This window comes from Carassius auratus, chromosome 32, assembly GCF_003368295.1.
Source record: "Carassius auratus strain Wakin chromosome 32, ASM336829v1, whole genome shotgun sequence".
NCBI classification, from domain to species: Eukaryota; Metazoa; Chordata; class Actinopteri; order Cypriniformes; family Cyprinidae; genus Carassius; species Carassius auratus.
This window is the reverse complement of record NC_039274.1, coordinates 10,901,149-10,973,237: the sequence shown is the minus strand read 5'-3', so window position 1 is coordinate 10,973,237 and position 72,089 is coordinate 10,901,149. Positions and strand designations below refer to the sequence as shown.

Genomic DNA, 72,089 nt, shown 5'->3' with positions numbered 1-72,089 from the left:
CAATATAATGCTCTGCTGAGCTGTTTATTTCCTGTCTAGTTTTGTGAAACATTGTACTGTAGATAGCACAAATGGTCAGTCTAAGATGGAACATCTGAAACAGAAAATGTAATAGAAGAAAACATTGTAAAAGAATGAACGTTTAATTTTGAGCTTTCAGTGAATGCAAATTCTTTGAAAAAAAAAGTCAAAGGATGTGGATGAAACAAACTGTCTTTTCAGAGAGCAATCGTCTCCAAACAAAACTACTATTTTTTTTTTTTTTTTTTTTGCGTGTTATGCTGAGTTGTTTCGTTTTGTTTTGCGTGTTCTGCTGTGTTGTTTTGTTTTGCATGCTCTGCTGTGTTGTTTTGTTTTGTTTTGCGTGTTCTGCTGTGTTGTTTTGTTTTGCGTGTTCTGCTGTGTTGTTTTGTTTTGTTTTGCGTGTTCTGCTCTGTTGTTTTGTTTCGCTTGTTCTGCTGTGTTGTTTTTGGTTCTGCTGTGTTGTTTTGTTTTGTTTTGCGTGTTCTGCTGTGTTGTTTTGTTTTTGGTTCTGCTGTGTTGTTTTGTTTTGCTTGTTCTGCTGTGTTGTTTTGTTTTGCATGTTCTGCTGTATTGTTTTGTTTTGCGTGTTCTGCTCTGTTGTTTTGTTTCGCTTGTTCTGCTGTGTTGTTTTGTTTTTGGTTCTGCTGTATTGTTTTGTTTTGTTTTACGTGTTCTGCTGTGTTATTTTGTTTTTGGTTCTGCTGTGTTGTTTTGTTTTGTTTTGCTTGTTCTGCTGTGTTGTTTTGTTTTGCATGTTCTGCTGTGTTGTTTTGTGTGTTCTGCTGTTTTTTTTTTTGTTTTGTTTCGCGTGTTCTGCTGTGTTGTTTTGTTTTGCGTGTTCTGCTGTGTTGTTTTGTTTTGTTTTGCGTGTTCTGATGTTTTTTTTTTGCATGTTCTGCTGTGTTCTTTTGTTTTGCGTTTTCTGCTGTTTTTGTTTTTTTTTTTGCGTGTTCTGCTGTGTTGTTTTGTTTTGCATGCTCTGCTGTGTTGTTTTGTTTTGTTTTGCGTGTTCTGCTGTGTTGTTTTGTTTTGCGTGTTCTGCTGTGTTGTTTTGTTTTGTTTTGCGTGTTCTGATGTTTTTTTTTTGCATGTTCTGCTGTGTTCTTTTGTTTTGCATTTTCTGCTGTTTTTGTTTTGTTTTGCGTGTTCTGCTGTGTTGTTTTGTTTTGCATGCTCTGCTGTGTTGTTTTGTTTTGTTTTGCGTGTTCTGCTGTGTTGTTTTGTTTTGCGTGTTCTGCTGTGTTGTTTTGTTTTGTTTTGCGTGTTCTGCTCTGTTGTTTTGTTTCGCTTGTTCTGCTGTGTTGTTTTTGGTTCTGCTGTGTTGTTTTGTTTTGTTTTGCGTGTTCTGCTGTGTTGTTTTGTTTTTGGTTCTGCTGCGTTGTTTTGTTTTGCTTGTTCTGCTGTGTTGTTTTGTTTTGCATGTTCTGCTGTATTGTTTTGTTTTGCGTGTTCTGCTCTGTTGTTTTGTTTCGCTTGTTCTGCTGTGTTGTTTTGTTTTTGGTTCTGCTGTGTTGTTTTGTTTTGTTTTACGTGTTCTGCTGTGTTATTTTGTTTTTGGTTCTGCTGTGTTGTTTTGTTTTGTTTTGCTTGTTCTGCTGTGTTGTTTTGTTTTGCATGTTCTGCTGTGTTGTTTTGTGTGTTCTGCTGTTTTTTTTTTGTTTTGTTTCGCGTGTTCTGCTGTGTTGTTTTGTTTTGCGTGTTCTGCTGTGTTGTTTTGTTTTGTTTTGCGTGTTCTGATGTTTTTTTTTTGCATGTTCTGCTGTGTTCTTTTGTTTTGCGTTTTCTGCTGTTTTTGTTTTTTTTTGCGTGTTCTGCTGTGTTCTTTTGTTTTGCGTTTTCTGCTGTGTTGTTTTGTTTGGCGTGTTCTGCTGTGTTGTTTTGTTTGGCGTGTTCTGCTGTTTTTTTTTTTTTTTTGTTTTCTGCCGTGTTCTTTTGTTTTGCGTTTTCTGCCGTGTTGTTTTGTTTGGCGTGTTCTGCTGTGTTGTTTTGTTTTGCGTGTTCTGCTGTGTTGTTTTGTTTTTGGTTCTGCTGTTTTGTTTTGTTTTGCGTGTTCTGCTGTGTTGTTTTGTTTTGTTTTGTTTTGAGTGTTCTGCTGTGTTGTTTTGCTTTGTGTTTTGTTGAGACTACTTGTTTATTACATTATTTTACTTTTTAAGTTAAAGAAACTGGATATACATTGTTCATTAATTTCATGCTCAATCATGACATTTTGATTTGTTTGTAAATATTACTTGTTTTTTTATATTTTCAGAGAGAAATGATCTTGGGCCAAAAGAGAGACAGAGAGAGATAAATCTTTGTCTTTTAATAAAAAAAAAATTTCTTTGTTTTATTTTACTCTGTTGATTTTACACTTTTTTTATGCCATTTGCACTATTACCATTTTGCCTGTTTTGCCACTGCTTTTACAATCCAAATGTACAGGTTTGGTCATGCCAGGAAGGTAAATTGAAATTGAAAGAGAGGGATAGGGATAGGGAGAGAGAGGACATGAACTGAGGTGGGGTTGGAGGGGAACGTTTTCTCAGACAATGTGACATGGCACACGTTATTAATTCTGGCTGAGTGGACAGCCTGCCCTGCCATCTGCTTAGGTCACCCCCATTCGCTGGGGTCGGCGTCTCAACCCTTGTCCCCCCCCCACCACCACACAACAGACAACGGAACAGCTCTGCGTGCCTCTCAGTACACAATACACCCAACCTGTTCAAAAGGAAGAAGAGATGGAGGGAGGAAGGAGGCTGTCGGGTCGTGGGGAACAATGGCCTGTCAGGTGAAAGACAGACACAAGTTAATATACATTACAAAAGGCAATCCAGCCGCCTTTGCATTTGAGCTTGGCGTTGCCAGCCATGCTGTTATATTCTGAGGCATCTCCACCCTTTCTTTCAAGCTCGCACACACACGCACATGCTCCTCTTCGCGTGGCAAGGCGAGTGTGTGGGCGGGGAGGGATGTCAAGGGGAAGGGTGTGTATATGGATGCGTGCATGTGTGTATGTGCATGTGTAACTCTCCACATTTATGACATCATCTGTTGTTCTCTCTATTTCTTAATCACAGTGATTTATGATACTGTTTGGGTGTCTATCTCAATCACATTTAAGGTTAATTAGAAATTTTTATGACCCACCCATGTAGATCAGACTGTCTTTACAAGCTTTTGGCTTGTCACCCTGGGCTAAGAAATTTCAAGGACACACAGGATGAGCTTTATTTATTGAAAACCTGATCCGCATCTAAGGGCACACATGCATAAGAACGTTGAAGATTGAATGTGTTATTTTCTATAGCGCAAGACAGTCACTATCCACCCTCGAGGTTTGAAAGGTTTTGGCAAAAGCTTGTTTACAAACCACTTATTTGATGGGGCATGTTGATAGGCCAGGGAATAATCTCGCTCTAAATCTCTTAATCTTCTCAGTGGCCACGTCTGGGAAGGCAAAACAAACAAAATGGCCAAATCATCCCCAGTTGGGTTCTTCCAGCAAATTTTGTCATCTACTTTAATTTTTTTTTTTTTTTTCATGAAAACATTGTGAACTTTTAACTTGATTTGATGTCTTGATCCATTATTTAGATGAATTGTTCACTGATCAATGCGTTGATAATAAATTCTGGGATTTGTTTCAGACAGAAAATATATGAGGACAATAACTCAAAATGACAACAAAGAAAAAAATAATCATGTTTGGAATGATTAACATTATGTTCATTCTCTTGGCAGATGTTTCTGCGCTAAAGTGACTTTTCAGCTGAACTCTCCAAATGTACTATAGGCCAAGATACGGTTATGAAGCATTGAGCTTGTCATGTGCACTTTCCGTGCGTTAACATGCTCACATTTTGACATGTGTTTCATAGAAATGTCTCTTTTTGATTTTAAGGTATCAGAACTGCTGGGGTGTGTGTGTCTGTATTTTTGAGAAGAGATAGCAGGTTGAAAGGTCAAAGGGCAAAAGGTCAAAGACAAACAACAGATGGTAAATCAGCTGAGCAACTAACAAAAAAAAGAAAGAAGGAAGGAAGGAAAGAAAGAAAGGGAGAAAAACAGAGGGATAATCTTCATAACCTTGACATTTTTATCTGAACTTTATTGAATTATCAAAGCAATAAAAAGAAAGGTAAGAATAAGTACAGTCAAAATGTACTTATTTTTAAATTACTAAAACAAATAACTTATTTAACTTATATAAATGTGATGGCAAAGCTGAATGCTCTGAAGCTACCATCACTCTAGAAGCAAGTATCAAACTATTGCATGCACAGTTCATTTTCTAGCATCTATGACTTCCTTCTCCTGTCATTTCCTATTTTTTCATCTCAGATGATGGATTTCTTCCATCTAGAGCTTCTCTCCCTTTTGTTTTGTGAGCTCACATGTGAGGTACAGTAGCCTGTCACATCCCCGCTCTGTTATAATTGTCTTCTTCTTCTCTGAAATAATGATCTCATGAGCCAGCGACCACAGAGCATTAAGTATTTCAGAGCTATCATGTATACTAAGATTAAAAAAGGCAAATGGAAGGAAAATCTATCTCTCAACATTTCAGTCTTACCCCTGAAAGGCTGAGAGAGAGGGGGTCTTTGAGCCCATTAACTATAACATGGAAAGACTGAGGCTAACATGTTGAATAGTGCCAAATCCTGATTCAGTCTGCTTGTTTTCCAGCGTTTTGATTCCTTTTAAACCTTTTCAGTCTCCCTGGATCTACTTATTGCAGTTTATTGCTCAGTTCCTGCACTGGCTCCCACTGAGTCTAGCTGGAGAGGAGCTGAAATAGAACCGTTTAGAGACTAATCAGGTTGAGAAATTGAAAACATCCTAGGTTGCATCATTCAGTGGATGTGTAACATTCAGTGGACCCACTAATCCACCTCACTCCTCATTTCTTGCTCTTGTCTACATGGGCACAGACACACACACACATTTAATGGTGAATGAGTGTCAATCTGGTGCCAGTGTTGCAGGAAGAGAACCAGGAGACCTCTGGAAATTGAGCCAACACTCACCTCACACCTAATATGCAAACACACACATAAACTATTTTTCATAAGTAGTATGAGAAACAGTCCATATCATGCAGTGTTTCTATTATGATACACTGATCAAGCTAGCATGGATGAACACAATGGATTATTCAAAAAGACCAACCTGAGGAATCATTCATTGTTAATACAAAGAAACCTCAAAAACGGAAAATTACAGCTTACATCAACATCTGCGGCTTTTAAGTGACTTCTTTTAAGTGACTTTTAGGGTTTAAATTGATGACCTTTTTATTGCTTGACATGTAAGATATGTGTCAAATGTCGAATTTTAGTGTTGGCTAACTTTTATGATGTCATTTAATAAAACAATTGGTTTCTATGAGTCAAACAACAGTGGAAGACCTTATTGCCTGCACAAAAAATAAATAAATAATAATTACTCCTCAACCACTAGAGGGATCCTTCAAACTCCTTCATATTGCACCGTTACGTTAAAATCTTCCTACAGCTACTCAATGGTCAGTCACACTAGATTTTTATTGTTTTTAGAAACAAGTACATTCCACTTCGTCAAGTACACTAGGAATGTTGGACAAACCCGCCATTCCTCGAATTTGACCGATTTTAACCTTTGACCTTTGAGACAGCCATAGTTTATTGTATCAATATTTTATTAGTTTGTGTCATTTTACATTTTCTCAAACAGCTTTAAAAAAAGTGCATTATGCAAGATTTCCCAAGAAATAACTTATAGACTCAGAAATAATCTCTCTCAGTCATTACTTATGATCCACTAGAAGCATGTGGTGGTGTTTGTGTCTAGACATTGTATTTTCTTATTTTATTCTTCTATCACTGAGCCCGGGACAGTTTTGGGATAATAAATAATAAATCATCCCACAGTGAATTCCTAGTGATAAGGTACTTAAGACGTTCCATTTTGATGCACAGGCTCTGCCAGTAGTGGAAGTTAGCGAGGGAAGGGCATAAAAAGTGTAACAAAACAAGTAATCATAAATCCAAAATGTAAAATGTAAACTTTATACAACAAAACCTGTAGTTTGTTATTTTAATTCTGGTCAATCCATGATGCATAGATCTTTTGTTGAACTTCGGAACACAAAATGTAAAATGTCCATGAACTTCTTTACATGAGCTTACACTCCCAGTCACCTGCATTTGCATGCTTATAGAAGTCAAAGGAATGAAAACTGTAGCGTGACCACCTTTTTAATCTAAATGGGTAAATGTTATAATGATTAAGTGGATGAATTCAAGAAAAGAAAAGAAAAAAGCTGTGGAATCTTTCAGATTTTTAGGCTTTGGAAACACCTGATTTATAATAAAGTAAAAAAGAGGACAAAAGGCATTTGTGTCATTGGATTGTTTTGGCACTTGTCACTTCATCCTCTTTTGATTTGGCGAATGGCTCATGTCTTCACCCAGCCGGATTCAATCGCCATTGCTTGGTAAATCATATTAAGTGAGTTACAGCAGATAAACAGTTAGGAAAAGCGGGCTGTGAACGAGAAATCTCTCTTTTTGATTTTAAGGCATCAGAACTGGTGGGGTGTGTCTGTATGTTTGAGAAGAGATAGCAGGTTGAAAGGTCAAAGGGCAAAAGGTCAAAGACAAACAACAGATGGTAAATCAGCTGAGCAACTAACGAAAGAAAGAAAGAAAGAAAGAAAGAAAGAAAGAAAGAAAGAAAGGGAGAAAAACATAGGGATAATCTTCATAACCTTGACATTTATTTTCAACTTTATTGAATTATCAAAGCAATAAAAAGAAAGGTAAGAATAAGTACAGTCAAAATGTCCATGCAGCAGATAAACAGTTAGGAAAAGCGGGCTGTGAACGCCCCCCGTGTTATTCCCAGACCAGATCTCATGTTACAGTACCGGACCTCTCAGCCAACCGTCCTCCACAAGTTTACTCTCCCCTCAACTACTAAAAAGATAACCCAAGTAGGCTACACTTTTTCTGTTATTTTAACTGCAGTCTCATTCAGGCCTGATTCTTCCAAATATTTCTGAAAGAAAGGATTACAAATACAGTGGTATTCTGGGTAAATTCTCTGTGTGCCCACATACTTTAACAATGTCTCATGAAACAATGCCTGCAAGTGGTTGTAATTTTGTTTTTTTTAATCTTCACTCAGTTCCTCTTTACTTTGTTATGGATTGGCCTTTTTGTATTGTGCATGAATCTGTACTGCGATCTGTGAGACTTTGTTTAACCCTGTGTTTATTGTCTTTGGGAAAAAATGATACATAAATGTGTTATGTTATGTTGTTATGTTACAACAGGGCGGCATATGTGATCATTCACACACACATATACACTCACAAACACGTAAACCACCCTGATTATAAACCCCATCAATTCCATTTAGATCTATTTAAAGTGCAAACACTCACGCCGTCCTTCTTTTCTCTCCGTCTTGTTCTCTCTCATCCTCCAGTAAGCCAACACCAGCGCTGTGATCCCAGCCTAAACCAAGAATGACATCACCCACCCCACCAGCCTCCCTCCACTTTCTCAAACAAAGCCAAGTCCAAACCCAGATCTATAATTATAGTCTTAATCTGTACGCTGCCAGAGGCAGTATAGACCTCGGGTTTGGGGCTCGGCCAGCCTCGCAAACATGCGCTCCTAGTTTGGGCAGTAAAGGCCAAGAAGGATGGAGGATGGTCAGTCTCTGAAACCCACACTGAGGGCCATGAAGGTGGTTTCAACAGCCTGCATCGGTGACCTGTTCCGCAAAAGTACAGATGTGATTGATTTATTTATCTGCATTTGTTTGTCTAGGAATTTTGATAATCACACTTTCATATTACCCGAGCATATTTGCCATTCAATGTCCAAGTAATCACCCAGTATGGACTGACATTTATAGCTGTATATATTGGGGGAGGCTGCCTCAAAGCAGGAATGGAAGGCTCTACCAAACATGACTGTAATTATACCCTTTCATTTGTGAGCGGCCTTTCAAATGAACATTCCCTAAAATGCACTGAGGAATCTGCAGTGCTAGTGTTAGTGCTTGTCAGTCTAGCAAAATTCCAATGAAAACACCAACATTGTCAAATTATGAAGTTGCTGTACAGTCCCTCCAGTAAGAATAAAACACCATTCCAGCTACTGATCTGAACTTTCATAGAGACTAAAACAACATTCCACCTATAACCTGGAAAGCAGCTTTTTGTCTCAGAAGCTCTATATGGACAACTACTATTGTAATAGTTGGAATCTAATTCGAGGTCCATCTCTAAAAAATGTTTTGCAACGTTCTCACCAATTAAAATTCACAACTTCTCTGATTAGACTGAATAGCCTTGTACAGAAAGATGAAGCGGAAATTAAATTATGCTTATCAGTAGTATTGCCAATAACTAATAAAAGTCTTCTGAAGTTTGAACTTTTTTATTTATCAAAGCATCCTGGAAAAAAAAAATGTCAAAAAAATACTGAGCAGCACAAACATTTTCAGCCGTGATAATAATAAGAAAGGTTTCTGATCTTGAAAGATTTGATTTTAGATTATATTAGAAGGATTTCTGAAGGATCATGTGACACTGAAGAATGCTGAAAATTCAGCTTTGCCATCACGGGAATAAATTACACTTTTAAATACATTAAAACAGACTATATTAAAACTGTTTTTAAATTGTAATCGTTTTTCACAATATTACTGTGTTTACTGTATTTTGATCAAATGAATACAGCCTTGGTGAGCATAACAGAACTCTTTGAAAATAACCGAACTTCCAAACTTTTTGCTATAGTGTAACTTCAGTATCATTTGATATTAAGAATTATTTTAAAAGCGTACATATCGGCATAAAACTTTTACAGATACACTGTGCATCAAAACATACATATTAACACTTAATACAATTCACACTGCATCAACAGAGGCAGACACACGACAACAGACACATTCCTCTGGTGTTGTTGTATCAATGTGTTACCCCTGTCGCTACTTTTAGCCATGTTGAATTGGCATTTGCTGGGTCTTTAAATGTCTGAAAAAGCAACACACTGTAATCTAGTAACCTTCGATGTTGCTCTGCATCCACTGGAGCAGTGTGAATTGGCCTTAATCTTAAATATTGCTGAACACCCTTTTTTTTTTTTTTTTTGTACGAGTTGCAGAATGATCTAAGAAATTGAGAAATGAAACATTTCTGAACAACCACAGATTCTCCAGTTACATGCAAACATGAGGCAGGAAAAGCTTTAGCTCTAACTATTCACTAATTTTAATTTTTCATAATTTCCTTATTATTCCAATGGCTATGCTCCTAAAAATTAACCTCCATCATTTATAAAAGTAGAAAGGGAAAACCCCAGCATACACAATTCGGTTTTTCTGACCACTACATAGCTTTTGCAGTTCTTGTAAAGGTTCATTTCTCCACAGCAAACCTCATGATCGTGTACCATATGAGGGGTTCTTCCAAGGTCTCTCGAGCCAGCAGTGGACAGCACTGTGTTCCACTGCTTCTTCCAAAGTTCCACGTCTTTCCCAGAATCCTCAGCCCCTGCCAGGCCGTATATTGTGCTGTCATCTGTTGCACGCTAATGAAACGTCATGGGAGACAGTGGTTGTGCATGTGTTTGTATTTCTACTTTTAACACTAGTACTGCCACGGGGTTAATTTTACCCACGTGTTATTCAAATGTAGGCCCACTAATGTAGCTATAAAACAATTTTTTTGATTAGGTTACTCAAAGTATAATGGTGTTGTTCTCTTATTCAAATTATAAATTATGTAACTAAACAAATATATAAAGGTGAAGCTTTTCACTTGAATTTGTCATCGTCATGTCATCATCCAGTGTGGTGAATTATTATTGCTCATTATTGTCTAAAGGCTATTTTAGTCATTTAAATACCACGGGTTATCTTAATATATTGACATTGTATTATAATATCATACCACCCAAATATTTAGGCTTCGATCTTCCAATTTCCATTGTAAGAGCAGGCTTTTATATATATATATATATATATATATATATATATATATATATATATATATATATATATATATATAGTTGATGACTAGACTTTTTAGAATCTTTTCATGACTCTAGACATTAATGAACATGTGAAGACATTGGCATAATATAGTGAAATAATATGTTCTTTATCCATATAAATACAGTTGACTTGCGTGGGTAAAATTTACCCCCTGGTGCTTTTGGGTATACAGCATATACAGCGACCTCTGGCGGTTCTTGTGTTAAACCCATAATTTATATGACGTGTGTAATTGGACATTACACACCACAAATAAAAGTCACTATACAGTCTGCTAATGCCTGCAAGTAGTATGTCTTACTCATATCTCCAGCATTATAATAAAAATACTGTGGGTTAGATTCCTTAGCTCTTAAACCGACAGGATTGTGTGGTTTGAATATTTACTTTTGACCGTGCATTGTGGGGGATCACATTTATGCAGTAAAAAAATCAGCTTATCCATGTTCAGTAACTCAGCAACCAACCAATGTAAACACACTGCTGTCCAAAGCAGAGATTTTTAAATTCAAAATCTTCTGATGTTGGGTACATATATATTTTTTAAAAGGGTCTCAGCATATTTATTTAAATGAACACAATTCATATTGAGGTTGATTCTTATTCTTCCATGTCAAACATCTACATTTTCACCTAGACATCGGATATATTGGCTGTTTGTTCTATGGTTTTTCAGGCCAGTTCTGAAAATCCAAGCCAGGAATTATGAATTAAGGTCTCTAATGACAAATTTATTGTGGAATAGCTCTTTGATATGGTTTGGAAGTGTTTTCAAGGCTAAAGCTGTCAGCTTTTAATGAAAGTTTGCTTACAAGGAGAAACTCGAGCCAGGCTGAAAGGAAATGTAGCCTGAGGTCAACAACCCTCACAGTTTATTACCCCACTGATACAAATCTGAAGGGCCATATTAAATTTATATTGTCTTTTATATCTGACACCCAGGTTGAGTGCTAGTCAAGCTTAACATAAGAGTACTGAGTGTTTACATGGACCTCCAATCTAAGATCAATCAGTATGAAACAATCAAGAGTTTTACTGAATCTGCACACCTGGCACTTGGGAATAAGCATGTTCCTGCAGGTAACCGCTGGCCTGCTGATATTCAGTTCACCAGAACATTTGAGAGTGTTAAGGACCATTCACTCCATGGACGATAACTATATCATGATAACTGAATTCATGTTGATTGCTTGGGGATTATTGTGATGTTTTTATTAACTCTCATTCTGACGGCACCCATTCACTTCAAAGGATCCACCTGGTGAGAAAGTCAAAGAAGAAGAAAAAAAGAAAGAAAAAAAAAAGTCACTTCCTGCTGAATGCAGCTTTGTTTTGTGGTTCAGCACAGGTGGTAAACAGCTCGAAACACACACATACACCCCTTTAGCTTTTCATAGAAGTCGCATTTGTGTATCTCATGCTGAAGATTCTCCTGTGCTAGCAAGGATTCCCAAAGCTCATTTTCCCAGACATTAACAAATACTTATGCAGTCTGTTTCTACAAGGCTCCTTCACTGTGGTAACTCAAGAATGAAACAATCGGTACAATTATGTTGTTTTGAGAGTCATATCATTGGGGACGAAGAATGTGAGAATGCTTTGGTAAGTGTGTGTGTGTGTGTGTGTGTGTGTGTGTGTGTGCGTATGTCTTTAACAGCATGTTTAGCACACATTTACTCAAGGAGAAGTACTGTAAGCACATGTGTGGAAAACAAAAAAATCGTCGCAAATAAGTAATTAAAAGATGTATGTATAAATAGATGAATGACATAATTAAAATCGAAGAGTGATTCAGTTTGATTTACTACAGCTGTTGACACCCCGACAGTAAAACCATGACATGCAACTTTGTAGGAAAATGTGCTTTTGATTTCCCCACAATACTCAAACTGTATTTTTTTCCCTCTAAACCTTTACAAACATCTATTCAAGTGCGCTATTAGCATTTTATAAAAAAAATATTGTATTTATTAAAAATAAGAGCCTACATTTTCAGTCTACTTTTTATGTGCTCATCACAGATATACCTAAATTTATTCTTAAGTATACTTGGCTTATACTATTCTAAGTATACTTGGTTAGAAGTTGTGTAGTAAAAATGAGCAGTTTAGCATAGTGTAGGCCTAGTGTATAGTATAGCTATAGTAAACTAACAGACTTCCTGTAAGTTCAGTTAAAACTGCTGACGTAACTAACTAGTTGTGTACTTTTACTTGAGCTATAATGAAAAGTATGCCTTTATTAAAAATAATAATGATAATTTGTCCAATTCAGTCCCAAAAAGTATTAAAATAGTACACTTTCTACATAGTGTATAAATGGGAAAATATACTTATGTTTACTTCTTCAGACAAAAGTTTAATTCTTTTTTTAAGGGAATATTTTCAACTACAAAAAAATCCAACTACACATATCTACTCTATCCATGTTTTAATTTTGTCTGAAGTCTGTGTACTTATTTTTCCCAATGGAAATCATTTCTGCCATTTCCCAATAGCTTTGGCTGGAGCATCGGTTCCTGTCCAATTGGTGTTAAAAAAAAAACTTCTGACAATTAGAAAAATGTGCCTCTTAAATGCATAAAAGCAGTACAATCTGTGGACAGCTGTACAATAGAGCCTTAATAGAGACAGTGACTTATGAATTTGACTCCCTGCTGTGATTGTATAACTCTTTCACAACTTAACCAGATGAAAGGCCGGACTTTTAGGAGGATGGAAGCCCACAAGCACACTCAGAGACGCTTTTCCACACACAGCTTGAGGTGAAAGATTCCATCCATCTAAATGCTTTGTGTTTAGAGGCCTGTCGGGTAACTGCTCTGGTTTTTTGACATTTCCCCATTGTGGCAGCCTCCACTCGCATCCAAGGCCTTGTCGCCGTTACAGGAATCTTGAAAACGCTGTAGGAGGAATGAGAGGAATTTAGCGCTTTTCTCAGTCCCTGTTTTCCTCTCTTCACTTCGGGTCGTCCTCATGGCCGGGGCCCTTAAGTTTTTCTTTAGTTTTTTTGAATGGTGACCAACAATAACACCATCCCATAAACAATGGAGTTGGTTGAGTAGATGGGGGGTGGGGGGGTGAAGTGTTATTGCGTTTGGCAGCTGCTGCACTGGCAGACTCTCAGCTGCAGGGTTAGCAATGTGCTCTTTGTGGTAGTGAGGAGATATTATGTCAGTTCTTGGATATGCAGCAGGTCTCACGGGACAGAGGACTCTGCATCCTCTAGTAAACCCCCTCTCTGTTCCTTTCTCTCATGCATTCATTTTAACAGGCTTCGGTTCACTGAAAAAGCACCTCAAATAACTTTCATTCACAGTAAGTATATTCACTCACTCATGGTTAATAGAAAACTAATAGTAGAAGTTCAATCATTTTCCTTGTGTACATTTTCCTTAATATTCAGTTGCCTTATACAGTAGACTTCCAAAAAGGGGAGTTTGCAGGCAACAATCTTCCAGTGAACAGTTCTTAAAATATATATATTTATGTGTGTGTGTGAAGAACAATTTAACAAAAAAGTTGGTTGGTGTTTTAACATCATGCCAGCTTGCTTGGCTATTTTGGTGAGTACCAATTGAAGTGAAAGTGAAATCGAATCAGCACAGTTTAATAAAATACATTTCTCTTAATAAACTAAAGAAACCTTTTCATATAAAGAACTTTTTATTCATTGGAAAAGTCCCATGAATGTTTAAAGTTCTTCTTGAAACCCTAGATCACAATAAAGATGGATGGATGGATGGACGAAAGATGGCTCAGTGGCACACAAAGCCATTTGACTTTTTAATCACGATCATCTGTGGTCATTTTGATTAGTTCAGCCTGAAATGAGCTTTCATTTAAGTCCTTGGTGGTGCAACTGAAGTAGTCAACTATAGACATCTATCAGAAGATTTCCAGGATAAATTTACGGACAGGCACAAGTCAGGAGATGGAAACAAAAACATTTATCATGCCTATCAAAGTCTATTATTATGAAGTGGAAGGTATTCGGTGGAACACAGGCCCTCCCTGGATCAGGACGTCGCTCCAAACTGGATGAAAGAGCCTGGAGGAAACTGGTCAGAGAGGCGACCAAGGGGCCTACAGTAACTCTGAAGAAGTTGCAGAAGCTTATGACAAAGAATGGTCACTGTGTGCACCTAACAACAATATCACAAATTCTCCACAGATGTAGCCACTCCTCTAGAAATGCCACATGCAGTCAGACTGAGCTTTGCCAAATCACACCTTGAAGATTCTGAGGAAGATGAGACTAAAATTGAATTATTTGGCCCTGAACACCAAACGATAAATCCAATACAGCTCAGCATCCAAATAACAGCATTCCTCCAGTAAAGCATGGAGGTGGTAATATCCTGTTATAGGGCAGTTCCTCTGCAGCAGGGACTGGAGCACTTGTCAGGATAGAAGGAAAAAAATCTGCTGCCCTCTCCCAGAAAGATGTCAATGAGAAGACGGTTTACCTTCCAACATCACAATGACCCACAGCACACAGTGGTAGAAGGAGAAGAAGGTGAACTTCTTTGCATGGCCTCGTCAGAGCCCAGACTTAAACCCCACTGAAAATCTGACTTCAGTCCACAAACAATTACCATCAAATTGAATTGAACTTGAGCAAAGAAGAGCAAATATTACAGCCTAGATGTGCAAATTTAGTCGAGAAAATATCCTGAATAAATACAGCTGGATAAAACAAAAACTGTGTCCAACCTCATTTCAGGCTGCAAAGAAACATAATGTGATTATTTTAAAAGGGGCCGATTCTTTCCTATACCCACTTTGTATGTGTGTGTATGTATATATATTATATAGCTCAGCATTGTGTCACACTTGTTGTTTAGTTTGTTAAAGATCTTGTTCATGGGACCCTCACAAACAGAGCGGTTGAGTAAAAAAGGGGTCAGGGCATTGGACCTCTCTGATGCACAGGTGTTGGCCCAGTGTTGTTACCATGACAACAGGTCTTAGTTGGCAGAGGGTCCTGGCCAAGGTATATGCTCTCAAGTTACAGATTTTGCAACTTCTGAGCGCCAAAGGACTTTTCCAACTCTCAGTGCCAAAATAACACAAGAAATCTAATCAGGAACAAGAGCAACACAATATGACAAAAGCACAGTTGAGTGGAAATGGTGTTATTATGGAGTTAAAATGTATCAACACAAAGGTCGTGTGTAAAAATAATAATGCTGTTAGAAAACAAAGCTCTAGTGCCAGATTGGAGGTTTTCAGTAGAGGTTTCTCACTCAATTTGTATATAAATATAAAGCATGATGAACTATGCAAAGTTAAGATCCTGCTACAGTCATGAATGAATAACTAAAGGTCCAACTTCTTAACAGCATTATCCCCACAGGAGCTACTGTAATAAAGTACAAAATGAAGTGAGCGCCATCTAGTGGTCATATATTTGTTAAACAAAAAGGCAGGTTGAGGAACAGTTCAATATGCGTATTTTATTTAGAATACAAATAAAGGAATCCATTAATACACCAACATTAGTTCAACTATTCAAAGTGATTCATGAACATAATATTTTAAATGCTGACTAACAAAGTTTTTATTATTTATTGGGTCATTCTAGGTTCAATCATTTTAATTCCCACAGAAAATATACATACTCAGAAGATTCATACATCCATAAAGTCTCATTTAATGCATGGTAGTAGTGTTTATCTCAAATACTCCATCCTCAGTGAGTGACATCACATCAGTCCTCATGTTCATTCACTAAACTTTAATCCACACACGGGAATCATGATTTTGGCTTGAAGGGATCAGACCAGATCTTCAGACCTATTTAAATAAGACACGTAAATGACAATCATATATAGAGACTAATGTTTGTTAAATTGCATTCACATGCAAATGATGCAAATAAACTGTAATACACGGAATATATAATCCTGCCACTTAAATCACATGTGAGGTGTCATGTTTGTGCTTCCAGTTCAAACAATGCAAACTCGACACGGTGGACAGATGACCGTGACTTACCAGCAGGCTGCACATCTGCTTGATTGACTCCGGCTCGGTTTGTCTTCTGGATCTGCTCTGGAATCACATTGACACAAACTCAGACAGCATAAAGAAAAGCACTGGGGGAAATGCTGAACCTTTTTATGGCAAACCTCAGAAAATCAAGCTTCCTCCCTTTTATTATTATTTTAATGTTTAAAATATTTTTACTTAATACTCTCAGTGGTGTTCCGTGTTATTTTAGTATCACTGATATATCTTTTTTTTTTATTATTATTATTATTTTAGTAATTTGAATGTCATTTTGTTCCTTTAGATTTACTTTTTTTTTTAGTTATTTTAGTACTTCAACTAAAAGAAAAGGAGAAATGTTGCCTTGGCAGCTAGCTGAAATAAACTAAGTTTATTTTGTTTAAGTATATTTTATTATTTATTTTGTATGTTTTTCATTTTAGTATTAGTTATTAACGCTGGTGGTGTTCCTCGTTCATTTATTTCATATTTTATAGTGCAGTTTATTTTTTATTATTATGTTACAAAATGTAGTTTAACTGAAGTAGATGTACATTTTAGATACTGACGTATGGGGGCTAGTCCAGAAAGAACCGTCACATATACAATGAACTTGTTGATTAACCCAAATCTTACTTACTTGAGGTATGCTGGTTCTCAAAACTAGTCCGGGAGTAAGTTCAGCCATCTCGGAGTAGACAAAGACTATAGGATACTAAACCAGTCGACTAAGAAAAAGCATACTGCTTCTTCCATGGTCATTTACATACCTAGTGCATATCGCCACCTAATTGGTGGTTGTGCAATCACTTTTCAAACTTTTCATTTCATCTTTAATCACTGAGAATAAGAATCATGTTGTTGGTTTGAGGCTAATAATACATATTATAATGTATTTTTATTATAGAAAAAGAAAAAGATCCATGTGTGAGATGACAATAAAATAAACATAATAAATATTTTAGAATAAAATCTTGCTATAATAGTGCTGTCTATTTAACGTTTAATTAATATTAATAGATTAAAAATAAAAGTAAAATAAAAAAAACTTTTTTTTTTTTTTACTGTAGAATGTCCGGAGTAAATATATATATATATATATATATATATATATATATATATATATATATTAACTCACGTAAAACCATTTTGTTGTTGTTGTTGTTGTCAAAAATACTATTATTTTTTTCTCAATTCCCATTAATCTCAGTGGTCTTTCTCAAGTAAATAGTTTTACTAAAAAACATCACTCTTAAAAATGTATAGAGTCATTTTAGTTTAATTCGGATTAAAGGCAGTATAACATTACAGTGATGCATAATTCTTTACAATAATACAATAATAATAATAATGTCTAATAACGTGCATTAATGTTTTCACAACCTAAACTGTAACTGATAAACTGATTATTAGTTTTTAAAGATTATATATGTTATAAAATACAATATAGCTGAACCTGAAGAAGTTTATTAGTGACTAGTCACCATGTGTTGTGATAAAGACTTACTGTAGTCTTCAGTGTGAGTGAGAGGATGGAAAAATATGGGATAAAAAGCCACCGCAACCGCTGCAATGAAGCCTCCGAATATGAGCGTTATCCTCCTGTTAGCAGACATGATTTTGATAGATTCACCACATCTGAGGACAGAAATCAATTCTTTCATGCATTTCCGGGGTGAGGGTCATTTATTTGAAACAAGTTTAAAGTCTTATTATTATTTAACATCTGTTCTAAATTGAAAGTGTATATTCAAAATTATTGTGGTTTAAATATAAATTACATAAACGCGATGTCTTATTTGTAAAAGGTTACATTGTGAGCTAACAGTACAGGATTAGAATATGTGCTAGTGGGGCTTTTATTTTGTCGCGAGGTCTCCCGTCATGCTGTGCGTCTGTGTGTGTAGTGTTGCTGTGTCAGTGTGTGTAGTATCCCTTTCTTTCATCCGTCATAATGTCCGGCAGTAACTCGTACAGACTGCGCTGCTCTCTCGCCGCGCACGAGATGGATGTCCGGGGGCTCGCCGCCGCCGCGTTTCCCCACGGAGCCTTTGTGTCCGTGTCCCGGGACCGAACCGCGCGGGTCTGGGTACCGAACCCAAGGTAACGTACATGCCACCAGCTTCCCCCCTGCTGTTTCTCAGACCCGGTTTACTTTTCGTTTCGTTGAGTGGTAATACGTTGTCAGAGTTAGTTAATTTATTTAGAGGGGTTGCCAAATCAAGCGAAATTTGGTATTTGTAAGCATCACATCTGAAAGGATATTGACCGAGTTTGTTTTCCTGGCAGCGACCGATCTATAAAACACTATCAAACGTTAAAGAAGTAGTTCACCCCAAATGACAATGAAATCATTTCTTCACTTTATCGTTATTCCAAGTCCATATACATTTATTTTTCACTTGTATCTTTTCCATACAGTGAATAGTGATTGATTCATTCAGCCTTACGTCTGCTTTTGTGTCCCACAGAAAAAAGCAAGTCAAACACGATGACAAGAATTGTCATTTTGGGGTGAACTGTCTCTTTAAACTTCATTAAGCGTTCTCTCAATTCACTGAGATTCAGTTCAGTGAAGTTTTATTTAGTATTATTTATTGATGCATAGTATTGCCTACCTTAAACCTTTGAGTTGTATTGTAAATAGGATAAATAATAAAAACACATTACCATTATCTGTTTAACTCTCCTGTTTTTCCGTCTGCAGTGAAACGCAGGTCTTTACAGAGATGCACTGTATGAATGGCCACTCAAATTTTGTGTCTTGCGTGTGTATCATCGCTCCTAATGAAACATACCCCCGAGGACTCATTGCCACTGGAGGACACGACAACAATATCTGTGTGTTTTCACTAGACCGACCAGACCCTCTGTTCACCCTCAAGGGTCACAAAAACACAGGTACCTTCCACTGCTATTGATGTATTACATTGATGCAACTGCGTGCAGGCTATCTGAAAGTCACTGGAATTTTGTGTGTGTTTTTGTGTGTGTGTTTGTGTGTTTGCAGTCTGCACTCTCTCATCTGGCAAATTTGGCACAATACTAAGTGGTTCATGGGACACTACAGCCAAAGTCTGGCTTGGAGAGAAGTGCATGATGACCTTACAGGTAAAGTGGAATGGTCTTGGTATCACTATAGTAGTATCGCAAAAACCCTCTGTTTTCAACTGCAAAGCTTTAAGAACTTGCTTTGAGAATGCTTGATGAAAATAAAGTTGTACTGTAAAGTAAAATTATTACTTCATTATTTTTCTTAAATACTTAATTTGTTATTTCATTAAGAAATATTCCAGTAGTTTTGAATAGAAAGTATTATAATGTATTATTATAACCTTTTATAACTATGAGATCATACATTGCATTATAAGGTGCATTACATAAACGTATCCATAAAGGCTTGAGGTAAAGTATTAATGTTATTTTTTATGCAAATCATGCAGCCCTACATCACAGCTTTTCTTAAATAATGTGTTGTTTTTTTCTCCCCATACTGTACCTTTAAGAGGGAGATCAGATATACTCACATTACCTGCAATTGATTTCATGTATGTGCTGCTGACTGGTTTCTTTTGTAATTGCTGCTCCTCAGGGACACACCGCTGCTGTATGGGCCGTAGTCATTTTACCAGAGCAGGGCTTAATGCTGTCTGGATCAGCTGACAAGACCATCAAGTTATGGAAGGCCGGTCGCTGCGAGAATACCTATACTGGTACATTGGTGCAACTGATACCTCTAATGCTTTCAACAATGAAACAATGTTTATTTAATGCTGAATAGAGACACTGTGGAGCTTGTTAAGTTTGAACAGATCTCCAGCAGGGGTCAGCGTTAGTAATTGTTTTTGACCCCAGCTGTGTGAGATCTTTGTAATGTGTCTGTCCTGCAGGTCATGAGGACTGTGTGCGAGGACTCGCTGTGATAAACGAGGTGGAGTTCCTCTCTTGTAGTAATGACGCCAGCATTAGACGGTGGATGGTGACGGGTGAATGTGTGCAGGTTTACTATAGTCACACCAACTATATCTACAGCCTTGCTGTCTTCCCAAATGGACAAGGTGCTTAACTTCAGTTTTGCAGTTGGCTGATATGGTTCTACATATCTGTGCATAAATTCTATATGATCTCCTATACTGTCTTCTTTTTTCTTGTTCTAGACTTCATAAGCACGGGAGAGGACAGGACACTGAGAATCTGGAGGAAGGGGGAATGTTCCCAGACTATCCGTCTTCCTGCCCAGTCAGTGTGGTGCTGCTGCATTCTGCCTGATGGAGACATTGCTGTGGGAGCCAGGTATACATACTGTTTCTGTTTCACATAGCCGAAACTATTTACAGTTTATTATCCTGCGTGAGGCTGACCATGTCACATTTCACTGAAGCGATGGCGTTATCCGCGTGTTCACCGAGAGCCAAGAGCGTGTAGCGAGTGCTCAGGACCTACAGGCTTTTGAGGATGAACTCTCCAAAGCCATCATCGACCCTAAGACTGGAGACTTGGGCGACATCAAGATAGAGGACTTACCTGGCAGAGAGCACCTGAATGAACCAGGTAAGCCTTGGACACATGGAGTGTTTTCAAGAACGCTTAGGCTTATTCGTGTATTATTTATATTTTATTGTAGTATGAAACCATATTTTGAATTAGCTTTAATTTTCTTTTTTTCAGTTTTAGTAAGTTTAGTACTTCAAGTTAAATTAGTTTTTTTTTTTTGTATTTTATTTTATTTAGGTTTTAGTTAGTAACAACACTTCGAATGCTACGCTAATATTTTTTAATATAATGGATAAGTATTTATATTAAAAAAAAAAAAAAATATATATATATATATATATATATATATATATATATATCCTTCTAACGCTGCATAAAGAAATGTGTATATAATACATATTTATATTTGTGCATTATACCTCACTTTGCTCACTGTATTATAATTGTATATGTGTAGGGAACCGGGATGGCCAGACGCGGCTCATAAAGGAGGGTTCTAATGTTGAAGCGTATCAGTGGAGCGTGAGTGATGAACGCTGGGTGAAGATCGGAGATGTAGTGGGCGGGTCTTCTCAGCAGAATTCAAAGCGAGTGATGTATGAAGGCAAGGTGAGACACATAGTATTGATCTTGGAATGATCCAGTAGATTGTGTGCACAGTATATGAGTATGATTTAGTCACTGTTTGCTGTCAATTGCAGTTTTTGTTCATAAATTGAATCAAGCAATGTTTTTATGGTCAACACTTGTGGTAGTCTGTTGTGTGAGAGCTGTTAAATGTCCAGTGTTGATGCTGTCCAGAGGTTCAACTGTAGTCACGTTGTAACTCTTGTGATTTCCCTGCCTAAAGGAATATGACTTCGTCTTCTCTATCGATGTGAATGAGGGAGGTCCTGGCTTGAAGCTGCCTTACAATGCTTCGGACGACCCCTGGCTGACAGCTCACAACTTCCTGGAGAAGAATGACCTGAGCCCCATGTTCTTGGATCAGGTGGCTAATTTCATCATCGAGAACACTAAAGGCCACACTCTAGGCCCAGCCCCCACCTCGGCCGCAGACCCCTTCACTGGTAACTGGAACGATATGCTTTCACTTTATTCAGCTGAAGGTAAAGACAGATACATGCTATATTCCTCTTGTCTTGTCAGGTGCGGGACGGTACATTCCAGGTTCAGGAAGTGACAGACAAGGATTTGGCAATGATCCTTTCACAGGTGGGCCTTTTTAAATAGCATTTGTTATTTGCTAATATGAAATCAAAGTTGTGAGAGATGTTAATGTTTGTTTGGACAGGGGCTGGACGGTATATACCCGAGTCAGGATCCACAGGCACAGTGTCTTCAGGCCGAGCCGATCCTTTTACTGGTAAAATACATGCAATACATCCAGAACAGCACTTACATGCATGGATCATGTACACTAATATACCTCTCAATGCTCTCTAGGTGGCAGCGCCTATTCCTCTTCCTCTCATCCGAAATCAAAGACAAACATCTTCTTCCCCAATACGGATGGAGTTATGTTTGAACAGGCGAATACAACTCAGATTCTTGGTAAGGGACACTTTTACATCAGTGAAGACATTCTTGATGACAATAATGATCCTGTATGCCTACATAACATTTCCTCAATATCATGTGTAGGTAAGCTTCGGGAGCTGAACAACACTGCTCCTGCAGACCGTAAGCTGAGTGACGCAGCACTGGACTGTCTGGAGAAGTTGTTGCTTCTTGTAACAGACGTGACGGGTCAGGAACAGCCCACAGCAGAGCAGATCAGTGTACTGTGGAGGACTAGCCACTGGCCAGAAGGTAAGGCATTGAGCCTACTTTATTTAAAGAGGACATAACACACACAGTTTCTGCCAATCTCATGTTAATCTTGAGTACCTATAAAGTAGTATTGCATCCTTCATGTCTCCAAAGAGACTTTAGTTTTATCAGATTTCTAAAAGACCGATACAGCTGTACCGCTTCTCTGCTAAAACAGTTGAGCTCCTGGAGGCGTGTTGTGTCACAAGCATGCTGGCTCTGGTTTATATGTGCACTCACTCTTCCTGGACAAGTGCCAATACATGGATTTCTGTCTTTCATGATGTCATAAAGGGCCATACTCAAAAAAAAAAAAAAAAAAAAAAAAAAAAAAGCTTATTGAAACTTATACGAACCCTGACGGAGTGTATTTGGCACAGAAATACTCCATCATACGACATATTTTTTTTTTTTTTTACTTTGGCCATGTTTAGCATGAGAATCCAACTCTTTAACAGTGTAAATAAGTCAGAATGTATGAAATAGTGTTAGACCTCTCCTTTAAATAAACAATTCACTATACTATCACTGCTGGCAGAGGTCTTCAGTCCTGCTTCTGGAAGGCCATGGTAATGCAGAATAAAACTCCAGCTCTAATCAAACAAGCTAATCAATGTCTTCAGGATTCATACAAGAGTCTGTAACCCGTTGCATGAAGCTAGCTGAAAAAATTCTGAGATTTAGAGTAAGTTGACAAAACCAACCAAATCCAACCTGGTTAAGATAGTTTCAGCAGGCTCACAAAGCAAAGTAAAAACGCTGTCTGTCAACTTGATCCAGTGATTTGTGATTAATTAGTGAATGGATCTGAAAGTGTGACACGTGCAGCTAACAGCCAATCACACGCATGGACATGGAGAGCATCGGTTTGATTCACATCTCTGCTAAAGATTAAGTTGTTATTAAAATTATTATAAAATTAAATTAATTTACAAGAAGTAACAAACTGCTGTCATTTTTTGTAATTTGTGTACTTTTTAAATATTACCATTTAGGTTTAATTTATTTTTATTTCAGTATCACATTAGTTGTGTATTTATTTATTTTTTATTTGATCTCATAATGTTTAATTAAAAAGTAATAACTGGACCTTCCAGGGGAAAAAACACAGACTTCTCTCTGGTGATGTATGTAGGACTTGTGTTCCACTTTTGATCACAAAGCCCATATCTCAAAATCTAATTAACAACCTCTAAATAAAACCCAGTCTTTTTGTTTTGTTTTGAACAAATTTGTCACACTTGGATGTATGCCAAAATACTTCCAGTCAATTAATCAGTCATCATTTCCCTCCTCAGACATTGTCTTCCCAGTGTTGGACATCCTGCGTTTGGCTGTGCGCCACCCTGAAGTCAACGCCCAGCTCTGTGGAGGGACTGAAGGTGCCAGTCTCTGCAACCATCTCCTGGGTCTCATGTCCTCTGAGGGCAGGCACGCCAATCAAATGCTGGCACTCCGAATTCTCTGCAACTGTTTCTCTGGGTCCCACGGCCGCGCTCTTCTCTTGGGTCACCGTGACACAGTCCTGTCCCGGGCCGGAGACCTCCGTGTCGTCTCCAACAAGAACATCCACGTGGCACTGGCTACCCTGGTGCTCAACTACGCTGGAAGGTTGTACGGTCAACTCACTGAGATCGAGGCGAAGGCACAGTGCTTATCAGTGGCCAGCACTGCCTTAGAGGTCGTACAGGACAAAGAGGCCATCTTCAGGCTGCTGGTGGCCCTGGGGACCACAGTGGCCGGGGACAGCACTGCAAAGGACCTTGCACGATCTTTGGGTGTCAACTCTCAGATTTCTAAATATGCCAGGGTCTCTGATCCGGCTAAATTGGGCGAGTGCTGTCGACTAGTGCTTGATGAACTGCAGTGATGTCAAGCGACTCCTACATGAGGAAAGCCCTCTTTCAGATCTCTTAAACCGCAGTCTGTATATCATTAGTTTGCATTTAAATTTTCACATTTTGATGCTGAATGGATCTGAATGAATGCATGATGTGAATAAACACTGATTATTAATTCAAATGATTCCTAAAGCAAGGCTCCTGTTATTGAGGAAGATCAGAGGTTCTCAACCCATACACTTAATCAGAGATCACGTTAGTTAATGGCATTCATGTCTCATAATAATTTTCTGAGTGAAACTGAATTCAATGATTTCATTCACATAAAAGCAGAAATGTGTGTTAATAAAGAAAATTGGTTCAATTTTGATTTCAACGTTTAAGGTGAAGGAAATCTATTAAGTTGTTCCAGATTTCCAACAGTGGTTTAGCTTTTAAGTCTAACAGCCGTTTTCAGGTAAAAAAAAAAGAATTTTTTTTTTTTTTTTTTACTATGGCATTGCTATTAAAATACATTGAAGGGTCACAACCCCAAATATTTGAAGTATCCACTATATTATTTAGCAAGACACACACACACACAAAAAAAAAAAAAACAACTAAAATAAATAATGCTGAAGCCAGAGCTAAAATCCATATGTCTACAGCATGGGTGGCTTTTGCCATTCTTCTTGCTTTTTAGACTATTTTGGACTCCAAAAAGCTACTTTCATGTAAACATTTTTTTGAAGTAAAACACTATGGGCTATCTTTGTGCAAGTTAGAGCACTGTGCATTGTTAATCTCTCTTGGACCCTATAGAGTAGTAAACTGTCAGCTTTTTAACATGCTATACTTGAAGCATGAAGCAAGCCACTACATAGCACATCATCTGGACAATCAAGTTTTAAAAATCATGGAATATGACTGACCGCATCAGGGTTTGGTACAGTTTTAGTGATCATGATTAACTTTAATCATGTCACATTTGTCAAATAAACTTTTAATCTGTAGTAAAACCAATTATTAAACCATCGTTTCTCGATGCACTTGGCCAAAAACCGTAACAGAAACTGAAAATGTTTTTTAATAATTATTATTTTATTAAATAAATAGTATACTCAGCCAGCTGTCTTTATACTCACTCTACCTGCAGGTTATTCAGTGACATGCCTCTCTTGCTGGACAGCAGTAACGCCCTTACCATCGTCTTAACCAGCTCCTCATCCACCATCTAAAAACAACAAGAAGTAATGGTGTTGGATCTTTTCTGGAAACACTACTGTTCAAATATTTGGGTTGGTAAGTTGGTAAAAATTTTTTAAAGAAGTATCTTATTTTCAACAATGCTGCATTTATTTGACTAAAATATAATAAAAACAGTATATTCTATGGCACAACACCAATCCTACACCTAACCCTAACCCTCACAGGAAACTTTGTTCATTTTTACTTTCTCAAAAAACTTATTCTGTATGATTTATAAGCATTTTGAAAAATGGGCACATGGGTTATGTCCTCATAAGTCACCCTCTCCTTGTAATACCTGTGCCATATCCATGCCATTATACAGAGTTGTGTCCTGATATGTCACAAAAACAAGAGCACACAAACACAAACACACACACACACACACACACACACACACACCTCAGTCATGGTATTGCCAGGCCGAGACTCAAACCCACAACCTTAGGGTTAGGAATCAAACTAAATACAATTATTTTTTGGTCCACTTCAGCAGGATTTACTGTCAGTAGTAATTTCATAATTACTTCCATTGTCTTTGAAATATGGTTAAAGTCTTCAGCTGAAGTCTTCTGTACTGACAAGAATTTGTGGTAAATACACTTTAAAGTCATTTTATTGAAACTTGTATGTCATGTTTTTAAATATATTTGTAATTACACAGTTTTTTTATGATTAAGCTGCAATATAGTTAAAATATGTACTTTGGACTACTATTTAAAACAATACAGTTAAAACTAGTTTCAAGTACATTAAATTTGCTTTAGTACTGCATGGTAATCAACACATCAAGAGAAGTGTACAGATAACATAAGGGTGTATAAGTGTAAGAAGTGTATTGGTAAAAACTTGAACGAACACTGAACAATATATTTATTATAGTATTTTTTTCTATAATGTTAGTTAATTAAAATACAGTCGCTCATTGTTAGTTCATGTTAATTTACAGTGCATTAATTCATATTAACAAACACAAATTTTGTTTTTAATAATACATTAGTAATTGTTTTATTTGGGTGGGGGGGTTGGTCCTGCTGATCCACCATCTGGTCCGTACTAGATATGTACTGGATCCGGGTTACTGTAGAGACCCTCTGATCTGGATACGGTGACCTCGGAATAAGAGACAAACAAACTAATATAAGCATACAGAAGTTGCCATTCCTCTAATGATGTAGCAAGTACATCGGGTGTTATGGGAAGTGCTCCCGTTTCCGGTTTACCTAATTAATGCAGCCTTAAAATCCTTTAATGAAAAAAGTGACGTGACATTCAGCCAAGTATGGTGACTCATACTCATAATTCGTGCTCTGCATTTAACCCATCCAAATTGCACACACACAAACCGTGAACACACACCCAGAGCAGTGGGCAGCCATTTTATGCTGCAGCGCCTGGGGAGCAGTTTGGGGTTAGGTGCCTTGCTCAGGGGCACAAAAGTCATGGTATTGCTGGCCCGAGACTCAAACCCACAACCCTATGTTTAGGAGTCAAACTCTCTAATCACTAGGCCACAACTTCCTCTAAATGGATTTGGATATTAGAAGTGTATTAGTGTGTTATGTGTAAACCAGGTTAAAGAGATGGGTCTTTAATCTAGATTTAAACTGCAAGAGTGTGTCTGCCTCCCGAACAATGTTAGGTAGGTTATTCCAGAGTTTAGGCGCTAAATAGGAAAAAGATCTGCCACCCGCAGTTGATTTATATATTCTAGGTATTATCAAATTACCTGAGTTTTGAGAATGCAGCAGACGTGGAAGACTATAATGTAATAAGAGCTCATTCAAATACTGAGGTGCTAAACCATTCCGGGCTTTATAAGTAATAAGCAAGATTTTAAAATCTATACCATGTTTGATAGGGAGCCAGTGCAGTGTTGACAGAACCAGGCTAATATGGTCATACTTCCTGGTTCTAGTAAGAACTCTAGCTGCTGCATTTTGGACTAACTTTTTGGAGTTTGTTTATTAAGTGTGCAGAACAACCACCCAAAAAACCATCACAGTAATCTAATCTTGAGGTCATAAACGCATGGATTAACATTTCTGCATTTGACATATTGAGAGCATAGGCTGTTATTTAAATATATTTTTGAAATGGAAAAATGCAGTTTTACAAATGCTAGAAACATGGCTTTCTAATGAAAGTTTGCTATCAAATAGCACACCTAGGATCCTAACTGATGACAAAGAATTGAGAGAGCAGCCATCAAGTCTTAAACAGCGTTCTAGGTTATCCATGCAGAGTTTTTAGTTCCTATAATTAACACCTCTGTTTTTCAGAATTTAGCAGTAAGAAATTACTCATCATCCAGTTTTTTATATCGACTATGCATTCTGTTGATTTTTCAAACTGGTATGTTTTGCCGGGCCGTGAAGAGATAGAGCTGAGTATCATCAGCATAACAGTGAAAGCTAACACCATGTTTCCTGATGATATCTCCCAAGGGTAACATATAAAGTGTGAAGAGTAGCGGCCCTTGTACTGAGCCTTGAGGTACTCCATACTGCACTTGTGATCGATATGATAACTCTTCATTCACTGCTACGAATTGATGGCGGTCATATAGGTAAGATTTAAACCATGTTAATGTACTTCTATTAATGCCAACAAAGCGTTCTAGTCTATGTTGTGGTCAATAGTGTCGAATGCAGCACTAAGATCCAATAAAACTAATAGAGAGATACCACCACGATCAGATGATAAGGCAGGTCATTTGTAAGGAGAGCAGTCTCAGTACTACGATAGGGTCTAAATCCTGACTGGAAATCCTCACATATACCATTTTTCTCTAAGAAGGATTATAATTGTGAGGATACTACCCTTTCTAATATCTTGGACAGAAAAGGGAGATTCGAGATTGGTCTATAATTAACTAGTTCTTTGGGTTCAAGTTGTGTTTTTTATGAGAGGCTTAATAACATCCAGTTTGAAAGTTTTGGGGACATATCCTAATGAGAATGAGGAATTAATAATAGTCAGAAGAGGATCTATGACTCCTGGAAGCACCTCTTTTAGGAGCTTAGATGTAATAGGGTCTAACATACATGTTGTTGGTTTAGATGATTTACTGTAACAAGTTATACAATTCTTCCTCCCCTATAGTAGAGAATGAGTGGAAATGTTCCTCAGCTGCATGGTTACAATTTTATCTCTTATAATATCGATCTTAGAAGAAAAGTAGATCATAAAGTCATTACTGCTGTGATGTTGGGAAATGTCAACACTTGTTGATGCTTTATTTTTCATTAATTTAGCCTGTATTGAATAAATACCTGTGGTTATGTTTGTTTTCTTCTAAAAGAGACGAAAGGTAATAAGATCCATCAGTTTTTAATGCTTTACTGTAGGATAGGTTACTTTACAGGACCAGCACTGGAGCCAGACCTCCTTTGACCTGGAGAAGCTTTCCAAGCACACATTGCAGAATTCATTCTCATCATCAGATGAGTCCTGAATTTTCTGCTTATCGGTTTGGATTTTTTGTTGTTGTTGAAATTCATTTTTCTTTTAGCTTTCTTTTCTCGGCCTCCAATTGTTTTTTTCACGGAGTATCTGTAAGGACATGCATGCATGCCTTCATCTGGCCGGTTTTTGAAGGAAGCATAGATGTATCCTTCGCAGCCTTTGATGTCCCACAATTCTGTGCGTTCCATTATGTGACAGTTAAGCCAAAAAATAAAGATGGTGTCTGAAAGTTGCGGTCGGTGGTCAGTTTATGTGAAAATGTATGTTTCTGAACAACGTTTTCCACTTTTTATTTTATTTTCTAATGAGAAATTAATATTGCAGTAATGAAATATCCACTTAGTTATCACCAAAGCTCTCTAAATTTTGCTGTCAATCATTAAACCATTACACTGCCTCAGTAGCCTGTCTGAAATCCGTTTCATGAGGTGCCTTCGGGCAAAAACGCTGCCTGCAAAGTCACTGCCTGATTAGACAGCAAGGCAGCAAGTCACCTGCCTAAGTTTTCGGATGCAGCCACTGAGTGTCATCCCTCTAGGTTGTTTCTGATTGGAGGAATTCAAAGTGTTACAACCATCGCCATTGCAACTGTCCCTGGTCTCCCCCAGTAAAATGGTTCCCCAAGACCATGAACCACTTTTAGTGCTATTTAGCACCATTTTTTATAGTGTAAGGCTTTGGTGTGTTGTAGAATGCGCATAAGAAATTTCTATTATGATTGATATTTACAGCCAACTATACAGACCATTGTATTTTGTTGTATTATGTCAGTTTCTCAAATTCCCTATGAGGGTATTTACATTTACATTTACATTACAGCAGACATTTTATCTGAGGATTTTGGCAGGAAGCATTTTTGTTAACCTTGGCACGCACAAGTTTGAGTTACACAGGACAATTATACAAGGGTTTTAAAACTCCACATATTACACATAATACAAGGATTTTAGGAAGGGGAAATGCTGACACTCTTCCTCTGATGTTTTCTGAGTTCATCCAAATACACAGAGACACACCTACAAAGTTTACATTCATAATAGCCTACGGACCACCAGCGATTCTTTACTCTTTACTCACTCCGTGTGATTATTAACTTTTGCTGAAACCTTGCGTGCCAAGCTTTTCCCAAAGGTAATTTATTTGTAAAAACAAAACTGCTTACTGGTGCCAAAATCGCATAACATGCGCTCCGTCTGACAGGAGTGCAGAGCTGGAACTGTTGCCTGTTCGCAAGACCACGTTGTTTTGGGCGTTCCTTTACCATTAAAATCGGGACTTGCAGTCTTGTAATGATGTAATATACGCTCTTAAAATCAGTTCCGCCACCTGTGCGCTTTTATTTGGTGACAGTGCGATGAGCGCGTGACCGAGAGCGCGCAGCCATTCGCTTCTCCGCTCGGAACTCTGACGGCATGTCAGCCGCTGCTCGTAGAAACTCGTCCAAAACCGGGAACGGCGTGAAGTCCGAGTCCGACCCGGATAAAACTCGGACGGTACGCAGAGAGCTGTCGAATGAGTGCACACACAGTGAATGGGATAATATTATGGAGTCTTCGTCTAGAGGTAGGGATGCGGGTGAGCAGAACGACCACCAAAGAGAAAAAAAGAAAAAAAAAAAGTGTTTCTCAATTCATTTGTATTGCATTCTTATGTTAATGAACGTATGAAGTTGATCATACGTTTTTAATACTATGACCAGATGTTGCACTGCCCGATACTGGATAAAATATATATTAACAGTTTATATAGCTATATGAAAAACAAATTATTTTATTTTGACAACTTCTCGATTAAGTGACCAAAAGGGGAGAATGCTAAATATTTGTAGTGCTGGTTTGAGCAGATGTTTGGTCTCCAATGACTTCTAAGCACAAAAATCTAAAATTCTAGGTGTTTCGTGTTTCGTATCTTAATGTATAGGCTATTATATTAATTGCTTATCATTTAGTTGAATTTTTCTATGTCCTTTATTCTCTCTCATGTTGGTCTATTGTAAAATCCCTGAAATTTACAATGACATCATCATCCCCCAGGAAGTGTCATCACCATTTTGGTCACATATATTTTAGCGATGGATTTAATAGATTCTGTGATGTTTTGTGGTAGACTGTTAACTGGTTTGTTTCTAAAACATTCAAGACGACACCCTCATGTAAACGCTACTCGATGGCTAACACGTAGTCATTTCCATCCTGTTTGTTTTAAAACTAATCAAGGTTGAATTAATTATATTTAAATGTCTGTACTTGACTACAGTATTTCTAAAAAATATGATGTAAAATTCATTAGACTTCAACACAATTATATAGTAAAGTGTTAAGCACAGCAGAAATTCTCCACATCATTATTAGTGCCAAGATGTGTACATTTCTTTTCAGATTATAAGATATCAAGAGGGAGCATCAAAGGTACCCCTGGAGCTCCTGATGATAATATACCAACAGGTGAATCCAGCTCAATACTATACTGTCTGTGACAATACCAACTTCCTCTTCATTCACTGTGACTGATGTGAATAAATCCTGATCATTGTGTAAATGATAATGAAATACTATGTGGGAAAACTGTCCAGAGTTGGCAGTTCTTGGCTCTGAGACAAGTTTCTGGGACAACTTATTCACTATCATGCCATTCCAAACCTGTATGACTTCGTGTAACACAAAAGAAGATATTGTATAGTGTGTTGGGAACCAAACAGTTTTGGTGAACCTAGACCTCCTTTGTACAATTAATGAGAGATTTCTCAAAATATCTTCTTTTATGCTCCATGGTAAGGAAAGGGTGAGTAAATGACAGAATTTCATTTTTTTTTTTTTTTTTTTTGTTGTAATGAACTATTCCTTTCACTGAACTTTGACTTGCTTTAGTGACACTCAAAAAGAGTAACTTTTAGAGATCATACATTGGACTTTACAAAGCCCATTGACTGTCATTTATTAACCCTTTCTGTTAAACACAACAGTGAAACATCACATGATTATGGTAACATGCAAAATCAAACTGGATTGAACCATGAATATTGCTCTTGTGATGAATGTTTTAGGTTATAACTGAATATAGTAGAACAAGACCTGGAATTTACAGCAGTATAAAGGTTTAGTTTATGATGTCACCTTACACTGACTGGCCTTTTCACGTCACTGAGTCACTTTCTTTATAGATTTACTAGAGGAGTGGAGACTGATCTGTTAGTGTTGGATGCAGTGGTAGATATAATGTTGACTTTATACTGTTTCCTGTGGCAGTGTTGGCTATTCAGTTGGCTATGGTGGAGGGGCCAGATCGACTTCCTGCCGATGAGGACACACAGGAAGTGCTTTGCAGGAAACTTTGTTTGCTGGAAGCTGACCTTTCAGGGGTCATGACCTTAATCTCTGTAGGGCCATCTCTATTCAGACTGCATAAAATAATTAAAACTTTTCTGAAATGTGTTTAAGAAAATATACACGCATTTAACATACTAGTTTCCCTGTCTTGCAGGAACTGTCTGCTCATTTTGTATCCATCAACAGTGAGGAAAGGACTATATTTATCACTTTTAAAACCCTTGAAGAAATATGGAAGTTCAGCACATACCACAAGATGGGTCTGTTCTTATTTCTGTGCAGCAGATATATGCAGATTCTGCTTAATATTTTTGTGGGAACTGATATACACTACCATTCGTTTAGGGTAGGGTAGATTTGGGAGGAAGAAAGGGTGGAAATATTTCTTTTATTCAGCAAAGACACTTTGAATTGATCAATAGTGACAGCAAAGACACTTTAATGTTAAAGAGGATTTCTATTTCATATAAATGCTGCTCTTTTGAACTTTGTATTCATCAAAGAATCCAAAATGCATGGATAATAATAAGAACCGATTTTAATAACTTGAGCACCAATAATGGATGAGTATCAAATCAGCATATTAGAATGATTTCTGAAAGACCAATAATCTGTGGTGTTTATTAAAAGCTAAATATCTCAAAAGACTTACCAAATGTGTAATTTTCACAAGGCTTCTTGGGGCAGTGTATGGAAAACCTTCTCATGGACCAGGAGTTCTGGTTAATCTCCCTCGATCAGCATTCAGGAATTGAGATCTCAATTAAAGAAGAGACGCTAAATCTGATGTATAAAGGCTTTCTAATGCAAGAAGGTAATAAATAGTGTTTATATACTAGAATAAAGCTATTTGATTGTGAATACCTCTGCTTTCCGTAATAAAATAATATTGTTTACTTTTGAGGGTCTTTCTTTGGATGCTGCACAGCAAATCAGATGTTTGATAGCTCTACGTCAGGTAGCGACCTTTATCTGGAGAAGGGGGACATCGCTTTGTTTGAGCCTCCATTCTTAGGATCAGGGTGGACAGTGCTGTCACTTGCGGATGGGGATAGAGGAACCAAACCAAAACCAGCTCTGGAGCCCGTCATTCCCTTTCATGAGTATATGTCACCTTTTGAATTTCATATTAATGTATTGTCATAAAATCAACAGACCACCCAAAACTAAGAATAATGGATTTTTTGTTTTCACTTCCCAAGGTGGTTTCTAAAGTCCTGCCCAGAAAGTATATTAGTGGGTGGTGGAAAGGACACCGGTGGCCTTCCCTTCCAGATTGGTAAGAAAATGTTTAAATTATATATATATATATATATATATATATATATATATATATATATATACAAACATTGATATTGTGAAGAAATATTATTACAATTTTGAAATAGTTCATATAATTGAAAATGGTTATGGTGGTTACTATTTTTCAGGTTTTTTGATGAATAATAATGCCAAAAGAACAGTATTTATTTTTAAAAAATTCAATCAAATATCCTGATCAATTTAATGCATTCCTTTAAAAAAAAATGTTACTACCCTCAAAATATGAACATCAGTGTGTGTATACACTACAAACAAAGATGCACACTAACAAACAAATAACATAAATACTACAGAACACTGGAGATGAAGTAAAATTGACAATGAACATGAGAAAACAGCTTATATAACTTTATGCAACTTTCTAACATAAACCTTCTTATATATCAGAGTTCTCAAGAATTAAGAATTTCACAAAAGCCTGAATATAGTTAATTGTTAAAATTCTTAGACTGGCCATTCCCGTTTTAAAAGTTATAGAGCAAGAAGCTTTAAAATTGCAAAAAAATAATTAGAAAATGATTGAGGATAAATGAAGAGAGAATGGATGTAAGCTGCAAACAAAATCAGTAGCTGAATTTAAAAGATCACACAACTTTTGACATAAGAAGTAGTGGTGCATTCATCATCACAGATTAACTCTAGCACAAGTGTAAATATCTCTCACAGCAGTAGGGGTCTGTGAGGCCACAGAGGAGTATGATGCCGATGGACCAGATGAACTGAGTTTCCAGGCTGGTGAACGCATCATCATCCTGGGCCTGCTGGTGGCCTGTTGTGAATGGTTTTTGGGAAAACTGGAGAAAACTGGGGATACTGGACTTGTCAAAACCAAGCTGGTCAAAACAACCACTTCATCTTGTGAGTAAGTGCTTGTGGGATTTTATGAATATTTCAAGTTGTATTTCTGTTGTGTGGTTTGTCTCAAATTGTTTTTACAGTTTTACTCACTATTACTTTATCCTGCGCTAACATCACAGATCATCTGGCATATTCTTGAATGACGAGGACAGACAAATTGTTACCTTGGATCAGGACAAAATTAAAGAGGAGACTATTGCTTTATTGAAGAAAATATGCCAGTCTAATGTTGGCACAAACTACAAACTTGGTAAGACTCGCAGGGATTTGAATCTTAACATTTTAGCATTTATAAATTAAGTTTTATTTGCTTTTACAACAGCACCTGTGATTTGTCTAAGAAAAAATTACTAATAATTTTATTTTTAAAAAAAGAGGCGTTCCTAACAGACCAGAGGTAGAATTACAGGCACAAAGCAACTATGACAACACCAAACACGTCAACTAAAGTCTTGAATATATCCTGGTCGTAAGCTTTTCTTTTGTGTGGTGTAAACACAGGTAATACAACCTAAATCACCTTTACTGCTCCACCTTGGGAAACTGAACTGATTAGGAAGATTAGGAAACTAATTTGTCACTGCAGGAACTAGTGACCTCTACAAGAAATGCCAGAACAAGTAACCAATGCTATCAGAATTCAATGTCATTTGCACAAGAATAGTCACAACATGGTGGATTTATTAAAAAGCTCAAAAATCAGTACAACTGCTCATCCAGGGAAGAACTTGTGGCACCCTGAGACCAGAAACCACATTGCTGGAAGTGCTGGACTTCTCCCTAACACAAAAAGAGATGTGCAGTCATGCTTCAGACCAATTCAGGATGATTCTTCAAATTACATTATCATCATAGATATCTAACTCTGTTTTCCTAACATCACGATACAACAGAAGTGGTTCTGTTCATTGTTTGTTGATTGGATGTAGGCAGATCTGAATGTGACCTTGCAGTTGATTGTAAGAAAGGGGTTTAAGGGGACTAAATGTTTGGAAAAGTCCAGCATATGCCACTAGAGAGAAGTCTGTCATTTTCAATGGAAGATCGAGTTTTGACATTTTTCTTAAACATTATGAGGTCTTTTTTTTTTAATTAAACATTTTCATGGATGAATTCTATTACTTGAATTTACCAAATAGACAGTAAATTGTCATTTCATGCCAAATTTAATTAATATAAGCAACTAGACTTGCATTTCTAGAAGAAAACATCAGTGCTTGCACTGAACCACAAGGATAGTGTTAAATATTTAATAAATGTTTAAGCACAGGACTTGCATTCTGGTGTGAGGAAAGCAATCTCATTATACTGAATTTACTATTTATTAAAATCTCAATCTAAAATAGCTGCTAAATAACTGAAATGCTTGCAAGGCAGCTGTCATAGCGGTCAAATTACAGATTCTCCTATTCTTTACATACACAGAGTCTTAGAGGGTTTAATCATTTACATTTTGAATGCCTTCATCTGGACTATTATTGTGTTTGTGTGTGTGTGTGTGTGTGTGCGTTATAATTACATTACTTTAAACTTTACTTTAAAAACTTTAATAATTTTTATAAACTTGTAGCCCTATTGGATGTTCACTAGTTAAGAACCACAGTGTTAAACAGATGTAAACAAAAAACATGAGGTCAGATTGCAAATAATATTTGTTATATTTTGAATGGAAGATTGTTCAAAATGTAACTTAATTATTTGTTAAATTATTAATTGTTAAAAGTATTATCACACAGATTACAAAAACACACAGCAAACCTATGGCTAAATTGATCCAATAAAAGCTCATAACAACATTATATGAATAAATAAATGAAAGTAAGGAAGAGGGTTTTAACCGTACTGTAAAGATTTGTTGTGGAGGCTTCTGCACACACACCGTCATGCATTAATGAGATGTTAGGGGAACCAGTAGGCTTGGATCAGATGATGCGGGTCATAGGGTCACAACTACGGTGCCCATAAGGTGACATTGCCGGTTCACTTAGTTTTGTTGTGGCCACAACATCCTTATGTTGAGGGAACAACATCCATTTCTCATGGCCACGACTTCTTATGTTGAGGGAATGACATGTTTTTCTCGTGGCCAGTTTATGATTGTATGTATGCCTATGTGTGATGATAAATGAGCGTGTTGTGTTTTAATTTACAAATGAAACTACGTGAATGATTAATTTCTCAATGAGACACTATAGTATTTATAATTATGGTCCATTAATTAGCTGAAATAAAATGAAATATATGTTAAATTAAAATTGCATTCCAGCAAAAATTCCAGTCAGCATAATCAAAGCTTTATTGGCATGTCGACAATTTACAGTACGCTATTATTTACAAAAGTATTCAGAACGTTAAGTAAAGATATTGAAATGAAAGGGAAAAAAATAATATAAACTAATATACAAATATAACCAATAATAATAGGGTAATAATTGTAGGCTAATAATAAAAATAATAATAATAATATACAAATATTACGGGGGAAAGACGGTAAGTAAATGGACTTACAAGATTGTAGGATGGATAAAAATGTTTTCTTGAAGGCCTATTTAATATAATGCACTTTATGTAACATTTATTCATGATAAACTTCATTTGAATGCTGACTATTGATACAGTCCAGTAGCCAGGGCCTATGGTTAATATAATATTTTAATAATGTAATAATTTCTAGAATAAATAATACAATCATTTCTTAATTCAAAATAAAATATTAATGAATCCATCTCTGATAATCCCGGGTTGCTATGGTCACACAGGTTTGTTTGTGTATTAAACTGAAAATAAAAAAAGAACATCTGTAAAGTTGCAAAGACTAAAGTCTCAAAACCATGGAGATATTCTTTATTAAAGTTAAGAGTCAACCACACTCTCCTAAAATGGCTTGTTGTAATGCCCCCCCACATGTCTACGTCACGATGTGAGAAGATTTGAATAACGCCGCCATAATGTTCACGCAAAGAAAGGCGGCGTGACTTTTATTCTTGCTGTTGCCGTTCCACCATGTTGTGGAGACACTGTGTGTTTCATTGTGAAAGAGAAACTACTTTGTTTGGTCTTCCAAAAGAGGACACAACTAGAATCATTAGTTAAGTTGTATTTACAGCACTGTTCCAGGACAGTTCAGCCTGAATATTCAGATGTGTGCAGTGCATTTTATGGAGTATGAGGACCGTTTCCTGTGATAGTAGCCTATAATGCCGATGTCTGTTTCTATAAAGTGGGGCAATTCCAACTGCAAGCAACTTGCAAGGACAGTCTGGCGCTTCTGACACACAGTACATTTTCATATGTAAAGGATTTGCTACTGATGAATTCAAGCATGAGCTAAAATGTAGAAATGTAGAGTTTCTCATTTCTCCGAAACACAAATGTAGACATGGTTTTATGTTTACGCATCGCGATACGCAATGCAATGCGTAAAAAGACAGTATAAGTCATTATAATCAGTAATTATGTCCCCAGTGGATGCAACAAATGCCTCGATTGTAATGGGTTTTATTTTTTTTATCTCATCGCGCCAGGACTTGGCATCACAGTATGGTGAGGAGCGTAACTTTCCATCACATGCTTGAGACATTCGGCCAATCACAACGCACTGGATAACTGGCAAATCAAAGCACACCTCGCCTGTCAGAATGATGAGCTTTGTAAAAATCGACACATTTCAGAAAGGCGTGGCATAGAGAAGCAACAAAAATGTACATTATGTGGAAAATAATTAGTTTTTTAACCTTAAAGGAACACTCTGAATTTTTGGACTTTAGATTATTCACAGTATCCCCCAGAGTTAGATAATTTCATACATACCTTTTTGTATGTATCCATTTCTGTCCGTTCTGTAAGTGTTATTGGACACACCCACCGCTAGCCTAGCTTAGCACAAAGACTGGATGTAAATGGATAATGGTAGCATAGTAATAAGTTACCAATAAGTTACAAAATAATGCAAACATTTTCCTATTTACATGTTGTGATCTGTATAGTCACAGTGTGTACAAATAACAAGGCTATATGAGACAGAGACCATTTTTAATCGTATAAATACTGGGAACTATATTCTCACTAGGCGTAGGAGCACAGCTAACGTTACTTGGGCGGAGTGGCTACTTGGGCAGAGTGATTAGCGCAGCTAGGCTAGTGGTGGGTGCGTCAAATAACACTTACAGAACGCACAGAAATGAAAAAGGTATGTATGGACTTATCTAACTCTGGGAGATACTGTAAGCTTTAGTAATAAGCTAAAGTCCCAAAAAGTCAGAGTGTTCCTTTAAAGCACATAAACACATTGCATTATACCAGATACACAAAATAATGTTATTTTTAACAACATCATATGACCCCTTTAAGCAACGGTAGAGAAAAATAAAATTGTGTGGGGTTCATATTTGCACACAAATTACAGACAGACGGCACAGCACCACAACAGTTTGGAACTTACAAAGATGGGCCATTCTTTTTTTGTTCTGTTGTGTAATCAATAACAGTAGAAGCACCTGACGTGATTTACATTATTCAGCCACTTGAGGTGCTAAGCACAACCAAATGAACTCACACGACAGGAAACATGACCAGCTTTAAATATTTGTATATACATTTCTTTGTTAATTTGTTTGATTATAATACAATCATTTGTTTTACATACCACAGATCTGGCAAAAGAAATTCCAAGATCAGATGAAAGTAAGTAATCTATCTATCTATCTGTCTGTCTGTCTATCTGTCTGTCTATCTACCTACCTACATATCCTACCTACCTGTCTGTCTGTCTGTCTGTCTGTTCATTCAGAGCAAATTAAATAAAAATAATTGTCATTTTGGTTTTTAGAATTATGTAATATAATTATATATGTGTAAATAGTATATATATATATACAGTATTGTTCAAAATAATAGCAGTACAATGTGACTAACCAGAATAATCAAGGTTTTTCGTATATTTTTTTATTGCTACGTGGCAAACAAGTTACCAGTAGGTTCAGTAGATTCTCAGAAAACAAATGAGACCCAGCATTCATGATATGCACGCTCTTAAGGCTGTGCAATTGGGCATTTAGTTGAATTAGTTGAAAGGGGTGTGTTCAAAAAAATAGCAGTGTGGCATTCAATCACTGAGGTCATCAATTTTGTGAAGAAACAGGTGTGAATCAGGTGGCCCCTATTTAAGGATGAAGCCAACACTTGTTGAACATGCATTTGAAAGCTGAGGAAAATGGGTCGTTCAAGACATTGTTCAGAAGAACAGAGTACTTTGATTAAAAAGTTGATTAGAGAGGGGAAAACCTATAAAGAGGTGCAAAAAATGATAGGCTGTTCAGCTAAAATGATCTCCAATGCCTTAAAATGGAGAGCAAAACCAGAGAGACGTGGAAGAAAACGGAAGACAACCATCAAAATGGATAGAAGAATAACCAGAATGGCAAAGGCTCAGCCAATGATCACCTCCAGGATGATCAAAGACAGTCTGGAGTTACCTGTAAGTACTGTGACAGTTAGAATACGTCTGTGTGAAGCTAATCTATTTTCAAGAATCCCCCGCAAAGTCCCTCTGTTAAAAAAAAGGCATGTGCAGAAGAGGTTACAATTTGCCAAAGAACACATCAACTGGCCTAAAGAGAAATGGAGGAACATTTTGTGGACTGATGAGAGTAAAATTGTTCTTTTTGGGTCCAAGGGCCACAGGCAGTTTGTGAGATGACCCCCAAACTCTGAATTCAAGCCACAGTACACAGTGAAGACAGTGAAGCATGGAGGTGCAAGCATCATGATATGGGCATGTTTCTCCTACTATGGTGTTGGGCCTATTTATCGCATACCAGGGATCATGGATCAGTTTGCATATGTTAAAATACTTGAAGAGGTCATGTTGCCCTATGCTGAAGAGGACATGCCCTTGAAATGGTTGTTTCAACAAGACAATGACCCAAAACACACTAGTAAACGGGCAAAGTCTTGGTTCCAAACCAACAAAATTAATGTTATGGAGTGGCCAGCCCAATCTCCAGACCTTAATCCAATTGAGAACTTGTGGGGTGATATCAAAAATGCTGTTTCTGAAGCAAAACCAAGAAATGTGAATGAATTGTGGAATGTTGTTAAAGAATCATGGAGTGGAATAACAGCTGAGAGGTGCCACAAGTTGGTTGACTCCATGCCACACAGATGTCAAGCAGTTTTAAAAAACTGTGGTCATACAACTAAATATTAGTTTAGTGATTCACAGGATTGCTAAATCCCAGAAAAAAAAAAATGTTTGTACAAAATAGTTTTGAGTTTGTACAGTCAAAGGTAGACACTGCTATTTTTTTGAACACACCCCTTTCAACTAATTGCCCAATTGCACAGCCTTAAGAGCGTGCATATCATGAATGCTGGGTCTTGTTTGTTTTCTGACAATCTACTGAACCTACTGGTAACTTGTTTGCCACGTAGCAATAAAAAATATACTAAAAACCTTGATTATTCTGGTTAGTCACATTGTACTGCTATTATTTTGAACAAAACTGTATATATATATATATATATATATATATATATATATATATATATATATATATATATATAAATTACTGATAGCTAGATTGATACTTAGCTAATTAAAATAATCTGTTTATTTCTATTTTATTTATTTATTATTTTGTCTCCAGACAAGACTCATCAGACAGAATTAAACAATCTAAAACAGAAAGTCAAACACATTCTGAGTGAGGGAGATAAGTCTCAAAGAAATGATGTTTCTTCAGTCACCATCAAGCAACAGATGAAGAAACAAGCTGATAATACAGAGATGTCCCGGGAAACCCCACGTTTTTCTTTCTGCTCAGAACTGGACAGCACCAGTCCAGATGGACATCATGCTCTCCTTTCGTTCTTGAGCAGTCGTGACTACCAGCCAGAGTTCCTGCTCTTGTACAGTGCTTACCCAGAATTCCTCATCTCACTTTTTGATGGCCAATCCGATGAGGAGGAGATAGTGGTGTATTTAGGCATAGCCCGAGAGCTGGCACGAAAGAAGCATGTCTCGTGGGCGCAGAGCAGAATCTGTTTTCTTCTTGGACAGCTTTGCGCAGGGAGGTCGAAGTTTTCTCAAGCTCGGGTTTATTACGAGGAAGCCTTGAATGTACCCAAGGATTGCTTCACAGACATGTTTCTGCTCTCTGCCATTTACTCCAACCTAGCACTCATCTACCTAACACAGAAGAACCATGAAAGATTTTTCACGTTTTCAGAGCGCTTTTCTGCTTTGTTGATGGCTGTCCCTGAATGTTTGTTTGGCTGTGAGGACCCTGAAGTATTAAAATATGTACTTAAAAAGGCTGTACTGGCCAAGAATCAGCTCGCCGAGGCCCGAGCCTGCTTCCTCCAGGCCAAGCTCCACCTGAAGATTAAAGATGGCATGAGTGCAATCCCGTTTATTGAAAGGCTTTTGATCCTTGCCGATGAGGTTCCTGTGGCATGTGATGACACAATGAGCCATGTTTTCCTGGTGTTAGCAAGACTCTACAGTGACCAGAGACTGCCACGCTTGGCTGAAAGCTGTGCAAAGAAAGCGTCACTTCAGGTCAGTGCTACACCTTCATAGTGGTTTCAGAAAGCATTATATGAGATAAATTATATATATATATAAAAAAAAAATAAAAAATAAAAAATAATAATAATATATATATATATATATATATATATATATATACACACATATATATTTAAATATCTTATATAATGTGTAATTTAGTTAAAAATAAATTAAAATGAATTAATAATAGATAAATGAATGAAAAAGATTGATGCATTGGATGAATCAAAAGTTGATTTATGCATTCATCCATTCTCTTTCACAGGTAGGAGCCACCATGTCATACTGTCTTTGTAGTATCTCACTATTGTTGGAAAATGCATCAGAACTGTATGGAGTGGCCATCCCAACACAAATTGCTCCATACCTGACCCGTGCCGCTGCTTTAGTGCCCCCCAGCAAGGAGCCAGTGCTGGGTCATGTCCAAGCTCTGTGTTTGTCCTGGCTCTTCCATAGACACGGTATGCCTGACAGAGCTGTTCACTACATGTCCACTGTCCTCGACCACAGCGGTATATCCAGTATTGGCCATGCAGACAGTACTGCTGCTCTCCTGTGGTTGGCGTGGCTGTACATCTGCAACAAGCAACCTGGCACAGCTCTGGAAGTGCTAGACACTGTGCTGTCATCGCTCCCTGAGCACTGTACTACTCAACTGGAAGGAGTGGTTTACAACATGCGAGCCATTTCATACAGACATTCAGGAGACATCCGACAGGCCTCTGAAAGCTACCGGGCTGCAATTGAGATCTGCGAGGAGTTTGAGGATAGACGGAACTGGGCTATAGCACTGGCCAACTTTGGATTCATGTGTTTGCAAATCAAGGCTAAAAGATTGGCAGAGGAATACCTCACTCAGTCAGTGGAGCTGTTCTCCGAGCTTGAGGATGAAGGGCATGAACTCAGTTTTATTTCAGTGCTTCTTGAGTTGGGGAAACACTTTGTTTCCCAGGGAAACCATGAGCATGGGAAGACCTACTATGAATGGGCCCTGCTGATCGCCATGTTTATAAATCACATGGATAGTAAGTGTCTATCATAGTATTAGTGAAAGTATCAGTAAGGATTATCTCTATAATACTAGTGTCTAGAACAGCTTGATGTTAGAAATTATATAGTAAGGAATTATATTTTGGTTTCTGATTGTACAATATGTCAAAATAAGTCTAATAATTAAAGCAAAAAATAATAATTCTGTGATCAATCTCATTCCAAACTATTCAGCGAAAGACATTTGAATGAAACCTGACAGATTTCTGTCTGTCCAGTAAAGGCCCATTCCAACTAAACTTTGTCACTTCAAAAAATACATAAAGACATCATAAAAACAATCCATACAGATCCATGCTTATATGTGAATAGATGCCTAAATAAAATCTGTTATATGAAGCAATCATGTCTCTCCAGAAACCTTGGATTTAACCTCTTAATTCATATGGATTATTTTTACAATGACTTAACTTTTTGAAGCATCAAAGTTTTGGTGTTATGGATTTACAATGGAGAGATAAATCATTCAGTTTTCATTAAAAGTATCTTCATTTGTGTTTCAAAGCTGAATGAAAGTCTTATAAGTTTGAAATGAGTGTGAATAAATGGGTGAATTTCCATTTCTAAATGAACTTGTTCGTAGTGTTGTACATGTCTGTGCACGTTATTCTGAATTCCCCTCCAATCACCTGGCTACAATTTAGTATGTCCACTACTGTGCACACATCTAGTCAGTCCCCTATGGACAAAATCAATTCCCATCTATTTTAGTATTGTGCATATACTAGAATTTTGGTTTGATCTTTTATCAGGTTTGCTGGTCACCAGACTTACCTCTCAAAAATGTATTCTTCTTCACATGACAACAGGCCAGTTGCAAGCCACATGTCACCTGTGTCAGCTTTACGAAGAGGTGTGTCCAGATGAAGCCCAGTGTATCATCTACAACGAGCACCAGCTGAACCTTCTTCAGCGGATAGGAGACAAGAGCTTAGAGGGAGAGATACTGGACAAGATCAGTCAGCTGTACCTGAACCTGGCTACCGAGAAGTGAGACCTAATTATTTTTTAGGTTTATGAGAGATGTTCTAAACATACAGTGCAATACAAGAGATAGTTTATCCAGAAATGCAATTTTTGTAATCATTAACTCAACCTAGCTCAATCAATTAATGAGTGCCATTTCACTGGTTTTCATTCTTCTTCTGTGAAAATATTTGAGAAATATCTCAAAAGGATTGGAATGGCATGAGGGTGAGTAAATGATGACATTTTCATTTTGGGGTGAATTATCTCTTTAATGTTGATAAATAAAGTTCTTGATAAAGTTAAGCTGGTTTAGCCCGAAGTTGTTGCAATAATGAGGAATTGCCAGTTGTAAGACATCACATTATTATAAAGGCTGCAGACAGCCTTACTAAAGGTGATCACGTCATCTCTCAGAGCCAACAGAGCCGCTTTAGATTACACCAAACAGAGCCTGGGCATCTTCATCGACTTGGGCAGAAAACGCAAGGAGGCTCATGCCTGGCTAAAGGCAGGGAAGATTTACCACATCCTCCAACAGACGGAGCTAGTGGACCTCTACGTGCAGGTGAAAACCATCTTCATTCAGCGTCCTTTCCTGCATTTATTTGGAGTCACTGTTACTGGAAACAGGGGCAGGGGACAACTATTGAGTATTAATTCAAGTTCTAAATCAAATGTAAAAATGATTACTGACATTCAAATGTATGAATGTAATTGAGTTAAGAGAATGCTGACATAATATAATGGTGAGAACACATCAACCAAGATTTGGAATTGTACTTAAACTCATAAGGCAATCATTTTTAATAATTTAAGTTTTTCATCTAATATTTATATTTTATTTTATTTGGCTTTATTTCAATTAATGAAAACCATTTTTAATAGTTTCAACACTGGTTTAGAACTGTAGTCTAAACAAAATATGGCAACCCAAAGAAACTAAAATATTTAGACTTGTTGTCATTTTAACCACTATTTAATTTCCATACTATTTGGGTTATTTCATAATTTGGATGATTTCAATGTGGAAAATAGTAATAATAAGGAATCTGTGTGTGTACCTACTTTACCATATTTTGTGGACAAATTTGTACACAAAAGTGAGCAAAACCTGACAAAATCAACAAAAGCCTCCATTTGGGAACATCCTCATTTGTAAAACTGGTATAAAATTAAATCAGAATCAGAATGAGCTTTATTGCCAGGTATGTTTACACATATAAGGAATTTGTTTTTGTGACAGAAGCTTCCGCAGTGCAACAGCACAATTCCCTGCAATTCAAATATGTTGTTGCTGGACATTTGCTTTACCTTTTCTTTAGAGGTTAACTATAGGCCTGTTCTTTATATAATAGGTAGCCCAGGACATGGCTTTGAGCACAGGAGACACACTCTTCACCCTGGAGATGTTGGAAGCAGCTGGAGATGTGTTCTTCAACAGCTCACATGACAGGGAGAAAGCCATCTGCTTTTACAGGGTAGGTCATGCACACTTTGTTGGTGATGAAGAGAGAATACTTTCTAGTGTTGTTATTGTACTCTGTGAATATCAGGTCCCTGTTATTTCATTTTTCTTTATTACAATTTTGTTTAAATTGGAAAACTTTAATGACGTTCATAATCCTTCCGTTCGTTTGTCAGCGAGCTAAGAATGTTTGTTTCTGTGTGTTCGTAAGGACCGAGCCCTTCCCATCGCACTAAAGACGAGCAGTGTGCGCTCTCAGCTTAGGCTGTGTAACAAGCTTTCAGAGCTTCTGCTGCAGCTGGGACAGTGCTCAGAGGCCATTGAGTATGCTCAAACTGCATTAGACATTAGCACGAGTCTAGGTGGGTTAACACATGTGCACAAACTCAAGCACACCATTACTCTACTGCTAAAAAATAGGGGTCAGTAAGATTTTATTTGATATATAAAGGATGTATTAAAATGATCAAAAATGTTATTTAATGTGTGTTTTTTTTTTAAATAAATGCTGTTGTTTTGAATGCCTGCTAAAAAAATCAGCTTTGTCCTCAGAGGAATACGTTACATTGTACAATGTTATTTCACATACTGTTTTTACTATAGTTTTGATCAAATAAATACAGCTTTGGTGAGCATAAGCAAACTTTTGAATGGTAATGGCATCACTAATTTGTACAACATAATATTCACATTCATAATGGTCTTAATCCCTGTTATGTAGAACTCTTTGACTTTTTTTTTTTTTTTTTTTCTAAATCCAAGTTATTTATTGTATTATACTGATTTATAAGCCTTCATGGACTGTGGCTTCCTGCCAAATATTTGGTCTGTTTTGAGAATAAAGCACACATGGTAAACTCATGTTCATGACATTACACAGTTGAAAAGCTTTAAAGACATATAACAGTCTTTCCCTTTATCTGTGTATTTTCCTACAGCTGACCATTTAAATGAGCGAGTGGCATTCCATAGACTCGCTACGTTGTACCATTGTCTGGGTCAGTTTGAAATGGCAGAGCACCACTTTCTGAAAGCCCTGTCCCTGTGCCCCTCACCCCTGCAGTACGACGAGGAAGGCCTGTACTATGTCAGGGTTTACAAAACACTTGGAGACATCATCTTCTATGATGTAAAGGTAAGCCAGTGGAGGTGTTGCAGTTCTTAATTAACCAGAAGATGGCAGTCTAAATACATACTAAATGATAATATATTCACACCTCATTCACATCAGGAACAGAAGCTCACTCATGTTCAGAATGAAAATATATTTATATTTCATTATATAAAGCACATGCTCTATCTAGGCATGAGATCAGCTAATGACAAAAAAAGAAGAAGAAAAAAAACGGTTATTTTCATATTCACTATGACTACATAATAATAATTATTATTATTGTCATTATTAAAATAATAGTTTTATTGTTGTTTAAATATCATAAAATAAAATAAAATAAACAAACCACTAAAGAAATATAGTACTAGTGTAATAATACTGTGGCACTCATAAAAAATAATATTTATTGAAAAATAAATATTATTATATTTATTAATTATAATTATTACTGTTTTATATATACTCACCATTGCTTGTGTTTTACTTACATACACAGCTGCTGGATGCAGGGCAGAAGCTATGGTATCCATTAGGGGGTATTGCATTGACGATAATAGTGTTATTAAAAAAATATAAAATATTGTTATCATTTTAATTAGGGGTGTCATGATATTGTCGGTAACAATGATATTTCAAAATGAAAAACACACAGCGTTAAACTCTATAGTGACTAATACTTCAATCTGTTAATAGAACAACAGAACTAAAGTTTTAATCTCTTCACAACTAGACTGAGTTATATTTGAATGTCTAAATAGATCAATAGGACTAATATTGTAAATCTTCTCTTCCTCTGTATCCCAGGACCCATTTGATGCTGCTGGCTATTATCACCTGGCCTTGGCTGCTGCTATGGATCTGGGCAACAAGAGGTCTCAGCTAGAGCTGTGTACTCGGTTGGCCACCATCTACCACAACTTTCTCATGGACCGTGAACTCTCGCTGTTCTTCTACCAGCGAGCCAGAGCTTTCGCTAATGATCTCCATATCCGTCGTATCAACCTGGCACCAGACTACAGCTTCAGGACCACAGCCCAGTACAAAAGCACAATAACTGGGGCAAGATAAAGCTGGACTCTAATGGGATATTAAACTTCCACTGCATGCTTTTGATTTGACTTGTGTGTCAATTTCCCATGCTTGCTTTTTATTTGCTGGATGTTATGTGTATTAGTTGAATTACTGAATGTCTGACTCATGATAAATTGTTCATTGGTCCAACAAGTGTTTACTGGAGTGTAAGCAATACAACTTTCAGACACTGTCCACTTGGCTCAATATCCCATGTTGTAAATAACTAAAAGACAGATAACATTTCCCTATTCTTTTTCTTTCTTATGGAAGATCATTTTCTAAAACTGATTAAAAAATATATATATATATCGGTATAGAATTTGTTGTCTAGTTTTCAATTCAAATCCGGTTAGCTACCTTTGGTTGACATGGAAGTGGTGAACACATTTTTACCTCAACAAGGGCTGATCTGTACTAAGTCCAGTGAATTACAGGAATTTTAATTTTTAATAAACATGTTAATGCCAGGAGAAATTCATGACTTGGTCTAAACCCTTGCAGTTCAGTGAAAACAAGTCCCCTGGCACTGCAGGGCATTCAAATGTACATGGTAAAAAGAGACGATGTCCCCCTGGTCACCAATAAAAACTGGATTTAATATTTAATTGTTTACAATATAACATATCAAGGTACTTTATAACCATACAAACCTTGAGTACCTACAAACACAATTTCTGCTCTTTTATTTTTCATCCTAAAAAAATAGGTCTGTTGGTATCCAAACAGTTTATTATAACTCAATTGAAACGAAATCTTCGAAAGAACCGATTCGCGGAAATGACTCGGTCTCGGACTCGGACTTCCTAAGCGCTTCCTAACGAAATTCCCCGCCTTCTCTGGAGAGAAGAGAAAAGCAGACTTCACTCGAGTATGTTGACATGGTCTGCACATGAAACTTCACCATACATTGAGGAGCTTTACATAGGCTACATTGTTTTAATAAGTTGCACGAGAAATCATCAGCATTTGCGCGCTTCAATAGATCAGATTGGCTTAGATAATCAACATTCGCCTACTGTTCCTGGAAGAACTTATTCACACTGGTCTTTCATCCGAGCCTGCAAGGAACGCACATGTTTTATATGAAAGGAGATTTTGCATTGGAAATCTCATGCGTAATGGTGATCTCCAGAGGACACTGACTTTCCAAGAACTGTGTGTGAATACGTTTTCATTTTAAACCAAAAAAATGCAGGTCATTCTGTTTGTCTCGGTCGTTTTTCTTTCCATCAAAGATGCTTTGGCGGAAACTAAACACAAGTGTCCGGAGCGCTGTGATGTAAGTAAGTGTCCGAGCCCGAGCTGCCCGAGCGGGTATGTGCCGGACCGCTGTAACTGCTGTCTGGTTTGCGCGCACGGAGAGGGCGAGCCGTGCGGCCGCAAGGACGATCTTCCCTGCGGGGACGGCCTGGAATGCAAGCACCCGTCTGGAAGAAGACTGCCCAAAGGCGTGTGTCAGTGCAGGTACAGCAGTAAAGTGTGCGGCAGTGACGGGAACACGTACGGTAACATCTGCCAGCTGAAGGCCGTGAGCAGGAAAGCGCTGCAGCAGGGTCTGCCCGCGGTCACCAACATGCACAAGGGACCCTGTGAAAGCAATCAAGGTCAGTGATTTGTGTATAGCAAGAGGAAAGCATGCTGCAGCAATTCAATTATGTATTCATTTATGCAGAAATGTTAATGATTAAATATATTCAAACAGTCTCTCTAGGCCTATTCAAATTAAATGACAGTATTGTTAGTGCTATAAAATAATAATCATTAATTAAATACATGCCTGGTGTAGCAAAAGTTATCACCAGTACAGTAAGAGTAAGACCTAATAGTGGAAGTGTGGTGTGAAAGGGAGGGATGGGATGTTTGTAAGGGAAAGATGACATTAGATTAAAATCTCTTCATCAGCTTCTAGAATGCCAAATACTGTTTTCATCATTTAGTAAATACAAGCCTACACCATTTTCACACACGCTCACACACACACACGCACACGCACACCTTAGCAATTTAATTGGGGACATGCCATATGTTTCTGGGTCATTCCATAAAAATTGCTGTCCAACATTAATGTGCAAACTGCGTGGTAAAAAAAGAAAAAGAAATGTCTGAACACTATGTAGTGTCATGCATTTGAGCACGGGGCTAGTTCTGAACTGATCTGAAAAGGAATTTATGAATTAAAAAAAATGTTTCATAATTTTTATAAAATTTTTTATCTATACATTTTATTATATTTTACTACTTACTTAATTTTCTTGAATTTTATCTGTGAAACATTTTTACCTTTCAGGGCATACTGAGGCTTTGTCAGGTTCAAGTAAAGTCACATTTATTTATGTAGCAGATTATTTCTCAGAAACATCTCATTATACAGATCAAACAAATTCAGTTCAACTGTAAAGCAACCCTGTTTGATGAACTGTGTGTCCATTATATAGTTCAAGTCGGTTCATTGTTGATTCAAGTAATTCCAATAACAATGTCAATGTTGCAAAATTCATCACTTATAAAACATATTGAATTCGGTTATAAATCACCTCTACAGATGACAATAGTGTCATTATTTAGTTCAGACCAGTTCAGTGTTCATTCAAAAAAAGTTCAATAACTATGTTAGTGTTGCAAAGTTCATCAGTTCAGAATTGGCAGATCAACAAAACACAATAGTTTTATTATCTAGCTTAGAGTTCAAGTTTTATTTTCATCTAATAGACACACAAAAAGACAAACACACATACTGTGAGTCCATTGCATTTCATGTATCATATTGCATTCAGAAGATAACACCCTTGAGCTCCTACAGCGACCATCACATATCATAACTCCACTGATAACCAGATGAACCATCATAAGCATTATGAAAAATGGAACTGTGACTTCATACTTAACGTGCAAATAGCAGCTGCTGAGAAGTTTGGAAAATAGGGCTGCTTTGTTCTCTGCAGACCGAGTATGATTTCCTGTGGGGTTTTCAGTGGAGGCTGCCATTCTGCTCTGATTTTGGCCTTATTACCAACACCCTATCCTTTATCATTTTTAAAGGAAATCTCAAACTGCTTCCAGATCGGCAGTAAAAAGTTCTTTCAGTGGTGACAGGAAGAGGGAGGAGTAAATGGTACCACTCTGGAGACACGTTATCAGTGAGAAGTGACCTAGATCTGGATTCAGTGGCTATTAATGGGGTGAAATGATCAAGATACAGTAAGGTCAAATAGTTAGGTTTGTTGATTCTATAAAAAAAAGAAAGAAAAATAAACCAAGATTCAGCAAAACCAGGTTTAAATAAGTCCATCTGGTAGCAGTAATCTGCCATCAGTTACTGTCTGCCCCTGCAGTGCCACTGGACACACTGGAGTATATATTTGGAAAAGCCCACTGCTATTTGGAGAGCAGAAAATCATTACAGCATTAGAAGTCACATAAATTATAGTCTATCATTCTATACAATTTAGGCTACTTAGTCAAAAACCTCAAAATGAAACACTAAGCCTTGCAATCACTGTAACCCAATGCCTTAGAAACAGATGCTGCCCATCATCTTTCCACCAGATTGTGTGATCAGCTGCTCTTCACTCCAGACTGGAAAAAGTGAATGAGGAAACTATTTAGAACATATTTTTAATGGACATCCATCTTTGGTTTATTCCTGGTTGACTTTGAGTTGAGTGGCATTTCTCAGTATTATATGTGATTGTCTAAATGAATTTGCACACATTGCCAGTAAAAGTTGACTTACTTGGAAGAGGTCACAGCTCTGTGATGCAGCTTTACAGGAATGTGCTTTTATATGGGGTGTTGCATTTGATTAATGATTAACAGTTGAGTGTAATTCATTGCATGCTTATTTTGGTTTCTCACAGCTTCCAAATTATAAAGCTTAAATACATTCATCCAGAAAGACAGCAAGAACGCTTTGGAATTATGTAGTGTATGGATGTTATTTTTGCCAACTAGCTTTACATATTAACACTTTATTAATCAAAGGTTTGAAGGTTTTTTTTGTTTTTGTTTTTGTTTTTAAGAAAGTAATACTTTTATTCAGCAGGGACATATTAAAATGATCAAATGTGACAGTAAATACATTTTAAATTTGACAAAAGATTGCTATTTCAAATAAATGTTGTTCTTGTAAACTCTATTCATTAAAGAAACCTGAAAAAAATGGATCACAGTTTCCAAAAAAAAAATAATAAAAAAAAACTAGAAACACTGAAGACTGAAATAATGGCTGCTGAAAATTCAGCTTTGGCATTACACAAATCATTTGCATTTAAAAATAAAAATAAAACTATTAAAGACTTATTGTAAATTTTAATAAAACATTATAATATTACGTTTTTTATTTTATGCTTGCTCAAATAAATGCAGCCTTTTGAGCATAAGAGTAAAAAAAAAGACTGAATCCAAACTTTTAGCACAATTTTAGGAAATTTTCAATAATTGTTTCTGTGTTTAACACATTTCTGAGGCTTGCATTTTAACCTCTAAATAGACTGCAACCTATCTCTAAATTACGGCCTAGACAAAACTGTAATAAACAAACTGTACTAAACTAGTACTAAACCAAAGGATCTTGATTCTTTAATGACTTCATATCAAAGGTTAGTAGGATAATCAGGGTGTGCACACCAAAGGAATGATGGCTGTGCCAACACTGTCATAGGAAACAGCAGTCAAGGAGAAAATAACATGCCCTAATTACTTTACACACTGAACACCCTCCATCATTCTCTTCCATACATATACTGCATAGCCAGCACAAGTCAAGTATGTGGGAGGATAAAAGCCACCTAGTGATTTTAGACCCAATTATAGAGGAACATTTCCTGTGTATGAAAAGGCTTTCTTCAACTATCATCATTGCATACCATTTCAATCTCCAGGAAAGTATTTAAACACTGCATGGCTGCTAATCTTGCCCTCTTGAGCCAGAAAAGATTATTTGGGTTTATATAAAGACAGTAGCTGCATCACAGAAGAAAACATGGTGCTGGTTTTGATCATTTTATAGAGTGGAATTATTAACATGTGTAATTATTTTTGCTAGTATAGGTCCCACACACCCCAGCAGCCCAAGGTACAAATTCAACTTCATTGCTGACGTGGTGGAGAAGATCGCCCCTGCTGTGGTGCACATTGAGCTGTTCCTAAAGTAAGCCCAAACACTTGCAAACACCTTCATGGTGTGGCAGCCGTCTGTACAGCGCTTTAAAACTGTGAGGAAGTGTGAAAGGTGCTTGGCAGACACCGTTGTGTGAGGTTCACTGCTGTCTGTAAATTAACTGAACACATGAACAACTGCTTTTGCTGAGGCTGTTCATTTGTGAAGTGGATAAAAGGTCCCTTTTTGTCATATTGTACAAACACATGAATGCATATATTTAAGAAAAAATTATGTTTATATATTAAATATATTTATATATAATATAAAATATAAATATATAAATATTTAAATGTATACATGTAAATATTTCAAAATATATACTGTATGTGTGTTTATTTCTACATACAAAATAAACAAACACAGCACACATACATATATTACATAAACCAAACTTTTATTTTGGATGCGATTAATCATTTGACATCACTAGTTTATATATTTTAAATATTCTTAATTGCAACTTCCTTATTAAAAAAAACACTAAAGTATATTTTAGTTTAACATGCTTGTCAGTACATTCAAGAGTAAACTTTGACATTATTTCAAATTAAATAGAGAGATGTACTTAAGTCCTACTTTAAAAAAGTGCCCTAAAGTTCAGTAAATTGCATTTCATATAAAGTTAAACTATAATATATTTGAATTGAATTGCAGTCATTAATGCAGTTAAGTGTATGAAAACTTTATATTCCATTTGCACTTGCAAAGTATATTCTAACCCATGTTATTTCCAAGTATTCTTTTTGAAAGTATGTTGAACTTTCACAAGGGAATAAATTATAAAAAAATAAAATATTATTATTTTTTGAATCACTCTAATTAAATAAACTAAATAATGGGAACTTTATATGTTTTTTTCCGCTTTTGCCCACTATAGCCACCCCCTCTTTGGCCGGACGGTCCCGCTATCAAGTGGTTCAGGTTTTGTAATGTCAGAGACCGGGCTGATCGTGACTAATGCCCATGTGGTGTCCAGCACCACACCTGTTTCGGGTCATCAGCGACTCAAAGTACAGATGCGTGAAGGGGATGTGTATGAGGCCACTATCAAAGACATTGACAAGAAATCTGACATTGCCACTATCAAAATCAACTCGCAGGTAAGAATAAACCTATTTTTATTGCACTGTAAGAACTGACTTTATAATACAGAAGTCAAAATGTGTTTTCTTAATACTTCCTACCACCCCTTTGCAGAAAAAGTTGCCCGTTTTATTGCTGGGTCACTCGGCAGACCTGCGCCCGGGTGAGTTTGTGGTTGCTATCGGCAGCCCGTTTTCCCTGCAGAACACAGTGACGACAGGAATAGTCAGCACTGCACAGAGAGATGGGAAAGAACTGGGTCTTCGTGATTCAGACATGGACTACATCCAGACTGACGCCATCATCAATGTAAGACACCGAATAGATAACCACAACAACACTTGTTAAGAGTCTTACTTGCTGCATAAGACAAGCTCTGAAATCATATTGCATCCAACAAGTAATGCTTATGGATTGATCATAACTATTCACTTATTGAACAAAAATATAAATTATAAAGAAAACCTATTTTGTTAAAGGTTATGATGCTTCCTAAGTGATTATCAAACTTTTTGATTGCATTACTAGAGTTTTCTTATTAGCTATTTTATAATTTAAAAAATTGCTATTTTGAATTCACTGATGTCATATCTGTTCAGTTAAATAGTGTCTGTGCATTCATTTGCAATCAAGTCAATGATATCGCTGTAAATGAAGTGACTCCAACTAAGCAAGCCATAGGTGACAGCGGCAAGGAACCGAAATCTGGGATCTGTATCTGAGGCTCTAGTTGTCCCGGTCTCCACTGTCTTTCAGGGCTGTAGAGGTCCTTTCTAGGTGCTGATCCACCATCTGGTCTGGATACAGACTGGATCTGGTGGCTACGGTGACCTCGGAATAAGAGAGAAGCAGACTAATATTAGTGTAGATGCCATTCTTCTAATGATGTAGCAAGTACATCAGGTGTTATGGGAAGTGTTCCCGGTTCCGGTTTACCTAATTAATGCAGCCTAAAAATCCTTTAACGGATTTGGATATTAGAAGCATATTAGTGCATTATGTGTAAACCAGGTTAAAGAGATGGGTCTTTAATCTAGATTTAAAGTGTGCAAGAGTGTGTCTGCCTCCCGAACAATGTTAGGTAGGTTATTCCAGAGTTTAGGTGTCAAATAGGAAAAGGATCTGCCACCCGCAGTTGATTTTGATATTCTAGGTATTATCAAATTGCCTGAGTTTTGAGAACGAGGTGGACGTAGAGGATAATAATGTAACAAGAGCTCATTCAAATACTGAGGTGCTAAACCATTCAGGGCTTTACAAGTAATAAGCAATATTTTAAAATCTATACGATGTTTGATAGGGAGCCAGTGCAGTGTTGACAGGACCGCGCTAATATGGTCATACTTCCTGGTTCTAGTAAGAACTCTTGCTGCTAACTGTAGTTTGTTTACTAAGCATGCAGAACAACCACCCAATAAAGCATTACAATAATCTAACCTTGAGGTCATAAATGCATGGATTAACATTTCTGCATTTGACATTGAGAGCATAGACCGTATTCCATTAGTTTTTCGAATTGGTGTGTTTCTTGGGGCCGCGAAGAACAGCTGAGTATCATCAGCATAACAGTGGAAGCTAACACCATGTTTCCTGATGATATCTCCCAAGGGTAACATGTAAAGTGTGAAGAGTAGAGGCCCTAGTACTGAGCCTTGAGGTACTCCATACTGCAATTGTGATCGATAGGATACCTCTTCATTCACTGCTACAAACTGATGGCGGTCATATAAGTACGATTGAAACCATTCTAATGCACTTCCATTAATGCCGATAAAGTGTTCTAGTCTATGCAAAAGAATGTTGTGGTCAATAGTGTCGACCACAGCACTAAGATCCAATAAAACTAATTGAGAGATATATCCATGATCAGATGATAAGAGCAGGTCATTTGTAACTCTAAGAAGAGCAGTCTCAGTACTATGAAACAGTATAAATCCTGACTGGAAATCCTCACAGATACCATTTTTCTCTAAGAAGGAATATAATTGTGAGGATACTACCTTTTCTAGTATCTTGGACAGAAAAGGGAGATTTGAGATTGGTTCTTTGAAGTTCTTTGGGGTCAAGTTGCAGTTTTTTGATGGAGAGGCTTAATAACAGCCAGTTTGAAGGTTTTGGGGACATATCCTAATGACAATGAGGAATTAATAATAGTCAGAAAAGGATCTATGACTTCTGGAAGCACCTCTTTTGGGAGATTAGATGGAATAGGGTCTAACATACATGCTGTTGGTTTAGATGATTTAACAAGTTTATACAATTGTTCCTCTCCTAATATTATACAATTCTTCCTCTCCTACGGTCAACTCCCATATATATACACTATCATTCATAGTACACACACATTGTGTGTGTTTAGGTGTGTGTATAACTACTGTGTACACCTGTTTAAGTTCAGTTTAGTTGGACACCACCCAGTACTCCCTGATTCTACACTCTCTCCTTTACTTCTATAACCAGGCTTGACTAGACAAAGAGAGAGAGAGAGAGAAGATTCATTATTTAGGTATTAACCTGAAAAAGGCTTGCTAAAATCTGTACAATTTAAACAATACCATACTGGTAATGAGTATTACTAGTATGAACATTACTGGTATGAACATTTAATGCATGGAGCTGTTCTAATTTATTTGATAACCTATTAAATATTCAGTTTATACAGGATCATATCATATCCAAAAATCCAAATATTGGTGATGAATTTTTCTTAATGTTTACACAGTTAAGACTGGACTTAAAGACAGCCACATGATTTAAATAATGATCACCGAAGTCACTCATGGCATTGTGAGTTTAGCCAATGCAACATGACACAGTTAATGTGTTATAATAGTCCATCAAAGTTGTGACTGTTTGAGGAAACTAGCCAGTAGGCTACCTACAAACACAACACCAAACAGCTTCTGTTGCACTGACTGAGTAATTAACAGTCATTATCTTTATGGCACACACATATTAGGACAGGTTACCTCCCTTTTTACTCCCTGTAAGTCACTGTTATTCCCTACTGATTCAACTACCCTTATCTCCTCATCATCCTGCCTGTCCCTTTGAGGGCCATCATCATTGACAACAGAACAAGCTTGTATTTCCTGCCTCACCTCCTCTTTTACTTGATTATATTGCTGCACAAACTTAAGCTTATTATATTGGAGATTTTCAGCACCACTTTGCACTTTGGTCTGTTCATTTGGAGAGATGGAGAAGAAGTGGGGAGGTGGTGAAGTGATATTTATGTACTTCATTGCTCTGTCAATGGCGCATTGTGATTGGGTTTATGCTGTCAATAGAGAAGATAAGCTCATGGGCCACTGACACTGCCAGTGTTAGGCAAGTTACTCTGAAAATGTAATCAAATTACTGATTACTGTTTTCTCCTTTTAAAAACAATCACGTTACTGTTCTGATTACTTTATTTAAAAAGTAATTAGTTACATTACCAGTTACATTACTTTTTCTCTATGAAATTTATGAAATCCCAGCATACATGCTCCCGATAAAGATTTGTTATTAAAGCGTCAACATTCACAGAACACTGTTATTTTTAAAGGGGGGGTGAAATGCTCATTTTCACTCAATATCCTGTTAATCTTGAGTACCTATAGAGTATTACTGCATCCTTCATAACTCCAAAAAGTCTTTAGTTTTATTATATTCATAAGAGAAAGATAGTCTGTACCGATTTTTCCCGGAAAAACACGACCGTCTGGAGGCGTGACGTGTGGGCGGAGCTAAAGAATCACGAGCGGCAGTAGGCTTTTGCGTTGAGAGCGTTTGGAAGCTGTGACTTTACGTGAGGACAAAACCAACCAAAACAAACCATGGCTAACAGTCAGATTCAGTGTATATTTATGATCCAGAATCAGACCCAGAGGCTGAAATTTAACAAGAGCAGCATCAGCAACAACGTCTCTATGTGGTATGTACTGAAACTGTATATATTTTCTTAGCGGTTTTGGAAAATGACCAAGTTCCACTTTGTCGTCTTTTTTTTTTTTTTTTTTTTGTTAAGCTGTACATGTGGAAAGTGCAGTTTGATGACAACATCGCATGTTGTTTACTTGATGTGCTTACGCGCCGATAACTAAGTTAACAACACAGAGATATTTGAAGCAGTTTTACTCACCGCCTGCGGTTCCAACACACGATCGTGTCCCTTTTTTAGTTGTGACTGCATTATCCTTAAGAAATAAACGATGTGCAAATCCGGCGTCAAACTGGGCCTTGTTTGTAAAACAAGCATCTTCGAAATGCAGGGAACAAACACAAACACTTGCACAACTCCGTTGATGCTCTGTAAAAATAAACTCCATCCACTGGTCCCTTAATGCTGTTTCTCTTTTGGTAATCTGTGCAGGGTTGTCTTGCCCTGGCAACCAAACACTCCTTTTGTGACATTTCGCGATGCTATCGCTCTGATCAGTGACTGTCTGTTGTGCTCTCATTGCTCTGCTATACGGGAGCGCGCTCTTCCGGCATACGTGCCCTTAAGACCCATATAAGGAAATTCCGCTCCATCTAACGTCACACAGAGCCATACTCGAAAAAAAACTTTCCGAAACTTGTGACAAACCGGAAGGAGTATTTTTGGAACAGAAATACTCCTTCAAACGTACAACTTAATTTTTTAAACTTTGTCCATGTTTAGCATGGGAATCCAACTCTTTAACAGTGTAAAAAACTCAGTATGCATGAAATAGCATTTCAACCCCCCTTTAACTAAAGAAAAGCGGCTGCTGCATGCATGGTTTGGCAGAATGCAATCAAAGAGCGCTGCATTTATAATCTCTAAAAGACATCTCTCAGGTCATGGAATCTCACAAATCTCTGTTATAACACAATAAATATATGCATAATATTTCATAATGTCTCCAATTTGTGTGTTACAATGAGAGGAAACGTGAGCATGCAAATTTCAGCACTGCATTGCTCAATGCTGCAAACACGTGTTATATCCTAAATAGAAACTCTGCATACACTTGCGCTTGATAATGTTTATATTTTATATTAGTTCATGTTGCTTTTGTGCAATATATCAATAACAATTTATTTGTTCTAGACATTTTATGTTTAGTTATTTCTATTTTACTGGAGTCCTGTGAATCATTTTATTCTACCACATCCCGCACACACACGAGTCTCTGCACTCGCCTATCAAGTCTTGTTCCACACGCTGCACTCTGTTGCATCGTGTCTTGCGGGAGAAGGTCTCTAATCCACTGGCACTTGACTTGACAGTGCATGTGCTACATCCTTTTTTACATTCTCTATTTTATAAAACACTGCATTCTGTCAGCAATGTAACACGGCAGTAACATATAGAGTCCTCAGCTTGTAATTATACTCTAATTACTATTTTGAAAATTATAACATGTTTGATTACTAAGTTACTAAGTAATTCATTACTGCCCAACACTGGAGACTGCATGGTGAGCCAGTTACCAAAAAAACTAAACAAAACTTTTTATCGGCCCCAAAGTGCATTGGCCAACAGGAAAATATTCGGAATGCCAGATTACCAATCCATCCCTGGTTTGGAATTTATGTTTTTCTTCAATGTTTGAAAATGTATGTTCAGTACTTTTGTTACAAATATAATCCCATTTAGATAAGGCATGTAAAATTGTTTGAGCACCAATAATTATCATTAATTATTATATCACATGGAATTCTGATGAATGGTTCCTGTTAAATTTTAGAGTGGAAGCTGTTTGTTTGAAGTCTGAGATTTGTACTTCATTTAAATATATACAGATATATACAGCCCCATATACAGATCCCCTGTAAAGACCTTGTCTCAGAGGAGCACCAGGACAAGACCACAGGAAACAGATGATTCTTCTGCACAATCTGACTTTGCTGCAGCCTGGAATTGAACTACTGGTTTCGTCTGGTCAGAGGAGAACTGGCCCCCCAACTGAGCCTGGTTTCTCCCAAGGTTTTTTTCTCCATTCTGTCACCGATGGAGTTTCGGTTCCTTGCCGCTGTCGCCTCTGGCTTGCTTAGTTGGGGTCACTTCATCTACAGCGATATCGTTGACTTGATTGCAAATTAAAACAGACACTATTTCAACTGAACAGAGATGACATCAATGAATTCAATGATGAACTGCCTTTAACTATCATTTTGCATTATTGAGACACTGTTTTCCAAATGAATGTTGTTCAGTGCTTTGGCGCAATGTATTTTGTTTAAAGCACTATATAAATAAAGGTGATTGATTGATTGATTGATTGATTTAAAGTTTCGGACTTCTATTTTTGTTCAATGCTTCAACATTTATGTTCAGTACTTTTGGCATAAATCTAATCCCATATATATATATATATATAATGTATTTATTGTTTGAGGGTACCAATAATTAACTTTTTCTTTTCTTTTCTCAGTATGGGAACTCAGGTGGACCACTCGTTAATTTGGTAATTATTTCATATAGTAATGTGTGTCAGTTTTCTTTGAAATATATTACGGTGGCCGAATGAGATCAACGCGCTGCAACTTAAAGGGTTGGTTCACCCAAAAATAAAAATGATGACATTAATAACTCACCGTCATGTCATTCCAAACCCGTGAGACCTCTGTTCATCTTCAGAACAGTTTAAGATATTTTAGATTTAGTCCGAGAGCTCTCAGTCCCTCCATTGAAACTGTATGTATACTGTATACGGTATACTGTCCATGTTAAGAAAGGTAAGAAAAACATCATCAAAGTAGTCCATGTGACATCAAACGGTCAGTTAGAATTTTTTGAAGCATCAAAAATACATTTAGGTCCAAAAACAGCAAAAACTACGACTTTATTCAGCATTGTCTGCAGTGTATGATATCCGGTTTGCGAACGAATCACTCGATGTAACCGGATCTTCTTGAACCAGTTCACCAAATCGAACTGAATCGTTTGAAATGGTTCGCGTCTCCAGTAACCATTAATCCACAAATGACTTAAGCTGTTAACTTTTTTAATGTGGCTGATAATCCCTCTGAGTTAAAACAAACCAATATCCCGGAGTAATTCATGTACTCAAACAGTACACTGACTGAACTGCTGTGAAGAGAGAGATGAACACAGAGTCGAGCCAGATAACGAACAAAAGATTGACTCGTTCACAAGTCATAATATTGATTTTTGGGTGAACCTAACCCTTTAAGAAAACACCAGCAAATGAAGAAAACATCTTCATCAGTTTGACAACACAAGTGTTGCAAATCCTCACAACACATACAAATAACGAAATGCACTGCAAATCCTCACAACACATGCAAAAATTAAGAAATGCTGCAAATCCTCACAACACATGCAAATTACACCCGATGAAGATGAAAAAGTTTTCTTCATTTGCTGGTGTTTTTTCAATTTGCATGTGTTTTCTTAAATTGCATCACGTTGATCTCTCTCGGACACTGTACATTAGACTTAATGGAATGATTCACTTGGAAAAAGGTCTGCATCATTTGAATGTTGAATGTCTGTCTGCTCCTCGAACATTCACCCAAGAAGGAAAGACATACATGTTTGGAACATGGGTACAATACAATGAAAATAACAGCATTAAAATTTTTAGGTGTCCTTTTAATACTCAGAAATACTGTTACTGTATTTAACATTTCTTCGTAATGTGTCTTAAATAAGGACGGAGAGGTAATAGGAATCAACACCCTGAAAGTAGCTGCAGGAATCTCCTTTGCCATTCCTTCAGACAGGATTACTCGCTTCTTAAATGATTCATTGGGAAAGCAAAACAAAGGTACATGGGGCAGTTTTTGTACAAGGGAATTTGTAAAAGAGATCAGAGTGTGAATCATCTAATATTAAAAGTATGTTTTATTTTTTAAGAGTAATTATGGCAGTATTAAATGTAACACATTTATATATTGTTTCAGAGACAAGAGCAGTTAAGACGCGTTTCATTGGAATCCGAATGTTCACCATCACAGAAGCGTGAGTGTCCTTCACTTCAGATGACTATACACATGTAAATGAACACAGCTGTCCTCTTTAATCATTGTGTGTATTTGAAGCATTCTGTTTGTGTCTCCTCCAGACTCGTCGAAGAGCTGAGGCAGCAGAATCCCGACTTCCCTGATGTCGGCAGCGGGATCTACGTCCATGAGGTGGTTCCTCACTCCCCTGCTCAGAAGTAAGCATCAGTCAAACCAGATGCACTTTTGTCTTTCAGTTGTGGCTGTACTTCAGAACTCCAAGCCAAGTAGCTTATCTCAGTCCGCACTCAGTGGATTTGAAGATCATAACTAACTACAAAGAGAAATGACAGATGTGTATGATAATACAAGGATTATGTAATAAATCTGTTTAGAACTGGGCGATAAGGCAAACAATTAAAACGTTTTTTAAAACGTTTGATTGATTCAAAATCTAGTCAACTAAAAAATTTAATTATAACAGGATTCAAGTAAAATTCTCTTTGTTAAATATTGTTTCAGAAAAGTTACAACACATATCCTATATGTTCAGAAATAATATAAAATAAAATTTTGAGTTACTTATATATTTTGCAGCGTTTCATGTTAAAAGTTCAACTTGCATCTCTTAACCTTGCTTTTTTTTCTCACTGTCTATGTCTCATGTTTTTCAATGCAATAGCACAAATCTGAGTGAACAGCCACTTAGTGATATGTTTTACGTCCTTCACTGAGTCTGGTTGATCAGGTGCATCATCATGTGATCGGATGAGTTTTTTTCTCTTAGCTGTTGTCATTTGCATTTTATCAACATGTCTAACTGTAAAATTGTATTAAAAACTCTGATTCCTCTAATTATAAAAAAATAAAATTGTGGAAAAACACTACATTCAAATTCAATAACCTGGCTATGATCCTTCATTTAAAAACCTGGTGTAGATCCTACAGATCTTGCAAATTTCAGACCTATTTCCAAGCTATGTTTTCTTTCATTTCTGCAGCGCGTCTTAACTGGAACATGTAAATTTGAGCACATTTCTCCCATTTTAGCTTCACTTCACTGTCTGCCCATAGATTTTTTCACTCATATCACACCATGGACTCACTCTTGTTATGTACAAATGCAACTGGCGCCATCTTGCATGTGTCTCAGCTATCAACTGTAATAGAAATTACCACAGCAAATGGACTTGTTGGATTATTTTCTTCTAAGCAGAGGCTCTGAGATATTATACAGGAAAAATTATCATTTATTTATTTATTTTGCTCCTCTCTGTGTCTGTGTCCTGATCACCTGTCAGGATTTATTTACGTTTAGCTGCATTCTTTGTCCCTTACAAATTCAAGCACAGAACTGACAAATGTATTGTATAATTTCTCCAAATGTGTTTCAGAGGGGGCATCAGAGATGGTGACATCATCGTTAAGTTAAATGGAGAGCCTCTGATGAGCTCCAGCGACCTGAAGGAAGCGCTCAACCAAGACACGACTCTTCTGCTGGAGGTGCGCAGAGGCAACGACGACCTGCTCTTCAACATAGAGCCTGACATCATCATGCAGTGATACCATCAAACTTTCACTGAAGATGTTGATTTTATCATGGCCAAAGGGTTGTCTTAGAGTACATCCTGCTACAAAACAGGGACCTCTTTTACAAGCTGAGAGGAATCTAACCTTGAGCTTTTGCAGTCTCGGTTATGTCAAGTCTGCCAAAGGGATTTTATATAAAAGGCATTTTATAACAGCACAATCTCTTCGAAGCAGGTCTGAAGCAGATAATGATTTATTTCATTGCAAATATGAAAATTATCAGTACTGTATTTTGTAGAAAAAGACAAAAGCTGGTGATATGTTATACTCAGTCCACAATGAGTTTACAATGAAATGTAAATGGTAAAATCTTATATATAATTTACAAATACACAGAACCACCTCATAAATAACAACAATAATAATACTGAGGAACACACACATATATATACTGTATGTATGTATGTATGTATGTATGTATGTATGTATGTACTGTATATGGATTCTCTTCTTTATAAATCTCTCAACATTCATTGCTGAAACTTAATTGTGGCACCAGTGGCAAGAATCAATTGCTGTGCAAGGATTTTATATATATACATATATATATACATATATACATATATATTTTATAATGTGTGCAGAATGACTGTCATGAAGAATTACATTTTTATGGTCATCTTGTTCAATGAAATGTGTGCTTTTTATGTGCAGAAATCAGAGTGAGACATCTTCTGTTCATGTAATCTGTTTATCAGTCTGTATATGCTCAAGTTCCTGTTTTTCTAAAATGTCTACAGCACAACATATGTCCTGATTAACATGTTTTCAATTATGCTCATATATTTTTTTGGTTCTTTTCAGCCGGATCTATGAATGTTGAACCTATGAAATAAAACCTTCTCAGAAAAGAATCACTCACAGATTGGTGGATGATAAATGCACAATTTTAACAGAGCAATCAGTTGAACCTAACATAAGTTCTTTGAGTTTGATTATGTAAAAGTTAAATAACACTGTCAGGTCTAATGATTCATGATAAGTCGGCGTTTGGGTTGGAAATCCACAAATCCAGAATACCCTTCAGAACTTTCTAGTACACAGAACTTTTTCTCCAGATCTCACTGTCTGGTCAGGACCCAGGGATCACAAAATTTAGACATGACACAAGGCTACACATTTCAAGCAGCGTAGGAGGATTTTATAGCTTATTCACTGAAGTAGGTCTGTCTATGAGAAACACAATCAAGATCTATGTGTTCCAAAAATCTTATGATGACATTACCTTTGTATGCATATGCTCTTGTGTGTTCACACTGAAAAAAAAACCCAACAAAAATGTGCACTCCAACTACTTGAAAAAATACATATTTAACTGAAAAAAGAATGCAATCTTTTGCACTTTATACAATAAACTGCTGCAGCTCTTCATATACTAAGAAACTTAGAAGGGCTTAGATTATAACAAAATAACCTAAATTCATACACTTAAGTAAAAAGTGCATCATTTGGGACACATTGCATTCAAAGTACATATTTACATTTGGTCATCTCTTCTTTTCCCTTGGAATAAAACCCATTAACTTGGTGTGTTGGTAGCACCATGCTCTAATATTTGAGTTATAGGAAAGCTCAAAGCTTTACAAACTAATTATGCTAAAGAGATTTTGAAGACACAAAGTATATGTTATTATCATATGCATAAAAACCTATAATCTAGAAGCACATTTGTATTAAACATGTATTTTGAAAAAATTATTTATGAAATTTATAAAAAAAAAAAAAATACACTTGGCTAAGATGCAAAATGACTGCCCGCCAACCCCCCATTTTGGCTGTAATTTTTCCAGATAACCTACAATTTTATGTTTTCTGAGATAAGGGACTCTATAAATGGAAACCACTCATAGCGCAGATGTGCAGAAAAGTTTCTTACTGCACATCCTGCATTTTTTCCAGAAGGTCCCATTCCATTTAAATGGGTCATGAAATGAGAAATATTTTTTTTTCTTGATTTCTTGATTTTTTTTTTTTTCTTTTTCTTGTACCATTAAAATAGCTTAAACCCATTTTCCACAAGTTGATATGATTTTTTAGGGTATTAATGAAAAGTAACATAATTTGGTTAAAAATTCTCATTGGTAGTGTAAAATAACATCCTTTGTACCCTGTAAAAACATCATCTCTTTTCAGAGCAAGTCATTGTGTACCATTTTCCTTTTAATGCAAATACTGTCCGATCCTGCAGATTTGCTTTATTCAACATCAAGAACATCAAGCCCTTTCTTTCGGAACATGCTGCACAACTCCTTGTTCAAGCTCTTGTTCTGTCCAGGCTGGACTATTGCAATGCCCTCTTGGCAGGTCTTCCAGCCAATTCTATCAAACCTTTACAATTAATCCAGAACGCGGCAGCAAGATTAATTTTTAATGGTAAAAAAATGGTAAATGGACTGCATTTATATAGCGCTTTCAACAGACCACATGGCCATCCAAAGCGCTTTACAATTTGCCTCACATTCACCCATCCACTCACTCATTCACACACCGACGGCGGTGTCTGCCATACAAGGCGCCATCCAGCTCGTCAGGAGCAGCTGGGGTTAGGTGTCTTGCTCAAGGACACCTCGACACTTGGTCAGGTGGAGCCGGGGATCGAACCACCAACCTTCCGGTTTGTAGACAACCTACATGAACCACTGAGCCACTGCTGCATTCTTTTAATGAGCCAAAAAGAATACACATCACACCTCTGTTTATCAATTTGCACTGGCTTCCAATAGCTGCTCGTATAAAATTCAAGGCATTGATGTTTGCCTACAAAACTACCACTGGCTCTGCACCCATTTACCTAAATTTGTTACTTCAGACTTATGTGCCCTCTAGAAGCTTGCGTTCTGCAAGTGAACATCCCTTGATTGTGCCATCCCAAAGAAGCAAAAAGTCACTTTTACGGACTTTTAAATTAAACGTTCCCTCCTGGTGGAACGACCTCCCCAACTCAATCCGAGCAGCTGAGTCCTTAGCCATCTTCAAGAATCGGCTTAAATCACATCTCATCCATCTTTATTTGACCCTCTAACTTTAACACTTTTAAAAAAAATCTAACTACCTTTCTAATATTTTTGTATTCTATTTTCTTTTCATTTATTATGCAATTATTGTGTGTGTGTGTGTGTGTGTGTGTGTGTGCGTGTGTGTGTGTGTGTGTGTGTGTGTGTGTGTGTGTGTGTGTGTGTGTGTGTGTGTGTGTGTGTGTGTGTGTAAAGACCTCTAACTAGCTTGCTCTATTCTCTTTTTTTATTCTGTTTTCTTTTTATTTATTATATTATTTAAAATCCCATGCTACGTGTACTGTGTTAACCTAACTGAGACTTGTTGTAGCACTTATATATCATTGCTCTTTTTGTTGTTTTTGATTGCTTCCACTGTCTTCATCTGTACGTCGCTTTGGATAAAAGCATCTGCTAAATGAATAAATGTAAATGTAAATGAGCTGAGCTCTGCTGAGCTCTGCCACCCCTCTCTTCCGAGCATCTCTCTGAGGTAATGTATACTTTGGCTGCATTAATCCTGAAACTTGCTAATTAGCACATTAGATTAGATGCGAGTGTCACGCTGCATCAAAAGCAAACGGAACCCTATGGTGATCGATACCCTAGATATAGTTTACAGATGCCTATTCAATTTCTGACATATTCTATGCACTAGAGCTGCTCCTGACAAGAGGGCAAATGGGAGACAAATCAGACATTCATTTTAATGAGCTCAGTTTAAGCATCTGTACAACCAAGGACTGTAAATGAAGGCTTTATATGGATAATAATTTCAGAAAACTTATGTGCAACACAGAGGTGGCATTGGTACTTTTTCCATGAAATTTCATTAGTCAGTCATAACAGTGGACATTTACTGACAAACCTTAAGGTAAGATAACCCCTAAAACTGATAGTTTCAGACAGAGGGCTAGAATATGGGTTAAAAATAATAATTTTACATATAAAAACATTATATGTTAACCTCAAAAATCCATGTCATTACAATCTTTAACATTGCTTTCCTCAGATGTAAAATATATTTCTCTTTCTACAAGCTAATTTAATTTGCCCTTAAATCTGACTATAAAAACCACAAACAGACAGTTGAAACCACATGCGGCCATGCAGGAAACCAGAACTGAGTCTTTCATTAGATAAATAGAAACATTTTCTTGGTTTATATTAGCAGGCTATTGTGACTGAAGTGCTGTGTCAACACACTCAAGTGGTTTAACTCAGAATGGACCTTGCTGTCTACAGGCTGGGTAAATAAAGACTTGCCATAAAAAATAAATGAAACAAAGATGTGTTACACTGGGTGTGTTCTGCAATAATAATAATCTATGCAGCTAGTAATCACATAATTACAGTTCCTTAAATGTAACCATTGGTTTCACACAAAAATCACTTCTAAACATACTTGTTTGAGACAAAAACAAGTTAATTTTTTCTATATTTCTATACACAAGGGAGCATCACCTTTAAACCAATACATCTACTAAAAGTACAGTGGTAGTACCTTGATACAGTAAAGGTATCAAAGTAATGCTACGTAGAAATATAGCATAGCAGTGAATGATTATATTTATTTCACATGATACATACCATGGTTTATATGGAAAACCATGGTAAAATCCTAATACTTTTTTAATACCAGAGGTGAAGTGCTCCTGCGGTAAAATCTGCAAAAACTTAAGGGGCCTCAAAATACACCAGGCCAAGACTAAGTGTGGGAGAGAGGAGGCGCAGGTGCAGCACACAAATCTAGTATCTGGTGACATGTCGGACATCCCCAACCAGGAAGCACCCCACAGTGTTGGAGATTTCTTAGCACCTCAGTTTTTGCACTCACAAGGAACACTTCACAAGATAGACCACCCCAGTCTGAACCCATGAAGTATGAAGGAACCCATGAAGGAAATCCAGGAGGTGGTAAAAAAAAAAAAAAGAAGCAAGAGCTGCGTCAGCCCCAGCGGTATACCCTACAGGGTATACAAGAAATGTCCAAGTTTCCTCCGCCGCCTCTAGAAGCTGCTTAAAAGGGTCTGTAAGAAAGGGTCTGTTCCATCGAGCTGGCAGAAGGCTGATTTGTTCCTAAAAAGGAAGGCTCAGTGTGTATTGGATAATTCAGAACCATCTCTTTGCTCAGCGCGGAGTGTAAGATCTTCTTCTCAGTGGTGGCAAAGAGAATGTCAACATACATGATCGATAATGGATATCTTAACACCTCGATCCAAAAGGGAGGAAGTGAAGCAGGAATAAAAACAAGGTCAGGACGAAAGTGGGATGCCACTGCTTCGCTAGCCCTAGCTGAAGGGAACTTAAAGCTCAGATACATCACTGGAGTACCCTTTGTAGGACGGCAAGGTCTGGGTATGTCCCACTTTCATACGTGGGGGAAAGCCAACTCGGTGGAAAGAAAAGCCATGATAATCCAGGCAGAAGTAAGGGATCTAGAGGATGAGCGAAGAAGGGCAAAGGCAGTGGAACTTGGATCCCAGGGTGCCTGGACTCTCCCTAAGCGGAAAGTGTCATGGAATGATCTCTGGAGGCTGGAGCCATACCGAATATCCTTTTTACTGAGGGCAATTTATGACACACTTCCTTCCCCAGTGAACCTCCACAGATGGGGACTGAGAGATGACCCACTGTGTAAGCACTGTGGGCAGAAAGGAACAATGGCCCATGTTTTGACAGGTTGCAGCACAGCGCTTGCTCAGGGCAGATACAGATAGCACCAAGACAAAGTCATAACAGTCCTTGCTGATATTTTGGAGCAGGAGAGAAGCAGGAAATGTCAAAATAATATCAAGGTGCCCCTTGCAATAGTTTTTGTAGGTTCAAAGCTATCAGGGTCCAGTAAGATCACTGCAAGCATTCTGCAGTCTGCCCAAGCATGGGTTGACCTAAAGAAAAGGCTTAAGTTTCCTGACTTTGTCCACACTACCTTGAGACCAGACGCAGTCCTTCTCTCAAACAGGAAAAAAAGATCATCCTTGAGCTTACAGTACCATGAGAAGAGAGGTGTAAAGAGGCATTTGAAAGGAATTCTGAATGTTACAGGGAGCTGGTGCAAAACTGCTTAGAGAAAGGCTGGCAGACATGGCTGTACCCTGTTGAGGTGGGATGCAGGAGGTTCCCAGCCCAATCAGTCTGGAAACTGCTGACAGCTGTTGGATTGAGAGGATCAGACAGAAAAAAGGCAGTGCGAAGACTCGGGGAGGCAGCAGAGAGAGCCTCCGGTTGGATTTGGTATAGGAGGAAGGAGGCGATCTAGCAGCCAGGAGGGAGTGAGTAGTGGCTCACTACTCATTCCAAGGGCCTGGAACACGACCCCCCAACCCCCCAAGATTTATCATATCATTTATCATATTACATATGTATTAAACATACTGTACATACAAGGCTTTGTGCCCAAAATCTTTCAACATTCCACGTTACGATCTTTCAATAAACTGAATTTATCGACTACAACCATATGACTGAATTATAACATGATCATAAAGCATATTGGCTTTCAGGACAAACAGATGAATGTTTGCAATGATCCTGCTTCTCAAAAGAAGCGTGACGTGTATGAATGTTAGAGTGTATGTTATGTGTTACAGTATGGCTCGGAGATATCCAAGTGCTGGTTTGTCAGAACAAAACTCAGCCCACCAAGGTGGCCTTTCCAGGACGTTCTTACCCTGCCTAACTGTAGACCACAGGTTTCTGAGAGGTACAGAAACACAAAGTACCTAATTACAAAAACACTCTTGCATTGCTGGACCAATATAAGGTCATGTGACTTACTATCAGTAACACCTCTTCAAAAATAGTATATATATATATATATATATATATATATATATATATATATATATATATATATTTCTTTTTTTGCAGTGCATGCAACATTTAACGTCATGACATCATGAATAAAATATTTTCTGCTCTGATTTAAGGCTTTTTCAGGCCTTAATTTGTGGAAGGGTGAATTAAGACTTTTTAAGACCAGCAGAAACCATGTAACAAAACAACAACAACATCAACAAAAAAACAACTTGAACAAATATTTATTATCTATAAATAATAATATAATAATAATATATAACAATAACATTTGTTGTTCTACGCGAACACTGTTCAAAGCTTAGAGCTGCTGAAAGGGTGTGGCGCAAATCCAAAAATACTACTGACCTTTATCAGTCACTCCTATCTTCCTTCTCTGCTAATGTCTCCACTGCTAAAATGACATACTACCATAACTTTAACAATTAAAATTAACAATTCAACTCTCGCATGCTTTTTAAAACATTTTCCTCATTTCTTTGTCCTCCTCCTCCCCCTCCTGCTTCATCTCTACACTGTAAACCCTGATAAGTTCACAGAACTCAAAAAATATTTTGTAACAGATTACACAAAAACATTTAAGTGATGTTTTTAAATGTTTTAAGTTTACATAAACTTAAAAAATTTAATTCCAGTTGCCTTAAATTATCTCAGAGTTATCTTAATTATATTTCTGAACTTATAGTTAGGGATTAATTCACTCATAATTTTATCTATTTTTCAACTCCTATAATGTGGGAAATACACTCAAAATTAGGCTTTTGCTGTCCATCCTCAGTCTAACCACAGGCTCTACTCTTCACCACAACGGTAACACTACAAATCCAACATAACATAAACCTTTGTAAAATCTAATATAACACAACATTTATGTATTAACTTATGTCCCTCTATGTTAATCTTGTGTAAAAACACACAAAATAACACTTAATTTCTAAATTTATTTTCCTTGTTTTCTGATGCAAAGCATGCTGGGAACTAGAAAACACAATCATTTTAAGTTCACCTCACTACAACAAATTTTTGAGTTAACAGAACTTATTTAAATTAAGTCCAATGAACTTTCGTTATTATTTGAGTGCAATTAACTAATGACGACTTTGACACATTTTTCTTTAATAAAATTAAAAACATCAGTGCACAATTTTCCACATCACAATCAGCTCATATCACCAGCAAACATACACTCGTTTACATCCTTCTCTTCACTCTCTGAGGCAGAAGTCTCCAAACTCATCCTTTCTAATCATCCTACTACTTGCCCACTTGATAATATTCCATCTCTTGTCCTTCAAGCCATTTCTCCTGCAGTTGTACCTGCACTCACTTAGATCATCAACACATCCCTCCACACTGGTGTTTTCCCCTCATCGTTTAGGCAGGCTTGTATAACTCCACTACTTAAGAAACCCACCCTCAACCCATTACTTTTAGAGAACTACAGACCAGTTTCCCTTCTTCCTTTCATTGCAAAATCACTTGAAAAAGCTGTGTTCTCTGCATTTCTCACACAGAACAACCTCCTTGACAGCAACCAATCTGGCTTCAGAAGTGGACATTCAACTGAGACTGCCTTACTCTCATTTGTTGAAGCCTTAAGACTGGCAAGAGCAGAATCCAAATCTTCAGTACTAATCCTGCTTGATCTGTTTGACCTGCTTGACATGGTTAACCACCAGATCCTCATGTCAACCTTACTGGCAAAGGGCATCTCAGGAACCACACTTCAGTGGTTTGAGTCTTACATATCAGATAGCTTCTTCAAAATATCTTGGAGAGGTGAGGTGTCCAAGTCACAACATCTAACTACTAGGGTGCTCCAGGGCTCATTTCTTGGACCACTTCTCTTCTCTGTCTACATGGCATCATTA

At 37.1% G+C, this 72,089-nt stretch overlaps 4 protein-coding genes across 7 annotated transcripts; 3 read left to right on the top strand and 1 right to left on the bottom strand.

Annotated features, from left to right (window-relative positions):
• Positions 1-15,503: 15,503 nt before the first annotated feature.
• On the bottom strand, positions 15,504-17,750 carry LOC113052491 (small integral membrane protein 20-like). Its single transcript, XM_026216912.1, has 3 exons — positions 17,566-17,750; positions 16,065-16,121; positions 15,504-15,863 (listed from the first exon to the last, which is right to left on the bottom strand). The coding sequence occupies exons 1-3, from the start codon at positions 17,720-17,722 to the stop codon at positions 15,823-15,825; spliced, it is 255 nt and encodes an 84-aa protein (XP_026072697.1). The 5' UTR covers positions 17,723-17,750; the 3' UTR covers positions 15,504-15,822.
• A 170-nt stretch (positions 17,751-17,920) lies between these two features.
• On the top strand, positions 17,921-24,386 carry LOC113051600 (phospholipase A-2-activating protein-like). Its single transcript, XM_026215497.1, has 14 exons — positions 17,921-18,161; positions 18,766-18,959; positions 19,069-19,169; positions 19,651-19,771; positions 19,949-20,116; positions 20,216-20,351; positions 20,440-20,609; positions 21,010-21,161; positions 21,403-21,622; positions 21,702-21,767; positions 21,847-21,918; positions 21,999-22,106; positions 22,197-22,364; positions 23,663-24,386. The coding sequence occupies exons 1-14, from the start codon at positions 18,013-18,015 to the stop codon at positions 24,232-24,234; spliced, it is 2,397 nt and encodes a 798-aa protein (XP_026071282.1). The 5' UTR covers positions 17,921-18,012; the 3' UTR covers positions 24,235-24,386.
• Positions 24,387-29,965: 5,579 nt separating this feature from the next.
• LOC113051599 (SH3 domain and tetratricopeptide repeat-containing protein 1-like) lies at positions 29,966-48,088 on the top strand. Of its 4 annotated transcripts, none has more exons than XM_026215495.1 (18): positions 29,966-30,031; positions 31,279-31,344; positions 32,146-32,276; positions 32,381-32,486; positions 32,900-33,040; positions 33,131-33,329; positions 33,429-33,505; positions 34,216-34,411; positions 34,527-34,657; positions 39,058-39,090; positions 41,055-41,968; positions 42,246-43,005; positions 43,840-44,020; positions 44,414-44,564; positions 45,355-45,477; positions 45,676-45,826; positions 46,403-46,599; positions 47,383-48,086. In XM_026215495.1, exons 3-18 carry the CDS (start codon positions 32,166-32,168, stop codon positions 47,644-47,646), a joined length of 3,735 nt encoding a protein of 1,244 aa, XP_026071280.1. In that variant the 5' UTR covers positions 29,966-30,031; positions 31,279-31,344; positions 32,146-32,165; the 3' UTR covers positions 47,647-48,086. The 4 variants fall into 4 exon arrangements, with proteins under 4 accessions (XP_026071280.1, XP_026071279.1, XP_026071278.1 ...); XM_026215494.1 differs by lacking the exon at positions 29,966-30,031 and adding an exon at positions 30,088-30,463 and having other exon boundaries at positions 34,219-34,411; positions 47,383-48,088; XM_026215493.1 differs by lacking the exon at positions 29,966-30,031 and adding an exon at positions 30,089-30,463 and having other exon boundaries at positions 47,383-48,087.
• A 416-nt stretch (positions 48,089-48,504) lies between these two features.
• Positions 48,505-64,251, top strand: LOC113051598 (serine protease HTRA3-like). Its single transcript, XM_026215491.1, has 9 exons — positions 48,505-49,256; positions 52,702-52,801; positions 53,691-53,913; positions 54,011-54,205; positions 60,283-60,315; positions 61,527-61,641; positions 61,778-61,835; positions 61,939-62,034; positions 63,211-64,251. The coding sequence occupies exons 1-9, from the start codon at positions 48,842-48,844 to the stop codon at positions 63,377-63,379; spliced, it is 1,404 nt and encodes a 467-aa protein (XP_026071276.1). The 5' UTR covers positions 48,505-48,841; the 3' UTR covers positions 63,380-64,251.
• The last annotated feature ends 7,838 nt before the right edge of the window (positions 64,252-72,089 follow it).

Coding starts and splice junctions, on each gene's coding strand:
- LOC113051600 (XM_026215497.1), top strand. CDS start 18,013: ATGTCCGGCAGTAACTCGTACAGACTGCGCTGCTCTCTCGCCGCGCAC. Junction 19,170..19,650: donor AGTGCATGATGACCTTACAG/GTAAAGTGGAAT, acceptor GCTGCTCCTCAG/GGACACACCGCTGCTGTATG. Junction 21,162..21,402: donor GAGTGATGTATGAAGGCAAG/GTGAGACACATA, acceptor CCCTGCCTAAAG/GAATATGACTTCGTCTTCTC.
- LOC113051599 (XM_026215493.1), top strand. CDS start 30,313: ATGTCAGCCGCTGCTCGTAGAAACTCGTCCAAAACCGGGAACGGCGTG. Junction 30,464..31,278: donor TATGGAGTCTTCGTCTAGAG/GTAGGGATGCGG, acceptor ATTTCTTTTCAG/ATTATAAGATATCAAGAGGG. Junction 44,565..45,354: donor TAGTGGACCTCTACGTGCAG/GTGAAAACCATC, acceptor TTTATATAATAG/GTAGCCCAGGACATGGCTTT.
- LOC113051598 (XM_026215491.1), top strand. CDS start 48,842: ATGCAGGTCATTCTGTTTGTCTCGGTCGTTTTTCTTTCCATCAAAGAT. Junction 60,316..61,526: donor GTGGACCACTCGTTAATTTG/GTAATTATTTCA, acceptor GTCTTAAATAAG/GACGGAGAGGTAATAGGAAT. Junction 62,035..63,210: donor CCTCACTCCCCTGCTCAGAA/GTAAGCATCAGT, acceptor AATGTGTTTCAG/AGGGGGCATCAGAGATGGTG.
- LOC113052491 (XM_026216912.1), bottom strand. CDS start 17,722: ATGAAAGAATTGATTTCTGTCCTCAGATGTGGTGAATCTATCAAAATC. Junction 16,122..17,565: donor CACTCACACTGAAGACTACA/GTAAGTCTTTAT, acceptor ATGTGATTCCAG/AGCAGATCCAGAAGACAAAC. Junction 15,864..16,064: donor AGCAGATGTGCAGCCTGCTG/GTAAGTCACGGT, acceptor TTATTTAAATAG/GTCTGAAGATCTGGTCTGAT.